The following is a 71,423-nucleotide window of genomic DNA, read 5'->3' as shown; positions in this document are numbered from 1 at the left end:
GGTAATGGTGTTGCGGATTGGTTTCATACACACCCGACTCCATGGGCAGCCCTCATCATTATTTTCAGCTCAGGAGTGCTGGCTTTCTGTCTTAACTTCTCCATTTTTTACGTGATTCACTCAACAACTGCCGTCACGTTTAATGTCGCCGGAAACCTCAAGGTGAGATTTGCAGATAGAAAATGGATCCTTCTCGTGCTCGGATTCTGTTATATTATTCGTTTCCATCTCTCTGTCCTCTTAACAAACTTTGCGGAAGATTGTTATGTTCTGTATTATATGTAGTTGCAGACTTCCGGTGTGTAAATTCCTCAAAGATTTCTGGTGTATAATTTCGAAAACAGCATTCATCATTCATAATCGTTTTCTTATACAGGTAGCAGTTGCGGTGTTAATCTCATGGATGATATTCCGAAACCCAATTTCGGGTCTAAATGCTGTTGGCTGTGGTATCACGCTTCTGGGGTGTACGTTTTACGGATATGTTCGACACATGCTCTCTCAACAGCCTCCCGGAACTCCTCGAACACCACGGACGCCTAGAAACAAGATGGAGCTACTTCCCCTTGTAAATAATGATAAGTTCGATGATAAGGTTTGAGAATGTTTTGGCATGGGATGATGATCGGTCACCATATGCTAATTCTCATCTCTTTAGTTATTTACAGTGCTCCTAATTAAGGCAATTTCAGTTATTTTTCAACTTGAAAAGAATCTTGAAATCCTCGAAAATATTTAAAACTCAATTTCGACTCCTATTTTTACTTTAAATATGTGAAACTCAATTCCAACACTTATTTTCACATTAAACCTTACATATACGAAACTCAATTTCAACCCTTAAACGAGATAGTTGTCGTGGGAGATAATGACATATTTAACTTTTATATTTTATCAAATCTTCTAATGTTATTATTGTATTTTTAAGGAATAGTACTTGTACTTTTAAAATACTTAATTTTGATACATGGTGTTTCGTTTTATCTATCAAGTTGATATATTTTCCTAGTGTTTTTTAGCATCATTTTCCTCAACTTTTAAAAACAATATGAAATTTAAAATATTTAGTTTTGATTAACACGTTTTGGTGGTATCACATGTCAACTGTTTTTTAAAAATGAACAAAAATTAAAATTTTAGTTTCAATCGACAAATTACATCACTAAACTATATATTATTTTTTATGAGTGGCACCATTCACGTTTAATTTTCTAAATAAATATATGTATAAAGTATATTTGTTTAGTCTACGCATGACACCACACATTAATATCATGTGTCATCATTAATTTGTAATATCACATGTAAGTTTTTTTTTGGAAAACATAAAATATCATAAGATATTATCATACATTAATTTTTAATATTATAATATATATAAAATAAATATTTTATAATTTAAAATAAATATTTTAAAAGTATAAATATCGCATTAGAAGATATGATGAACTGTAAAAACCAATTCCGCCATTATCTTTTCTATGTAAACAAAACAACAAATGATTTGAAGCATTAAGACTGTTGTGCCTACTTTGGCATTAGACGGCCTTCTATGATATACGATATCATATTTTTCTTTAAAAAAAATATCACGTCAATATTATTTTAAAAAAAAAATTGTATGACTTATTTATAATAGACATAATGTTCGTTTTTGATCTTATCGGTTCAAATAACATGTTGTGTTCCTAATTTGTATAACTCGATGTTCTGCCCGTAACATGTATTGCTTAATATCTTCTCTCCCATTGCAAAGGCAAAACATCTCTTTCTCGGATGTCCAACATTTCTTTTCATTCTAAACAAAACTAATATGATATCAAACCTCACATGTAATGTTTTCTTTTACTTTGAGCTGCCTTTAGTTTCAACTAAAAGCCTCTTTTCTACTAGATCCATGGTTCATCTCATCCATCCATTATTACTAATAAAATACGACGGAGGAATGAGATAACCGACTTAACCAACACCGTAATTGAATTAATCAGAAAAAGTTTTGTTAATTTAACCGAACTAACTTATTAAATCGGTTAAATTTGGTTAACTTGTTCATATCTCTTGAATCATGCACTCCAAGGTTTGTTTCCAAAGCAACTTTTTAAGATTCCAAAGGCAGTCTCATGAATTTGGGTAATTCAATGTGTGATCTTATCCCGTTCTAACAGTTTGGTAAATGTGATTTGCCATCTTTTCATGCCAATATACTGCAATAAGCAATTTGCCATCTTTATGGAACTCAACAATGTTTTTTCATTTTGTTAAATATCTGTAAAAGAATTCATGAATTGCAATAATTTGGTAGTTCGTGCATGCATGCATGCATGTAGCGTTCCACTAAGAAAACTATGATGCGATTGATTTTGCCTGTAAAGCTTATTGGAATATATTTTCTTTTTACCTTGTTCAACCATTACTCCACCACAACAAGTTTGAAATGACATTCCCCCCCCCCTTTTTAGAGTGCTGCTTTTATCAGTGATCAATATTAGCTAAACATAACTTGTTAGCATGATTAGTCAGCAACAATGCTCATACTGCATTGCATGGTGTATGACTATGATTGTTATTGAAGTTGTTAGCAGCAGTTAATTTTGTTAGGTTTATAACTAACACTAGGTGATGTATATAAACAATTGCATCTATGTAATCGACGTATGGTTTTTGGTTAACAATACACTAGCTTTCTTCTCTATATTCTTAAAATGGTATCATTCGCTATTGATCTTGGGATTGTGTGTTCTTGCTTCCGTTCGTGATCCGAGTATCTTGGAGTGTTGTTTACTTATGGATCTTGCTCCTAGTGCTTCTCGAGGTTTCACCAAAAAGAAAGTCAATGTGGTTCTTGATGAAACCATTTTCTTGCTTTGAAAACAGTAGATCTTGCTCACGGTTCGGAGTCATCGGTGGAGCAGCTGTTGATCGATGGTGTTTCTCCTCCACCGATGACAGTTCTTGATGCCAATGGTGAGGCTCAATCAAATGAGACATATGAAGATTTCATTGCGCAAGATAGCGTACTGGCATCCTGGTTATTATCAACGGTGAGCATGCATCTATTGCCACAATTTGTTGGAGTTGAAATAGTTGCTATGGTTTGGGAGACAATGCTCAAGTTCTTTGCAAACCGCTCTACCATGACTGTTATGAGTCTACACTATAAGTTGCAGTCCATAAGGAAGGGAAAAGTATTCACGTTTATCTTACGCGTATTAAGGAAGTTTGTGATGCTCTTGCCTCGTGTGGGAGTGATGTTCCTCTAGTTGAACAAATTGTGAGCATTTTGAAGGGTCTTCCTTGTGAATATCAGCCGTTCATGGTTTTTGTCTCTACCATGAAAGAAACTCTCTTGATAGATAACATATATACTATGTTAATGGATGCTGAGGTGCAGTTGGCTGGATTTGATGAATAATAGAACACCTTGCCTATGAGTGTTAATTTTTCTCAGAGTGATGTTGATCGTGGTTTCTCTAACCGTCAAGATCACAGATCTGGTCATGCATCTTCTATATCTGGTACAAGAAATGGTGGTCAAGGGCGAGGTCAAAACTATGTTCAGTGTCAGCTCTATAGGAAGCTCAGTCACTTGGTTGGTCGTTGTTGGCATCGGTTTGATGAAGATTTTACTTGTGTTTCAGTTAATAATCATCCTTCTTCCAATGATAGTTCAACTAGTAGTTACTCTTCGACTGGTTCTACCTCTATTAGTAGTAATCAGGGTTGTGAGTACTGCTCTCTTGGGAAAGTGATTCTCAAGTGAATGTTGTTGCTGTAACTTCTGAGCGTTGGGTGGTGGACTCGGGTACCACTCATCATGTAACACCAGATAGGACAAACCTCGCAAATTCTTCTGACTTTCATGGTCTAGGTAAACTTATAGTTGGTAATGGTGTCTCGTTAGATATTTGAACGGTTGGTGATTTGGTTTTATCTACTGCATCTAGGGTGTTGAAATTGCATGATTTATTGTATGTTCATTATATAACAAAGAACTTGATTTTGGTCTCTAAGCTTGCAAGGGACAACAATATATTCTTCGAGTTTCATGCCAGTAGCTGCTGTGTGCGTGATGAGGTTACTGGACAGGTTCTCATAACTGGTGAGGAAGCTGGAGGGCTTTACTCCTTTGTGGCAAATAAAGCCAGAAAAGAAGATTGGTGTACTATTGCTGATGTTAATATTGTCTCCAAAACTTTGCCTAGTGAGATAGATGAATTATGGCATCGAAGACTTGGCCATCCCTTGAGTGAAATTTTAAGTCAGATTGCTAGGGAACTTGATGTAAAAGTTACTACATATATTAATAAAACGTGTACTACTTGTCATATGGGAAAAAGTCACAAATTACCTTTTATGCAATCGAATACAACCTATGATACTCCATTTCAGCTTATCTATACTGATTTATGGGGACCTCCACATGTCTCCTGTAATGGATTTCGATTATATGCTTCCTTTATTGATGCATGCACTCGACATACATGGATTTATCTTCTAAAAAATAAGTCTCAGGCTGCTGAAGCTTTTCAGTTATTTTAAAGAATGGTGGTTACTCAATTTGGTGTTTTGATTAAAGAAGTTCAGAGTGACTGGGGTGGTGAATTCTGTAGCCTCTCGTCACTACTAACTAGAGCTGGTATTATTCATAGGGTATCATGTCCTCACACATCTGATCAGAATGGGGTAATTGAGAGGAAGCATAGACATCTGGTTGAAATGGCTATTGTGTTATTGACACATGCGTCTCTACCAATGGAATATTGGTCCTATGTTGTTATTGATGCTGTTCAATTGATAAACAAATTGCCCACCAAGGTACTGCAGGGGGTCTCTTTTGTTGAGAAGTTTATGGGGAAAAAGTCGGACTATAACGAATTAAAGGTGTTTGGTTGCCAGTGATTTCCTTACCTACGACCTTTTCAAGCTCATAAGCTTGCATTTCGCTCTTAACCATGCATATATCTCAGTGTCAGTCCTCAACATAAGGGATTTCAATGCTTGGAAGCTGATGGGAGAGTGTATATTTCTAGACATGTTATTTTTAATGAGATTGTTTTCCTTTTGCAGGAAGGGTTGCTTCAGTTAAACCACATGTGGTTAAAAACCAACAGTCACAAGCACTTGAGATTGTGACTAACATGCAGCATTTACCTATGCAACAGTTGACTGATCTTGGTACTCAAGGTAGTTCTAAGACAGGTTCATCGATACATTATAATACGGGTGATAATTCTTTAGAAGAAGTTGCAGTTGAATCTTCTAGTTTGGTTGTGTCTACTGGGGTTGTTGTTGAATCTAATATGGGGAATGATTCCTTAAAAGAAGTCGTGGATGAGTCTTTCAGCTTATCTATACCTAACAGAGTTGTTGTTGGACTTAGTATCAATACTGAAGGTCTTTCTGCTGCTGTTGCACCTCGTATGAACAATCACTTAATGCTCGCGGGCAAGTGTGGTATTTTTAAGCATATAGATTACTCGAGTCACTTTGATAAGGATGTTCCTTCAAAAGTTAGTGAAGTGTTACAGTCTCCAAACTGGGCTGTTGCAGTTCAGGAAAAACTTGATGCCCTAAAGAAAAATGGAACATGGACACTTGTTAAGCTGCCTCCAAGATGAGTTACAGTAGTTTGTAAGTGGTTGTTCAAGTTGAAACATAATCCAGATGGCTCAGTTCATAGATATAAGGCACGAATTGTTGCAAAAGGATTTTCTCATGTGCCTAGACATGACTATCTTGATACATTTAGTCATGTTGTAAAGTTTACAACTCTTAATGTTGTTCTCTCCCTTTGCTGTGTCTAATAACTGGGAATTGAGGCATGTTGATATCAACAATGCCTTTCTTAATGGAGAGTTGAAAGAAGCCATTTTATGCAACAACCTCCAGGGTTTGAACAGATGGCAGCTGATGGTACGTCCATCGTATGTATATTTCAGGAAGCGTTATACGGGTTGAAGCAAGCTCCCCGTAATTAGCATGCCAAACTAAAAGATGTGCTGCTTCAAATTGGGTTTCAAGTTTCTCGAGCTGATATTTCCTTGTTTTTTTACCAATGTTGGTACTGAGTGTGCTTATCTTCTGGTATATGTTGATGACATAGTCATTACAGGTTCATCATCCTCTACGATTGCTGATGTTGTATGCATGTTGCGTGAAACATTTTTGCTTAAAGATTTGGGGTCTCTTAGTTATTTTTTAGGAATTGAAGTAAAACGGAGTAATGGCTCGTTGATTCTCAGTCAAAAGAAGTTTATCTTGGAGCTTTTGGAAAAGGCGGGCATGAAGAATGTTTCATCATGTGCTACGCCTATGGTTCTTGCACTTAAATTGGCTGAGGATGGTGAGTTACTTGTTGATCCTAGTATGTATCGATGCATTGTTGGATCGTTATTGTATGTATGTCATAGCAAACCTGATCTAGCACTTCGTGTTGGAAAGGTAGCTCAGATCATGAATTCACCTCGTGAAAGTCATTTGGTAGCAGTAAAACGCATTCTTCGTTATCTTGCGGGAACTGTGGATTATGGTTTGATTTTCTTGCCATTTGATTCGAGGTTAATAGTTTCAGCATTCGTTGATGCTGATTGGGGTGCAAATATCACTAATCGTCGATCAATTTCTGGTTATGGAGTGTTTCTTGATAATCACTTGGTTGCATGGAGTTCCAAAAAACAAAAATCTGTTTCATGATCAACAATGGAGGCTGAATATAAGAGCTTAGCTGATGCTACAACATAAGTCACTTGGGTAAGTACGCTATTAGCTGATCTTGGGTTGAAGCAGCATGGGAAATCAATGATCTGGTGTGATAATACAGGAGTTGTGGCAATGAGTGCTAATCCAGTTTATCATGCTCAATTGAAACATGTAGATCTTGATGTGCATTTTATTCGTGAAAAGGTGGTTGCTCAACAATTATGTGCCTGCAGCTCATCAAGTTACTGATGGTTTTACTAACCCTTTGGCTAAAGTAGCATTTGAAGTCTTTCGAGAGAAGATTGGAGTGCAATCGTGTTCAAGACCAGAAGATCATAAGAAGTAGATGGAATGTTAGCATGATTAGTCAGCAACAATTCTCGTACTGCATTGCATGGTGTATGATTATGGTTGTTATTGAAGTTGTAGCAGCAGTTAAGTTTGTTAGCTCAGTTGATGATGACCTCAAGATTTTTAATAGTGCTTCTACCGGTTTCCAGGAGGTATTAGACCGGGATACAGTTGGACCTCCTTATATCCACCTTTTTTAATTCGCCTAACATTTTTTTAGGCTCATTTCAATTCGGGAAAAAATATTAGCCAAACAAACCATGCTTGGTATGTCAAAGTGTTAAGGGATTTGACGTTGATTAAAATCTTTGTTTATGGTAACTTTTGGTTTTGCTGTGTCTATTACGGTAACGAACATAGCAGATGCTATTAAGATGATTGCAAATATCATGATTATGCAATAATAATTTTCAGATAGGACCACTATTTGTATATAGTGAATAGTATTATGATAACTGACCGTTATTTAAATATCTACTGCTGATATGATAGAATTATTGTTCCACAGATCCGAATTGGTTCGGGAAATGAATTAATTATTTAAATACCGCACAATAACTGATTATTATCTGAAGCGTGTAATTATTTGTAGTAATGATAATTGAGGAATTTTTATGATTGGGAAAAGAACAAATTATATGTCCACTGTTACCTCAGCATTGGAAGATGATAAACTGGTTTGAAATTGACATGAGGAATTCCTATATTATGCCATTGATGTCCAAGTATCTAATCATAAACTTGAATTCATTTCTATTGAATAATACAAATAAAAAGGAAAAAGAATCTTATACTATTTTAAAATAAAATTTCTATGCTAAATATTTTTATCTTATTTACTAATTTATCCTCATTTTATCCTTGTAGATATTAAACTCTAACTTATTTAGTTCATATACTGAAATATATTTGTTTTTTTTTTTTACAATTTTTCTCCTTCTATTTTATCTTCGAAAAAGAACAATTTTAAGCGGGTTCTTCCTCTTTATTTCGAGTGTATAATGTTTGGAAGATTGTGTTAACCTTAAGGAGCAACATCCACTTATTCGCAAATAATCTCTTAATTATTAATTAAGCTTTTAAAGTAGTCTTTAAGCACAATATAGGTTGAGACAAGCCATAATATTTAAAGACTAAGATAACCATTAAAGCATAATTTATATTTTTTAGTAGTTTTGTTATAAAACATATTAAAAATGGGAGGAAATATAGCGTGCAAATCATAAACGGTTAAAAAAGAAAAATGTGAAAGTGCATGTCTATGATTTGTTCTAACAAATATATGATATTTAAGGGTGTCTAGTGCATCACTTTTCTTTCCTAGAAACCTTTATTCTCATTATTCTACATCACAAATACTATGAGAGTTGATACTCTTTTCAACTTAGTAAAATAAGTTAAAAGTAAAATTTAATAATCTTATTAGGATAAAGTTTTTGGTCATAGCAAATGAAAATAATCTCTTCAAAGTCAATGCTTCAAAGTGTATGTCTAGGATTAGTTCTAGCAAAAACTTAATATTCAAGAGTGGTTATTTTGATATTGTGATTTTGGTAAGATTAATAAGTTATATATCTTCATTTTTATTGAAATATTCTATGTTCATTGATATGTATATGATGATGTTGGAGAGGTATCTTAGACAAAATCGAGCCTATAAGGTCCATATGTGCATCTTAGAGTTATGAGCTCAAGAACAATATTGATAAATTATGTTATTATATTATTATGCTTATGGTTACCTTATCGATTTTAGAATATAGTCGGCATTCATAACGTTTGTATGCGTATAATAAGACTAAACAAATTATAAAATTAATATCATTCACGTCATTTACAATTAGATTAAAGAATTCCACGTTAAAGTATTTTAAAATTTAATTAGAGTTCTAACTTTTATATATTATGCTTATTTAAATTTAAAGTGTTTAGTGATATGACGAAAATCATATACAAAGTTACGTTTTTGTTCCATTTTGATCACTTGTCGTTAAATAATTAACGACGATATTAACGTGTCACCGTAAGATAATATAACGTCATCATTGAAAAAATAAAAAATTATCACGTTAGTAATTTTGTTTATTTTCTAACGACGGGTGATCAAAACATAACTAAAACATAACATTATGTATGCTTTTTTAAAAAAATGGTTAGATGACAGAACCAAAGAGATAGTTGAATGACTAAACACATTCAAAGTTACGAAATTGAATTTAGGGTATATATGTACTAACTTGTTTGAGATCATTATCATACTACTTATTATTAGTTCTTTCTTAGCATAAGTTTCATTTCTGCAGCCTCCTTCACACCATCTTGATCTCTAAATATTTCGAATTTGGCTCGATGATTGGACTACCATTTTCGAGATTCGAACTATAGGAGAAGAAAGGATAATGAGCAATGTCACATTTTAAAAACGTGAGTTTTTCTATTTTAATTTCGAAATCCGATTAGATAAAAAGAAAGAGGAAGAGAAGAAGAGTCGTTTGATAATAACGGCAATCAAAGAAAATTGTCGGAACGACAATGATGACAGTGACTATGTATGAGGGACAATTAGGGTTTATGTTTGAGAAGAAAAAGAAAAAAAATTAGAAGATGAAACAAGAAGAGAGAAGAAAAAAACAATAACGCGTGAAAATTATTTGGATTGGATAAGATAAATTTTGATCTTAAATTTATGAATGAGTGAAATATCACACTCACTAAAAACGAATCGAAGTTGAATGAAAAAGATCTTTTATCTCGAATCGAAATCGAAATCATCAAAAATCCGACCCGTCCGGAGGGTATCCATCCCTATGTCCCCTCCAAAGAACCAATAACGATAGGCATCTGTGTCTTTATCTGCATGCCAATAATTACGAGTTCAACTGGCTTGAGCTTAGTGAACAAGGGCAAAACAGCCACAAATTAAGGTCATTGTGTACCAACACTTTTTCTGTTAACTTCAAACCATAATACCTATCCCCTGACACAATTCTCAGCTTCCATTATAGGGAAACGTCCTTCTCCATATAAATAATGCAACAATATTATATATATATATATATATATATCCATATTGAGTATATATGCATTACGATCCAGGTAATATAAGAGCTCAGATAAGATGATAAATGCGAACAATTTACAACCCCACATTTTTTCCTTTAAACATTCGTTTTCAAATTGAAGTAGCTGTAGTCACTGACCACGAAAACTGCCTTGCGACAGAGGGAGAGCAAGCCAAGTTGTGTTTCTCATGAATTCATTGCACAAATGATAATGATAGAGCCTGTTTTAGGACGTGTGTTAAAATTTAAATGATCGTCAGCCACAAGATGAGATCAAACACTCAAAATAAAAGGTCTGAATGTCAACAAATGATTCATATATATATGATGTCAAACAAAAGGGAAGAAATGGGGAAATTATATAAAGATCTTCATTTTGTCAGTAGGAATGAATGAATTTAAGAGTGTGGGGTCTGCAAAGATAAAGAGCACTAGCTGTAGCTAGCATTACTGGGAAATGAGAATGAATAATTCAATTTGGTGGGAGATATACATCGAAACATCTTGTTGACATACGTTTATGCACAACCACGAATTTCGGAACCTCTCAAATCTACTTATATCGCTTTTACTTTGTGTAACTGGTACACTTTTTTTAAAAAAATTGCAGATACTGATATTTGAACTTCAAGTCTATCTCGGGTTTCACTTTATTTCTCTTGTCTCGTCTTTTTTTTCCCTATAAGAAGGGTCATCTCTCGTTCGTGAAGCTGGCAAGCCTGAGAGAAGAGTAAAAGAGTGTGAGATCAAAGAGAGAAATAATGGGAGGCCAATCTCTATGTGCAGCTTTGTCCAACGTGTTGGGGAAATTGAAACTATACCTTGCAATGGTTTCCCTGCAGTTTGGATATGCAGGGATGTACATAGTCTCCATGGTATGTTTGAAGCATGGCATGAGCAATTTCATCCTCGCCACGTATCGACATGTAGTCGCCACCATTGTAATTGCACCCTTTGCCTTTGTTCTCGAAAGGTTTCTCTTCCTCTCCTCTTCCCTTAATTACTGATTTAAATTGCAGTCGCAATCCCCAGTAATATTAGCAGCAACGAGAGTCGAAACTGCAAAATAAGACTGTAAGGTTACCTTGTTGACCGGATATAAACTACCTTTAGCATTCTTTTATGCAGGAAAATAAGGCCAAAGATGACCCTCCCTATCTTCCTCAGGATTGTTGCTCTTGGTTTCCTGGAGTAATGCTCTAAATTCCCTTCCATTTGCACCTTTATGCAAATTATAAATACATATTTGCATACACACTCATATTTATATACATATATTTTTCTTGTACGTTACAGGCCAGTGCTTGACCAAAACATATATTATGTGGGAATGAAGTTAACAACAGCAACATATGCAGCAGCTTTTGTCAACATGGTTCCTGCTGTTACCTTCGTATTTGCAATGATTTTCAGGTGAGCAAAGGCATGCCATTTCCCCCTCATCATGTTTCATCAATGAGATTAAAGGAAATTTTCGGTGTTTGATACACGACGACAATGTCGAATTCAGGTTAGAAAAGGTGAATGTGAAGGAGATAAGAAGTGTGGCAAAGATCATTGGAACAACAATCACCGTCATGGGAGCAATGGTGATGACCTTATACAAAGGTCCCATTATCGACTTCATCAAGTCAGGGGGAACTATTCACCATGGAACCGCCGCCGAATCCGCAGATAAAAACTGGATTACTGGCACAATACTGCTTCTTGGAAGCACCTGTTGCTGGTCAAGCTTCTTTATTTTGCAAGTGAGTCCGAATCCATTTAACCTTTGAATAAAACAACGAAAGTTGATGGAACTGAAAACTACTTTTTGTTTGATCTAACACTTGGTTATGGATTCTGTTCAGTCCTTCACATTGAAGCAGTACCCTGCAGAGCTCTCTCTCACAGCAATGATATGTTTCACGGGGATGGTTGGAGGTACAGGTGTGTCACTCATCATGGTTCGCGATCTAAGTGCGTGGAAAGTCGGTTGGGACTCGAGGCTTCTCGGTGCAGCGTACTCTGTAAGTGGCCCCAACATAGCCTCTTTGCTTGGCAGCCATGATCATGCACATAAAACACTAGTATTTTATGCTTCTGATATCAAATCTGTGACTGATTAGGGGATATTTTGCTCCGGGATTGCATATTATCTGCAAGGATTCTCGATCAAGCAACGAGGGCCGGTTTTCGTAACATCATTCAGCCCTCTATGTATGATCATCACTGCAATACTAGGAGCCATTATTTTAGCAGAAAAAATCCACCTTGGAAGGTATGGACAATGGTGCAAAGTGATAATAACTTCCTCTTTCGTTTTTACGATAAACATCGACACCAAAAGCATATATTCCATTGTTTTTTCTCTCTTTTTTAAATAATTTCAGCATTGTTGGAGCGATTATCATAGTCACAGGCCTTTACACAGTGGTGTGGGGCAAAAGCAAAGATGTGAAAGACTCAAAAACAGATGAGAAAAGCAATGCCCTGCAGGAACTGCCGCTCACAGGCAGTCGGTAGATCAATCACAGTTGAAGGTGGGATTCTCATTAATGGAAGTAACATAATCTCAAAGGCTTTCTTTTTTGAAAATTAACATAATGTCTTAAGACTTCTAGTATTAAGATTGTTGGGCCTACTTTGGCATTAGACCTTGGCCTTATATGATATAGGTATAAACATTAATAATGTATGGATCAAATCTGTATTATCATTGTACTATGGTTGTAGTTTAATGAAAGCTTTGATTATTACCTTAAAGAGAATCTGTTAGTAGTAGTAGTTGTTAAAAGTTAAAACTTGGGACGGTCAAAATATCTAAATTCGACGGGTCTTGACCCGATCCTATACGGATGTTTTTTTATATATATATTAGGGTTTGGGGCGAAGCGGATTATATATTATATACTTTCAGGGTGAGGTGGGATCGAATTTAAGGTAAAAAATCATTGACCCGACCTAGACCGATAAAAATTATTAATTTATCCTTTTCTATATATAATATATTTAAGATTTTAATTTTTTAATTTTTATATTATTAAGATATGTTCTTTAATTATAAACAAATATATAAATTATTATAAAATATATTATTTTAACCGTTTAAATATAATAAATGATTATAAATAATTATTATAACATATATTATTTTAACTATTTTAAAATATTAATATATTTGGATTGGATTGGAGTTATAATCTAAAAATCAGGACAGGTACGAGACGAAAAAATAAGCCAGAATTCAGGGCAAGACGGGATTGGATATAAGCAATATATTTTCAGGTCGGGATGAGACGGCTAAAAAACCAACCCACCTCGCCTCGTGCCCATCCCTTGTTCAAACACCTTGTTAAAATTAAATGTAATTTATCAATGACTTTCTATTAAATTTAAATATTTAATTTTTTTTATTAATATGAGGTAAATGCATGATAATATCTATTCAAAAACTTTCAATCATTTGACAATGAACATTAATACCCTTGACACACACGATGCTTGAACCTGAGACTTCAAGATATAACAACAAATCTTTAACCATTAGGATCACTTAGTTCGTGCATTTAAATATTTGATTTTGAAATACTTTTTTATTAATTATAATATATTTATTATTTTAAAAAATTAAAACAAATTCAACTGTTATGATTAATTTTTTTTATATTATTATTTGATACATATAATGTATAAAATTTATTTTACATGGTCGTGTTTATTTTAATTATGTATCCTATAATCTAAAATCTTAAACCCTAAAATTTTAAACTTTAAAATATAAAATCCTAAACTTTAAGTAACACATATGACATTGAAATAGATAAACTTGTGGACATTTATTTAGATAAAGTTTACATATTGTTTAGACATTTAGATATTCTATACATTGTCATAGCCCTGATTTTCTATGTATTCTCTTATTTTTCTTTTAATGTGTCTCTTTAAACGATAGTTTAGTGTCTTCGTTTTTCTTTTCCTTATTTTCTTTTTTCCTTTTTACTTAATTTTTTTATTATCATCCAAATAAAAATACTTCTCGTTTTAATTTATTTTTTCTGGCATATTCTTGATACATTTGATTTTGTTTACTTTTATTGCACGGTTATTCTGCTGCATTTATGAAATGATTTTGTCAGTCGTTATAAACTTACGATAATCTATCGTTTTATGTTGTATTCATCACGGCGCACCCCCTAATCAAGAAAGGAATGTAACCCCCTAGACCCGGCCTATGCGTTTCGACTAAGTCTAGTGGATCACATACATGATTCTTAAAGACATTTTTTGAAACCGTTATCCAATCAATGTAAAACCACATTATTCATGACATGAAATTATAATAAATTATACTATTAAAACTCAACTCTTAAATATAAAACCAATCAATAATAAATTAATTTAAAACATATCTTAAAAATCAAAACCACGATAAACTGAATAGTTTTAGCAAAAGTATCATAATTATAAAATCCAATACTTTAAAATAGATCCATGTCACCAGAATAAAGTCAACTTGAAAGTTTAAAATATTACAATCAGATATACTTCAAGAGATATGTTGATCCTCCAAGTGCTCGAACCGAGGTATCTAACCAACAATATCTGAAAGGGGAAAAACATTTTCGAAAGGTGAGCTAGGCTCAGTGTGTCCCAACATTACCATAAAATCACAATAGGTACATTAAACAAATCATAGTCCAGTAAATCTCACAAATTCGTAAAAGAGTTTAACTTTTGAAATTCATAGTTTAAACCCTTTTCTGGTACACCATCAGTAGTTCCCAAAATTATTTTCCATATAGCTTACTTTATGCACATAGCAAAAAGAAAGCCGACTTAAGGATAGACTATGAAGCTTGTATCCTTAAGCCCAAGTCAATAAGTCCATATAGCTTACCCTAAGCACACAACAAAGGAAAGCCGACCTAATGAAACATCTTGGGGCCCTCAAGAGTCACATTAGGCCCGTTTATTAGCTTGATCAGAGCTATACAATTGTAGTTCAATCCATCCCAAAATCAATATCCATATACCAGTCATCAAGGTCCATAAATCATCAACAATAAATCGGTGTACCAACAATAATAATCCATAGATTTCAATGTACCATATTTCAAAACATATAAAACCATTATGTAGTAAACAGGAACACACCTCGATAATGGGTTCAGATAGTAGATCTATTGATTGCTGGTTTCACCACGCTCTGCTACAGTTTTTGAACGGGTGAATACTGGTATACGTGGTTTAACTGATCTAGAAGAGCTGGGTCGAGCTGTCGAACGATCCGGAGAGTCTCTTGTACCTTCAAACAATAATAATTAATCAACCCCAAATCTTACTTAATTGTTCAAAGCTAAAATTCTTAAGTATATAAGCATTTTTCGGGTTTGACTATTATTTTGGGGTATTTTGAGTCTGAATTTGGCCAAACGGATTGCGGAATCGGAATCAGGACGTCAAAAAACATAAATTATGAATTTTCAAAAATTCAGATTCTTGGTCAAAGTCAACCACTTTGACCGTCAATTTGGAGGCCTTCGGGTTCGAATTTGATGAAACTGACTTCAGAAACGGATTTGGGACGTCGAAAACTATCAGAATAGGTATACTCGGAAAAGATTTACGGTCGTTTAAGGGTCGGTCAAAGCCATTTTAAGTTTTGGTCAAAGGAAGTCAACGGTCAACGGTCAACAGTCGGGTCGGGTCAGTCGGGTCAGACCGGTCAAACCGGTCGAAACCGGTCAAACCGGTCGAAACCGGTCAAACCGGTCGAAACCGATCAAACTGGTCAGAATCGGTTGAAAACCGGTCAAACCGGTTTCCAGCCCTCCACTCTCTCTGCAGCGGCGCGTGTGGCGCGTGAGGCCTTCTCCGGGGGTTTAAAAATTCCGGAAAAATTTCTAAAAATTATTTTAAGCGATTTCGAGATACTTACAAAGATCGGTTCAAATTTTTGAACGGCGAAGAGCTCGATTTCAACTCGGCCGAATCTTTGACTGCTCCACCTCCTCACGCGCCGCCGTAGACGGCGAACAAGGTTGACACCGGCGGACTCGAAACGATACAAGGAACACGATGGTGCAGGAGGTGTCGTAAACGGAGCAACGATCGGCGGTGAATTTAAGATTTTCCCGGCGATAGAGCTAACAAAAACGTCGAGACTTTGACTGTAAATTCCCGACGTTTGGCAATGTTTCGCTTCAATTAAATTGAAGGATTTGTTCCACGCTCGATGATGAACACAACGGTGGTTTTAAAACGACGATCGGAATTTGGACGACGTCGAAATCGGAGTTGGAAACAGCGTATGAGAAAGGAAAATTGGGAGCATTTTGGTTCTGAAAATCAGAACCAAATGCACGCTTATAATCACCCAAAGCTGCCGACAGTTTTAGGGTAAATTCAAGGCTTGGTCCTTGGATTTCCTTCACTTCTAAAATAGCCTATAAACTCTCATAAATTTTGATTTAGTCACCAACAATTTAATTTTCACAATTAACCTCCAATTTCAATTAAATATTATTTTATAAATATTCGGGTTGTTACAATTCTTCCCCTCTACAAGAAATTTCGTCCTCGAAATTTACCTTATGAGAACAGTTGAGGAAACTGAGCCTCCATTGACTCCAATGTCTCCTAAGTAGCTTCTGAGAGGCCTCGGTTACTCCATTGAACTTTGACCATTGGAATACGCCTATTCCGAAGAACTCGCTCATCTCTTTCTAAGATTTGAATGGGCTCCTCCTCATATGATAAATCAGGTCTCAGCTCTACTTCCTCAACCTGAATGATGTGACTTGGATCTGGACGGTATCACCTTAACATAGACACATGAAAAACATCATGAATACGACTAAGATGGGAAGGAAACTCGAGCTGATAAGCAACAGGTCCAACTTTTTTCAGAATACGATACGACCCAATAAATCGCGGACTCAGTTTACCCTTACGTCCAAATCTCAATACTTTCTTCCAGGGTGAAACTTTTAAAAAGACATGATCTCCAACCTCAAACTGTATATCTTTTCTTCTCTGATCGGTAAAAGATTTCTGCCTATCAAATGCCTCTTTCAGACGGTCACGGATCAATCTGTCCTCTGTCTCCCCCACTAACTCAGGTCCCAAAGTCTTCCTATCACACAACTCAGTCCAACAAATCGGGGTGCAACACCTACGCCCATAGAGTGCTTCATAGGGTGCCATATGAATGCTGGTCTGGTAACTGTTATTATAAGCGAATTCAGCCAAAGGCAAAAAGTTCTCCCAGCTACCATGAAAATCAATTACACAACCCCGTAACATATCCTCCAGAATCTGAATTACTCTCTCAGATTGACCATCAGTTTGTGGGTGGAAGGAGGTACTATAATCCAATCTCGTACCCAAAGCCGTATGTAGCGCCTTCCAAAATCTCGAAGTAAATCTCGGATCTCGATCTGAAATGATAGATAATGGAATACCATGCAATCTAACAATCTCTGAAATACAACCTCGCCAACTTGTCCAACGTATAATTTACCCGTACAGGAATGAAGTGAGCTGACTTTGTAAGTCTGTCAACAATCACCCAAATTGAGTCCTTTTTCGAAGGAGTCATAGGTAAACCAGTAACAAAATCCATAGTAATACGCTCCCATTTCCATTCAAGAATCTTGATAGGTTGTAACAAACCTGATGGATGTTGATGTTCCGCCTTAACTTGCTGACAAGTCAAACACCTCGCCACAAAATTCGAGATGTCATTCTTCATGCCGACCCAATGATACCTCTCTCTTATATTTCGATACATCTTATCTCCACTGGGGTGCATAGCATATGGACTACTATTAGCCTCCGTGAGGATAGTCTGCCTCAACTCAGCATCATCCGGCACACAATACCGAACTTTGAAGCATAAAAGTTCATCCTGATCAAGGGCGTAATCTGAGCTTGTCCCTTGCTCTACTTGCTCAAAGATGGAAAGCAAGGAGCTATCAAGGGGCTGCTTAGCTTTGATCTCATCAACCAAGGTCAGCTTAACTTGTAATTCTGCTAACAGAGTGCCATCGTCATATAAATTCATCCTGGCCATTAAAGATCTCAACTCTGTTACCGTCTTTCGACTCAAAGCATCCGCTACAATATTAGCTTTACCAGGGTGATAATCAATCACACAATCATAATCCTTTAAAAGCTCTAGCCAGCGTCGCTGTCTCAAATTAAGCTCCTTCGGGGTCAGACGATACTTTAAACTCTTATGATCCGTGAAAATGTAACACTTCTGTCCATAAAGATAGTATCTCCAAATCTTCAAGGCAAAAGTCACTGCTGGTAACTCCAAATCATGAGTAGGATAATTATACTCATGCGGTCGCAGCTGACGGGATGCATAAGCCACCACCTTACCTTCCTGCATTAGAACACAACTGATTCCTGAGTGTGACGCATCCCTATACACTGTAAAATCCTTCCCGGACTCTGGTTGAATCAACACTGGTGCTTGAGTCAATACTGCCTTTAATTTCTCAAAGCTCTCCTGTTGTGCCTCACCCCAGTCAAACGACACATTCTTCCTTAACAACTTTGTCAAAGGAGAAGCAATGATCGAGAAGCCCTCAACAAAACGTCGATAATAACCAGCCAAGCCCAAGAAACTGCGGATTTCAGAGATATTCTTGGGTCGTTTCTAATTCACAATAGCCTCGATCTTGCTTAGATCGACCTGAATACCTCGCGCAGAAATAATATGCCCCAGAAACGACACTTCTTGAAGCCAAAATTCACACTTGCTTAGTTTGGCATATAGACGATGCTCTCTCAAAGTCCGCAGAACGATTTTCAAATGCTCGTCATGCTCTACCTCAATACGAGAATAGATCAGAATATCATCAATAAAGACCACCACAAATTGATCCAAATATGGTCGGAACACCCGATTCATCAAATCCATGAAAGCTGCAGGAGGATTCATCAAACCAAAAGGCATCACTAAGAATTCATAATGACCATATATAGTGCGAATGGCCGTCTTAGCAACATCAGATCCTTTAACTTTCAATTGATAATAACCCGAACGAATATCAATCTTAGAGAATACAGTAGCTCCTCGCAACTGATCAAATAAGTCATCAATCCTGGGTAGTGGATATTTATTCTTGACCGTCATCTGATTCAACTTCCGATAGTCAATACATAATCTTAGCGACCCATCCTTCTTTTTCACGAACAGAACTGGAGCTCCCCATGGTAAAGTACTATGCCGAATAAATCCTCGATCGAATAATTCTTGCAATTGGACCTTCAACTCCTTAAGTTCTTTTGGAGTCATGCGATAAGGTGCCATAGAAATAGGTGCAGATCCTGGATAAGTCTCTATCTCGAACTCTACCTCTCTATCAGGAGGTAAACCAGGCAACTCCTCTGGAAAGACATCAGGAAACTCGCTAACTGTACGGATCTCTTCGATCGTGGACAATGAACCTTTAGTGTTCAAAATACAAGCAATGAAAGTCTCATACCCCTTCCGGATCATACGATCAATTTCCATCGCTGAAACTATATTGGAGAGATAGCCACGCCGTTCACCAATTAACACAACGGTCCGACCATCTGAAGTCTTTAGAGTAGCCTGCTTGTATTCACAATCCAGATTTACCTTGTGTTTATTCAACCAATCCATCCCAAGAATTAGATCGAACTCCTCTAAAGGAAGTTCCATAAGATCAGCGAGAAAAATTTCTCCCTGAACCTCGAGAGGACAACGCCGAAATACTTTATTCACTAATACCGCTTGTCCTACTGGACTCGTAGCTGTAACAGTATTTTCAGTGTTCTCGATCGGAATCTGAAGGTTTCGAGATACCGAGCTCGATACATAGGAGTGAATGGAGCCATTGTCCAGTAATGCAAAGTATGAGATAGAATAAATAGTAAATGTACCTGCAATAACCTCAGGCTCATATCTGTCATCCTGACGTCTAGTGGTATAAACCAAAGCTGGTTGTCTAGCCTCAGAAACTGTTGGCCCTCTATTTTGCTGAGGTCAGGCTCTACTGTTAGTCCTGGATGCTGAACCACGAGCCTTTACTTGGGTACGATCTCTAATTGGAGTCTGTACTGTAGTCTGAGAACGCACAGGAGTCTGAGTAGTGGTATGCTCAAACGAAGCTAGCTGAGGACAATCCCTCCGAAAATAACCACTAGATCCACACTGATAGCAAAGACCCATCTTCTTACGACACTCTCCTGTGTGTTGTTTACCACAAAACTCACAGAGGAACCCATGATAATACGACGAGGAACCGCCTCGACTGCCAACTAACGGTGAGGATGCTGCAGGCCTGAAACGTGTATTGCTTCTTTGAGGACTGAAGTATGAGTCCTTTTCCCGGACTGTGCTGATGACTCCATCGGGCCTGAAAATTTCTTAGATCGTTCCTATTCAACACGCTCTCTACCAGAAGCTAAAATCTCCACCTCTTCAGGATCTTTGGCTCTGCCCACCAGCACATCAAATATCTCATCCTGATGGGTTACAACTTGCCTATGCAGCTCGTATCTGAGTCCAAGGGTAAATTTACGACATCGATCTCTCTCAGTAAGTACCATATTGAATCCATACTTCAGCAACTTCAAGAACTCGATCTCATACTCAGAAACAGTCATGTCTCCCTGAACCAGGTCTTGAAACTGCTGACGTCTCTGAGCTAAGTAGCGCTCTCCCAAAAAACGACTCCGAAAACGATCCTTAAAGAAATTCCAGGTCAAACGATCGGTAGGAACACTACTGGTAACTGACTCCCACCAAGTGTAGGCATTGCCATCTAACATCACCACAACACCCTGATATCTCTTAGTTGAGTCTAAACCCAACTGATCCATGCGTCTCTCTGTATCCTGGAGCCAATCCTCAGCTTCAGTAGGAGCTCCACCAATCTGTCCCCCAAAAGTTCTAACTCCATTGGCAATCAAAGTCTGCGAAATAGGAACCTCTGATACAACACCAGTAGCTCTGACTGCTCCCTGTATCAACTGCAGAAATTGTCTACCAAAATTCTCATCCAAAGCAACTCCGGTAGACTCTGACTCAATATCGGTCGCTCCTATGATCGGTGTAGTCATGCCAATACCAGCGGCAGGAGGCAGATTCGTTGGGGTCGTAGGAGCAGGATCACCTATCGGAGGTGGGGGATCTACCCGTATCTCATCAATCGGATCTGCAAATCTAGCCACTCGAGCTCGTCCACGGCTAGTTTGACGACCACGTCTAGCACTCATTTTGATGGATCTCAAGTTTACTACAGAAGATAAAACTTAGGGTTAGATAAGCACTTGGAGTCTTGAAAACAATTTAAAAATCTTAATAATTTTGTGACATGGCCTTTGTAACTTGTTTTGTAAAATATTTCAAAACCGTATTTTCAATATAGACTCATACACGGTTCAAAGGTTAAAAACCAAAGGCTCTGATACCAATAAATATAACCCCCTAGACCCGACCTATGCGTTTCGACTAAGTCTAGTGGATCACATACATGATTCTTAAAGACATTTTCTGAAACCGTTATCTAATCAATGTAAAACCACATTATTCATGACATGAAATTATAATAAATTATACTATTAAAACTCAACTCTTAAATATAAAACCAATCAGTAATAAATTAATTTAAAACATATCTTAAAAATCAAAACCACGATAAACTGAATAGTTTTAGCAAAAGTATCCTAATTATAAAATCTAATACTTTAAAATAGATCCATGTCACCAGAATAAAGTCAACTTGCAAGTTTAAAATATTACAATCATATATACTTCAAGAGATATGTTGATCCTCCAAGTGCTCGAACCGAGGTATCTAACCAACAGTATCTGAAAGGGGAAAAACATTTTCGAAAGGTGAGCTAGGCTCAGTGTGTCCCAACATTACCATAAAATCACAATAGGTACATTAAACAAATCATAGTCCAGTAAATCTCACAAATTCGTAAAAGAATTTAACTTTTGAAAATCATAGTTTAAACCCTTTTCTGGTACACCATCAGTAGTTCCCAAAATTATTTTCCATATAGCTTACTTTATGCACATAGCAAAAAGAAAGCCGACTTAAGGATAGGCTATGAAGCTTGTATACTTATGCCCAAGTCAATAAGTCCATATAGCTTACCCTAAGCACACAGCAAAGGAAAACCGACCTAATGAAACATCTTGGGGCCATCAAGAGTCACATTAGGCCCGTTTATTAGCTTGATCAGAGCTATACAATTGTAGTTCAATCCATCCCAAAATCAATATCCATATACCAGTCATCAAGGTCCATAAATCATCAACAATAAATCGGTGTACCAACAATAATAATCAATAGATTTCAATGTACCATATTTCAAAACATATAAAACCATTATGTAGTAAACAGGAACACACCTCGATAATGGGTTCAGATAGTAGATCTACTGATTGCTGGTTTCACCACGCTCTGCTACAGTTTTCGAACGGGTGAATATTGGTATACGTGGTTTAACTGATCTAGAAGTGATGGGTCGAGCTGTCGAATGATCCGGAGAGTCTCTTGTACCTTCAAACAATAATAATTAATCAACCCCAAATCTTTCTTAATTGTTCAAAGCTAAAATTCTTAAGTATATAAGCATTTTTTGGGTTTGACTATCATTTTGGGGTATTTCGAGTCTGAATTTGGCCAAACGGATTGCGGAATCGGAATCAAGACGTCGAAAAACATAAAGTATGAATTTACGAAAATTCAGATTCTTGGTCAAAGTCAAAGTCAACCACTTTGACCGTCAATTTGGAGGCCTTCAGGTTCGAATTTGACGAAACGAACTTCGGAAACGGATTCGGGATGTCGAAAACTATCAGAATAGGTATACTCGGAAAAGATTTACGGTCGTTTAAGGGTCGGTCAAAGCCATTTTAAGTTTTGGTCAAAGGAAGTCAACGGACACGGTCAACGGTCGGGTCGGGTCAGTCGGGTCGGGTAGACCGGTCAAACCGGGTCAGATCGGTCAAACCGGTTCAAACCGGTCAAACCGGTCAAACCGATCAGAACCGGTCAAACCGGTTTCCAACCCTCCACTCTCCCTGCGGCGGCGCGTGAGGCCTCCTCCGGGGGTCTAAAAATTCCAGAAAAATTTCTAAAAAATATTTTAAGCGATTTCGAGATACTTACAAAGATCGGTTCAAATTTTTGAACGGCGGAGAGCTCGATTTCAACTCGGCCGAATCTTTGACTGCTCCACTTCCTCACGCGCCGCCGTCGAAGGCGAACAAGGTTGACACCAGCGGACTCGAAACGACACAAGGAACACGATGGTGCAGGAGGTGTCGTAAACGGAGCAACGATCGGCGGTGAATTTAAGATTTTCCCGATGATAGAGCTAACAAAAACGTCGAGACTTTGACTGTAAATTCCCGACGTTTGGCAACGTTTCGCTTCAATTAAATTGAAGGATTTGTTCCACGCTCGATGATGAACACAACGGTGGTTTTAAAACGACGATCAGAATTTGGACGGCGTTGGAATCAGAGTTGGAAACGGCGTATGGGAAAGGAAAATTGGGAGCATTTTGGTTCTGAAAATCAGAACCAAATGCACGCTTAAAATCACCCAAAGCTGCCGATAGTTTTAGGGTAAATTCAAGGCTTGGTCCTTGGATTTCCTTCACTTCTAAAATGGCCTATAAACTCTCATAAATTTTGATTAAGTCACCAACAATTTACCAATTTTCACAATTAACCTCCAATTTCAATTAAATATTATTTTGTAAATATTCGGGTTGTTACAGCGGCAATTTTTCATAATTAAATATCTTTTTATGACAATTTGCTGATGCATTCAGAACTGTTCACGGAGTAATATATTATATTTTTCATAGTTAAATATCTCGTGTCTTGTTTTGAATGGAGATAGAAAGATTATTGATAATTGTTAGATTTTTTAAAGATAAATATATATTCAAAGAAAAAATTTGATTTTATTTTCTTCACATTAGTTGGGTTTTCATATTAGATTGTGTTGTCTTTATTATACTTTATCTTTTTATTCAATAAAAGTTTAATTTTTATTTTTTTTCAAAAAATACATAAAATGGATCAAATAATGTCATTTATTTTTTAAATTCTTTTATATTATAAATTTATTGCAAACAAAAGAGGTTACTTTAAGGGGGGAATGATGAAGAATTCCATCAATCATGTTTATTTATTACCCATATTAAATTCATTCCATTTCCGGCAAACTTTTGACCGATCATTGTATGAAAGACCCCAAGCAATCCATGCAATTGGTTTCATATCTCTTTCATCACTGTCCATGTAAACACATAAATCACTTCATATGATCATTTCTCTTATTTCACATACCTGGAAGGATTCTCTGATGATAGCATTCATTCATATAAGATCATGATAAATCATAAATAAATTATACATGAAGTTACTATAACATTAATACACATATATATGTATGCATGTACATGAATATGGAATCATAAATTCAATTATAAGAGATAGACTTATCACAAGTCTTATCTCAATGCAATTCTATCTAGGATAGGAACTCACCTTAACCTTGCTTACTTTGACTCGATTCTAATCCTTCGATTATTCCGAAACAAGATTATGTTCTATATCTACATAGTAATACATTGATACATGTCAATATACTAATTGATATATTCTAAACTACCACTCCTTAGGCTAAAAAGAAAGATATTTTATCTTTTAATGAAGGTATGCATCGATGCACTCTACAGTGTATCGATGCACTCCTTAACGGGTGCATCGATGCACTACACATGCATCGGTACACAAATCCCATTCGATGTTTGTATTTTAAGCGGGTGCATCGATGCACTAATGGCATTCGATGTTCCTTATTTGAGAGTGCATCGATACACACAACCCAAAAATGTTATTTTAGCACGAAAATTCCTTCAAAATCCTCTCAACACTTCATATTTCACCTCTTTTTATATTCTTAACTCTTATACACCTATTTAAACTAATTAGTATCCATTCAATACCTCTTAAACTTAAAAATCCATTCCTCCACATGGAATTCAAGAATCTCACTCAAATTCCAACATGTTTCAAATATAATTCTAACACTTCGTATATCTTAATTAAGTCGATGACAAGTTAAATTCAACCTCTGATTCCAAATATGAACTCTATTTCAAAATTTCATTCAAGAACTCCTAATCTTTAATTCTTCCTACACCCTTCATCTTGTTGTTTTACAGCAAATTAAGCTTTCCTTAAGTTTAATTAGCATCTAAGGAGCAAAACTAAACTTAAATTTCAACAAACAATTAGCTTATGAGAAATCTCACCTTTGTTTTGACATCTTCACGTGTGGAGAAAGAATAGAAGAAGAACTCTGGAACCTTGTGTTTTGCTTCCTTTTCTTCCACGTGGAGCTAATATATAAATCCCTTCTTTAATTATTTTTTTCCTTGCAAAAGACCATTATATCCTTCTATTCTTTCTTCTTGCAATTTAACCCTATACCCAATTACAATACCATTCAATTATTCTATTTTAGTCATCAAATTCTAAATTTTTACAATTTAGTCACTAACCTGATATTGAGGATATTACATGGGTATTTATGGTGGTTGAAGAGAAAGTTATATTTAGTTGAAATAAGATTAAATTTTGATTTTAGGAGTGTTAATTGAAGTATAAACAAGCATGAAAATTGATTGGAAATGATTAGAGGGGCTTAATTAAAAGTTTCTGTTATGATGGGGCATTAGGGAGAGATGTTGAAAATTGGTTATTTTGATATGTGAATGGTTTATAATGTTTGAATTTGATTAAAAATGAATACAATATGATGAATTTAAGTTTGAAACAAATTTAGGGACTATTTAGGAAAGATTCAAAGCATTCGGCCTATAAGGAAAATTGTTGGAAATTTTTTCAAAAAATTTCTTAAGGGCTTACAATGCTTATGGAAGTGATCTTATGTGCTTGAAATCATGTTTTGGATTAAATTGATGCTTGAATAAATTAGAGGACAATTTCATAAATTATGGAAATTAGAAGGATCCATGTGCAAAAATGAGAAAGTTATGGTTCCATACTGAAATTTATTATTAGTGTGATGAGACATTGAATTTAATATTACTTTAGAATGGTTGGACTCGATTATAAATGAATGTTGGATGATGATTCAAGCTTGAAAACAAATTGAAGACCATTTGGGGACTACTTTGTAATTTTTGGTCATAAGGAGGAATAATTAGAAAATTGTAATAAAAATGTCCTAGGGATTAGATTGGATTTAAGGATGATTTTCATGCCTTGGAATTGAGTTTTGGATCATTTTGGAACCATAATAAGTTAGAAGGCCATTTTCGTAAGTTTTGAATAATGGAAGGATTAAGTTGTAAATATTTAAAAATTTAAAACATTATGCAGGAAATTAGTGATGGAATATTGATTTTGGATTGAAATGAAAAGTTGTGTAATTTTATGGGGTATATTCGGGAGTTTCGAAAAGTTAGGGGTGAAAATTGCAAAAGTACAATGCTAATGTATTAACTTGGAAGTGTTAGATATAGTAGGAAAATGATTATTGATATGGATTAAAGTGAATTATTAAAGGATTTGGAAAGATAATTTGATAGAGTTAAGGTCGATTTCGGTTTAGTAAGAAATTAGTATCTAACGTATATGAATAGTATTTTTAGAATTTCGATTTGAATTAGAATTTATAATATTAGTTCGAGCACTAATATATGTTTGAAATTATATATGTAGGGAAACCGATTAACGTATAGATCATGACCTAAAGCAAGCTCAAAGTGAAGTAAGAAGAAAAGAATAAAGCCCGAGAGTGAAGTGATCGCAGTATTAAAACTAGTGAGGCATCAGGTGAGTGCAACTAATTTTTTATAAAATAATACAAGGAAGACTTGCGATGAGTCAATCTCTACAGATTTGAAATGAAAAGATTTTCAAATAATATTTTGAATAGATATTTTTTATCATTTTATTTATTTCATCGTCAATGATTATTTTGGGTATTAACTGCCTAATATTGATTTTATGAGATTTTATTTATATTCAATCATATGGATGTTTTATATGGAAAACACAATATATTATTTTGATATAAGCTCAATGTGTATGGATTGAGAGTTTGAGGTACAAATGGCATGCCATAAGTTGGAGTGATTACATTATACATGTTTATATTGCATCTATGGTGCAAATCTACGAGGCATTTTGAGTGCATGTAGTGCCCACACTCGACGATACTAACGTACCTAATATTCGTCAAAATACATTGGGATATGAATTAAATACAAGAAAGATACAAATTTATATGACTAGAGCCTGAAAAACACAAGTTATAAGAATTGAAAAATAATAATTTGTTTACCAATTGCATAAATTGACTCAATATGTTTTATACGTGAAATAGCTTTGAAATTTTTTATGTTATAAAACTTTGTTATTTTTAATAATTTTATATATTGTGACTTTATAAGATAATTTAGTTACTATTTGGTTTTATTAGAATTTGCCTAATGCATCACTAGGTGAAAACTTAATGTATGACTGGTTCACACGTAGGTATCAAGCAAGCGATTCAGGTAGAATGCGTACCAACGTCATTTTGGGAAAATCAAGTCCGATACCAAAATCAGTAAGAACATCATGTTTTGTTGTATTTGTAATTAATGACATGTATATTAATGAAGTTTTAGCTGCTCTAATATTTATATTAGTTATATAAATGTTTATAACATAATATCTAAAATTGTTTTAAAATATAAAATATTAAGTACTATAAATAATATATATGAATAGTACATATTAAATTATGTTTTTAAATATTACGTTATGGTTTTATGTGATTACTAGTTTTAAAAATAAAGAAATGCATTTAAAGATTTTAAAAAAAAAAAATTATTGGTTTTCAAAAAGAAAGTGTTTTATACGATTGGTGTGACATCTTTAACTCATATGCGGATACATAGATGAGTTAAGGGTGTTATAGTTCTAGCATATCTTCCTCCTTTGTTGTCTTCAAGGCGAACATTGCTTTGTCTTCTTTTATCTTTCATTTGCTTATTATATCGTTTGCATCATTTACTTATTGTTTATCCACTTCATTTCCATTAACAATCTCCCACGAGTCTTGTCCTTGAATATATGACATCATGCAAGTTGACCATGTATCGTAGTTTTCGTTGTTAAGTTTTCTCATTCCTCCGACGGCATGTAAGTCAGTCATATTATTGATAAAAGATTCTCACAAAACTATATGAAATAGTGGAATTAGTTTGTGAACCATACACTAGGTAAGTTCCCAAGAAAAAGAGGTGGATCATACGGATCACTTAAATATCAAGTCTTTCTTAGTATTTTCTTTTGACATGCAGTACACATCACTACTTTTAACAACAACCGAACAACTCGAACAATCTTTACCAAAGCTCTTGAAACAAATTGTTAAAAACCAACAAAGGTTCAAAATATTAGGAGGAAGAAAAAATGAATCAAATGGAAGAGAATACTTAATTTTGTTGTGTGATTTGAAAGCTACCACAAAGCTTTCTTTATATATATGCAAAGAATACCTTCACAACGTAAATAACAATTAAAGTTAAAATAAAACTTACTATAATATTTATGAAACTAAAACATAAACTCAATTAAATATCAATACTTTGGTGTTAATATTTCAACCTTCTATTCTTATATGTACCATATAATGCCAACTTCGATGCTACATTAATCTATAATACCATATAATGTTACGAAGAGCAAATCATAATGAACTTTATGAACAAAAAAACGAGAATCAAATTATTTTAAAATGGGAAATAACGTTTGGATGCATCATACGCACTTAACCTAGAACATCATTTGGTGGTCAATGAATCGAATCCGCACTTCCCATCAAAAAAAATTAAATACAAGACAATGCATTATTTTCATATACATCCACATATAACATATTTGTTTCTTTTGTTTTTCTCTGATTCTATCATCAAAGTAAAAGAATTACGGCAGCACTGTTCATTAATGGATAAGGGAGCCTACTTTAAGTGATGGTCAATGCCTTGTGCTTATACACCTCTTGTACTATTATTAGAATCCGAATTCGAAAAATGATTACAGATTTTAATTCGAACTTTAAACTTACTTCGGGTTACGAGCATTTTCTTGCCTATAAGAAGGGACATTTCTCATTCACGAAGCTGGCAAGCCAAAGAGCAAAGAAGAGGAGAGAGAAAGATAATAGAGGGGAACGATGGGAGGTCAATCTCTATGTTCAGCTCTGTGTAATGTGTTGAACAAAGTGAAACCATACCTTGCATTGGTCTCCCTGCAGTTTGGATATGCAGGGATGTATATAGTCTCCATGGTTTGTTTGAAGCATGGCATGAGCAATTTCATCCTCGCCACGTATCGACATGTCGTCGCCACCATTGTCATTGCACCATTTGCCTTTGTTCTCGAAAGGTTCATCCTTTTCCACCCTCTTCCTCTCCTTTACACATTTAAATTGCAGTTGCAATCGACTTTTTGGCAGCGATTGAACTCCATTCTTCGTACTCTTATTGCAGGAAAACAAGGCCAAAGATGACCCTCCCTATCTTCCTTAGGATTGTTGCTCTTGGTTTCCTTGAGTAATGCTCTAAACACCCTTCCATTTTCATCTTTATGCAAATAAATTCATAATCGCATGCATACACATGTAAATATGTATTTTCTGGATGTTGAAGGCCAGTGCTTGACCAAAACTTATATTATCTGGGAATGAAGTTAACAACAGCAACATATACATCAGCTTTTGTGAACATACTTCCTGCTGTCACCTTCGTATTGGCAATTATTTTCAGGTGAGTTAAGACCATGCCATTGCTCATCAAGATCAAGGGAATTTACCCGTCTTTAATAATACGATAACTATGTCCAATTCAGGTTAGAGAAGGTGAATGTGAAGAAGATAAGAAGTGTAGCAAAGATCATTGGAACACTAATCACAATCATAGGAGCAATGGTGATGACTTTATACAAAGGTCCCATTATTAACTTCATCAAGTCAGGGGGAGCCATCCACCATGGAACTGCCGCCGAATCTGCAGATAAACACTGGGTTTCTGGCACAATATTTCTTATTGGAAGCATCTGCAGCTGGGCAGGCTTCTTTATTTTGCAAGTGAGTCCGAAACTTGCAAAAAGCAGAAGATTGAAACTACATGTATACGTTTGATCTAACATTTTGTTATGGTTTGGGGTTCAGTCCTTCACATTGAAGAAGTACCCAGCAGAGCTGTCTCTTACAGCACTGATATGTTTCGTGGGGATGATTGAAGATGCAGGACTGTCACTCATCATGGTTCACGATCTAAATGCGTGGAAAATCGGTTGGGACTCAAGGCTTCTCGCTGCATCATACTCTGTAAGTGCTACATGACAGCCCATTTTGTTTGCAGGAATGATCATGCACAATAAACACAAGTATTTCAGCAGTTTTAATATCGAATTCGTGATCGATCAGGGGATATTTTGCTCCGGCATTGCGTATTACGTGCAAGGAGTAGTGATCAGGCAACGAGGGCCGGTTTTCGTAACATCATTCAGCCCTCTGTGTATGATCATCACTGCAATACTAGGGGCCATTATTTTAGCAGAAAAAATCCACCTTGGAAGGTATGGTGCAGAGTGCAAACAATTAAGAAACCTTGTTCATTCTCTCCATTATTTGTTTCTCATTCCATCTTCTTTATATTATATATATGATTTCAGCATTTTTGGAGCGATTATCATAGTAACAGGCCTTTACATGGTTGTGTGGGGCAAAAGCAAAGATGGGAAAGAATCTGAAACAAATGAGAAAAGCAATGGCCTGCAAGAATTGCCCATCACAGGAAATGTTAGATCAATCAGCGTTGAAGATGAGATGAATGGAATTGCCAAAATTGTAACTATTCCAGCTTCAAAGAACCCCTTCACCACTCGAGGAACGTAAAAAAGAATTGTTGCCTTCCAAATGTTCGATTAAACCTCTAGCAGAGTGGTTGTTCGCCCCAACCATAGAAGATCATTATGTAACTAGCCATTCCTCTTCTAGGCTGCTCTGAATTTAAAGTAATTATCTTTTGATGATACTCTTCTCTCATCGTTTGTTCGTAATAAAATCTGTTTCTTCGTTAACTCGTCTATCTATTTTATCGTCTATTCATTTGAATCAAATATCAATAACAACTTGACCCTTCTCATAACTTCATTCGATCCCTCAACTACAAAAAAAATCCATTTTAATCCATTCTAATTTCGGTTTGAAAAGGTTAACATTTTGATTTAAAACGTTAAAATTATTGGTAGTTGGCTTTAATATTTTAGTTTAAACACCATTTACGTCCTTATCAAATTTGAAATTGAACAAAGTAATCTCTCTTTAAAAAAAAAGAGTAATTTTAATATTTTAAAATTGGAAAAATAGAATGATCGATGATGTGACTTTTATTATTAGTACATGAAATAAGTCCTATCACAGTTAGACACGTGTCATGTGCTAACAGAAAAGGTTACCATTATCATATATCTTTCTTATTTGTTTACGTGTGGAATAAATATATACTAAATATTATATTGTGACACGTTGATATACACCACTAATTAAATTATTTTTATTAAATAAATATAAAATAATATAATGATCTATCCATAATTATTTATTTATTATTATTTAGTTTAAATTTTAATAGTTATATAATTAAATTATATATTTTATTAAAGATTATATTTAATTTATAAATTTTTATTTATTTAAGATTGAAACACTTAATTTATATAAGTTACATATTCATTCTAACAACCATCAAAACCAATCATCGATGATCTTATTCATCGTCAGAAAATCATTATAAAATATATAAATCATTATAAAATATATAAGTTAGGAGCGTAGTCTAGCTTCATTGGTTTACTCTTGTTACTAAAAGAATGTATAAATTATTATAAAATATATTATTTTAACATTTAAAATATAAAAATTGATTATAAATATATTGTTATAAAATATATTATTTTAAAATATTAATATTTTCGGATTGGATCGGATCGAAGTCGGAGTTTTGATCTAAAAATCGGAACAGATTCATGTGAGAGAAAGACTAGCAATCTTTGGACGGATCGAGGTAGAATGAAAATAATATATTTTCGGGTACGAGTCGTAACTGTCAAAAAATTGATCCATCTCGTCCCATGCCTATCCCTACCAAACATCACCGACCTCGCTGATGCCTTGCAACACTTTGGCATTCCCAACTTCTTTTAATGACAACAATGATCTTAAATATAAATAAATATAAAATATATTAATTTCATACATAAATTCAACCTAAATTAGCACTAAAACATAGGCAAGTTTCAATGAAGTGGTCAAAGCAGATTCTGAAAGGCTTGAACTATTTGCATTCACATGAGCCTTGTATCATTCACAGTGATCTTAATTGCAGCAATATTTTTGTTAATGGATATGGGACACCAAGATTGATGATTAAACCTTCAACATGTTAAGATCGGTGATTTGGGGTTGACTTCGACAGTGAGAAAAAAATCATTCAGCGCATTCGATTATCGGGACACCATGATCATTGCTGCCGTTAAAGAAATTGGGAATGTCAAGGTATTGATGGTCATTGTTGGAATGAATATGCAACTTATATAAATCAAGTGTTCAATATTAAATAAATAAAAAGTTCTTAAAACAATTATATTTTTTTAATAAAAATATAATTTAATTATATTCTTATTAAAATTTAAACTAAATAATATTAAAGGATTAATTGTGAGTAGAGCATTATATTTTTTTCATATTTATTTAATAAGGACAATTTAATTAATAGTGTGCATCGGTGTGTCACATTAGTATTGTGTTTCGGTATACGACGTGCATTCTAGAATTTCCCTTGTCATAGACCTAGGAAGTGTTTAAATTGAAATATAAAAAATAATTAATAATAACTTTAATATTTTAAATCAAAATATTAATTTTTGTAAAAGTAAAAAATTAAAATAATTTTTTTATAGTAAAGGGACCATAATATATTTTGGCAACTTTATTTATTTATTTTTTTTTTACGTTGCAACACCCTTTCAGTTTTTGTGAAATGATATTTTTCAAACTACATAGTGATTTGGATTTTTTTTCATAATTTTTCTTTAAATTCATTTCTTTTCATGGAAAGTAACGGAGCAAGTGAAGGGTTGAATTAAAACCCGAATTAGTTTATCAAACTTTGTGGTTCTCATGAGTTAAAATTATCAACTTTTATAGATATTTGCGCATGAAATATTAGGTAAAAGTGTTGGGGATAATGATATGGGAAAAATAATTCTTATTTAATGTTAAGATGAAATGAATAACGCAGGGAGAGTCGATTGAATTTTTCGATGACTTCATGAAGACGTTGGGACAACAAGGTGTCATTTTAATGTTCAATGCATGCCTCCCGCTGCTCTGCATAATCCGAACGTACAAGCACCATGTAGAAGATACCTTACAGTCTCAAATCTTTATGAAGTCGACCGATTTTCCCCGGTACTGTTCTTATCGTCCTACTTGAAAATCAGGGTTATTATCATTATAGTCGCCGAGAAGCCATGAAGAGGGAAATGTTCTTATCGTTCTATGAAGCAAGATTAGCAGAAAAGCATGGCTTCTTCGATTGAAGAAAGCAATTCTCTTTTCTGGGTTATTATCATTATATTCACACTGTTGTCGTTCAAGCAAAGTAAAGGATACAAAAGTTTTTGTGCAAAGGGATTTTGTTTCCTCAAGATTTTTATCCCTTTGTTATGTAAATTTTAAAATTATTAATTAAGTAACGTAATTAATTGATAATATTTTATTCTTAAACAGGGGCGGACATATGTGGCCCACGAGATAACAGTTGCATACCCATTTTCCTTAAAAAAAATACAAACACTTAATGTACTATATTAAAACTTAAAAAATTTTATCACCCTTTTTATTTATTTTTTGATTTTTATGCACATTTGTTGTTGTTGAAATTTGTGCTCTTTTCTGCACACTTTGTTTTGTAGTTGAAATTTATGCTGTGAAGCTGTCAATCTATTCTATATTTTCAATTAAAAAACTAATTAAAATAATATATATCATTTAAAAACCTTTCATTTCAGCTATTATTAATACTAAAATCTCTGTTTTGCATTCAAACTCACAGACTCCGACCCCACTGCTACTCAATTCTCATTTCTCAATCTTTTGTTTGTGCCTAAACCACCCGCCACGACGCCGTTCACCGGTGATTTTCCGGTGAACTTCCTTAATTAAGTCGTCGGTAAGTTGTTGGTCATTTATTTTGGACTCCCATTTTTTAATTCCTGAATCCGCCACTGTTCTTAAATATAATTATATAAAAACAGTTGTGACAAGAAAATAGTAATAAAAAATTTTAAACATTAAACTCTTATAGTATGGGCTGTATATATCGGAATAGATTAACATTGACCAAAACATATTAAAATTTTAACCTAGTTTTGATCAAGTAAAATCGCGTTTTTTTGTTATCTTGTTGATTTTCCTTATTTTGGATCCTTGTATTGGATTTGGATACGTCGTTTGCATTTGTGGTAGTTTTCTCATATCGCTAGACTTTGATTTGTGGTTTGTCGACGTCTTTCAATAGTTTGATCCATTTTTATGGTTCAATTACTGATGCAATTAGATCTTTTTATATCTATGTTTTGTTCGTGCCTTTTAATTGGGTTTAAATAGTTTCCTTGTATAGTATTTATATGATCTCAAATGACTAATTTTTTGTGTCAATTAGTTATAAAAAAATATCATAATTATTCATTTAATTTACATTTACGATTATAAACATTTATTGTAATTCTAGATATTTCTTCTTTCTTATAAAATTTAGCGTCTTCTATAGGAAAAAAAACTATGGTATAAAGGTGATTCCTCTTATTTCATTATCAACGGTTCAAATATAAAATACAATAGATAAATCACATTGTCACATAGAAAGCGTAGAATGTAATTACTGAAAATCAATTTTCATTACCAGAACTCTGATGCCTGCGATGTCCCCGATCTCCGGGAGAAGCCTCGGGTTCGGAGGAATTACCATTTCTAGATTCCTCATCACTGCTAACTGACAACTCTTGGCGACAAACAGGGCAAGAATTGTGAAGCCTTAACCAAGGAACAATGCAGTCGTTGTGGTATATATGTTTACAAGGCAGCTCCTTTGCTTCACCCCCGACAACGAATTCCTCCTTACAAACCAGACATTCCGAATTGTTCCTCAGATGTATTTCGGTGATCTTCACAGCTGGAATCGCATCGATTGTTGACTCCGGAGCTCGAGGTACTCCACGACGATCATTTTGTGTTATCTGATCAATCAAATTGTCCACTCCTGGTCCGAAAAAGTTTCTCGGATCAAGACTAGGGTGTGCAGGGTTTGCACGTTGCAAACTTGATTCAGCTGTGCCTGGACTTGGAGGACCAACATGCCTAGTGACAATCCAAGTCCTAGGACGATGTACAGCTTCAGGTTCTTGTTCTCGGTTTTCATTTCCATCATAACTACGGCTCCTACGCCTTCGAAGATGCTCAGGGGGGTTGTTTACGGATTCAGCATCCAGTAAATTGTTTCGGCGCCCAAGCAAAGGCCAACCTAAATTTCGGCGCCCAAGCAAAGGCCAGCCTAAAGGCTCTTGATTAACAAAACGACCATGATTGAATATCCGAATTGGAGGATCCATGATAAGAGAGAGTGCTTCGAACAGACGAGCTTCATGGGAAGGACCGAAAGCGGTGAAATCAACAACCATTCTAGGCCTGCTGATTTCCATCTCGCAAACAAACTGCCCGAAACATCGAGGGCATACGATCTCCGAAGGATTTGTTGAGGCAATCCTGACAGGTTGATGACACTGGTAGCACCAGTAAAGCTTGTAATGCCTCCCTGGGGCCAAACCATAGGTGCCATGGACCCTTGCCCTACGTCGGTCTTGAGACATATTCTCCGTCTGGTTTTTTTTTTTATTTTTTCTGTAAATATTAAATTTTCTCAAGAAATCATCATATTAGAAGACAAGATAAAGGTATCTACGAACCAAGATTAGCAGAAAAGCATGACCTTCTTTGGTAGAATAAAGCAATTCTCTTTTGTTGGTAATGTTATATATATGTTCACTGTTACCGTCCATGCAAAGTAAAGGATGAGAAAGTTTTTGTGCAAAGGGATTTTGTTTTCTGAAAAATGACATCATAATTTTGGCATTCGATCGATCAAGAATTCAAGATATAACTGTTGCCGAAGGTATATCACTCGAACTTCAATTCAGTACAAGTAATTAAGCACAAACTACTGCATATTCATCCATGAATAGTCACTCGGTTAACACCTACATTGAATTCTATTACTCAGTTTAAAGTTATAGATTTGGTTTGAGTCATTGCTCAACCTAAATCCAGATTGATTTTGGAGGATAACAACTTATCTCGGAGTGAAAAACGGAAATCTATGTTCTAGTGACATACCTTAGCCGGAAAATCTAATTCCGAGTGTTTTAATCACTTTTTCTTCAGCTTCTCCTTCATCCTCTCAACCGCGGACCTCAAAGTTTTTTCATCCTTGCAGAAGGTAAATCTCACCAAATTCTTACCATCTTCCGGGTTCAAATAAAATACACTAGTTGGAATTGCCACGACTCCGACTTCCTTGATCAGATACTCACAGAACGCAATATCAGTCTCCAAACCGAAAGGGGTGTGATCTACAACAACAAAGTATGTTCCGCTCGATGGGAACACCTTAAACCCAACATCTTTCAAGCCCTGTACCAGAATTGCCTTCTTTGCCATATAATCTCTCTTTAATTCCTCAAAGTAGGAATCAGGGGCACAGAGTGCGACTGTAGCTGCCCACTGCATTGGAGTGGAAGTGGCAAAAGTAAGGAATGAGTGTGCTTGCCGCACTCCCCAAGTCAAGTGTGGAGGAGCTATTGTCCACCCAATTTTCCACCCTGTTAGGGAGAATGTCTTCCCCAAGGAGTTCATTGTCACTGTTCGCTCGTACATTCCAGGAAGTGATGCCATAGAAATGTGATCCATTTCGAAAGCTAATTTATCATAAACTTCGTCCGTAAAAACTAAGACATCATTCTCAATGCACAATGATGCAATGGTATTGAGCTCCTCACGAGTAAACATCTTCCCAGTTGGATTATGTGGAGTGTTTATAAGAATGGCACGAGTGTTCTTTGAGATAGCAGACTTAAGCTCATCTATAGGAACAGCAAAATCCGGAGGGCGCAACGTGATGCATTTTATTTTGGCACCAGCCATAGATAACGTCGCTTCGTAAGAATCATAAAATGGAGCAAAGAGGATCACCTCATCACCTGGATTAATCAAGCCTAACATGGTTGCAGCAATAGCTTCAGTGCACCCAGAGGTAACTGTAACTTCCTTCTCAGGGTTAATCACAAGTCCAGTATCCTTCTTGAAGCGGGCAGCTATGGCATTGTTGAAGTCTGGAACTCCATATCCTCGAGCATATTGGTTTTTCCCATCTTTAATGGCTTGAATTGCCGCTTCTTTTACAAAATCTGGACCATCAAAGTTGGGGAACCCTTGGCCGAGGTTTATTGCTCCATGCTTGATTGCAAGCATACTCATCTGAGTAAAAATTGTAGTTTTGAACTTCTCCAGTCGCTTTGCAACCTGAGAAAACATACTATGTTTAGACACACACGCGCACGCACACACATCCATACATACATCTGGGATACAAAGTGAGGACCACTGCTTTATATTATAAATTGCATAACCAAAGAATATAACATTGCTTGAGCAGATCAATAAGTGGAGAACCATAAGGAGCCATATGCATAAAACTACACTCACTCAACCTCAAAAGAATCTGGAATCCCTAAATCAAATGATGATAGATTGAAGCCAGGAAACAGTTGCATTCCCTATGTTTTACCATATTAGGGTCTGACTTATCACTATTGTTGGTGGGAAAACATGAGCTAAAATAGTTCGGGTCGGAAAAAGTTTTCAAAAAATATGACAAAATATATGTTTAAGAACATTTAAACATTAACCTAAGTTTAAAATTAAAAAAAAAAAAGTTTCAAGACATGACTCATATGAGAGAAAAATAAAGTCATCTTATGCAAAACCAGTTCTGAGAACCCAAAGACTCCATTTTTGGGGTTTTCTATTTGAATTGCTAGACCATGATTTTAATCAGAAAAGCCAAATTTTTCTATCCATTTAGTATCGCACTAGCGGTGAAACGTAGCTTTCAAATCAAATATTTGTGCCATCTGCAGTGCCAAATGGGACTTAATAGGTGTGTGCATCACAAATTAAAACTTCCATAGATTCAAGATGCTAAGTCTAACAAAAACCATTGCAACAACAATCTCATTTTCTACTAAATTTCAGAACTTAAATCTTTACAATCGGCATTTCCATGTGAGATTGCAAGAACAGCATAATATAGTTCTTCAATTTGTTATACCACTAACCATTTCCTGGAAACCATGAGACATAATCTCATATAATTTAATCAATTAGCAAAGTTTAGAAGATCCAAAGCAAGAAATTTAGATACTCTCTACAAGAACTTCATCATAAAAAATATCAACAAACAACATGACAAACCAGTAGAGAAAAAACAAAATCTCACAAAAATAAAAATAAAAAACAAACTAGGGGCCAAATTAAGATCAACTGAACAAATCACATCACACAAAAAATCAAATTAACAAAGAAATGGGTCACCTGAACTGGTGGCTGGGTGATTTGAGGAGTCCCATCGGGAGTAGAAACAGGGTCTTTCTGGTTGGAAACGGAAGACATGGTGGCTATGAACGATGGGTAATTGTTGATTCTCCTGTTAGATCTGAAGAAAGGAGAATCAGAAGAAGCCTTTTGAAAATGTTTTGAGAAATTAGAGAATAGTGTTGTTGATGTTGGGGATTTGAAGCAAAGTGGTCTAGGCATCTCGAACTGTGACCAGGTACATTCAGCAGCCTGCATCAAAGATTAGGTGGCGAAATCATGAGACATGAAAAAAAAATAAGAAAAATGCAGATAACATTATTGTGGACTATATGATTAGGACATATATGAAAAATAATATAGAAAAAATATTTTTACTGAAATATCATTCTTAAAAAATTTATTTATAAAAATAACTTTTATTTTAAATTATTTATAAATCTAAGGCTTAATGTAAAAAAATTGCCCAAATTATATTTTTTTTCTCAAAGTAGTGTCTAATTTTTTCGATCAATCTAGATGTCTAATTTTACAAACGTTACCACCTTAAATGTCTAGTCTGTAACGGATATTAAATTCCACCATTAAATAAGACATATCACATTGATAATTTTGAATTTTTTAAAAAAATCAAAATTATATTTTTTAAAGAAAAAACCAAACTTTGAAAAACCCAAAATTTAATTCCTATACCTACGTTGGCTGCCACTATTACTATCGACCGAACCTTCACCCAATCGTGACTCTACCCAACGACCATTTTTTCAACGAAGAGCCACCACAACCAAAGTCGACAGGAGCTGAATCGAGTTCGTCATTTCGTCGGATTTACCATTGATTTCATCGTTGGAGTGTGTTTTTTCGGATGGTTGTTCAAGGGTAAATGACCATCGAGTGGAGGCACATTCAGGTGTAGGCTCGGCTGACGGTAACGACGACCAAAGTGGTGGACGACGTGGGTATAGGATTGGAATTAGAGCTTTCAAAGTTTGAGTTTTTTTAACATCTCTGAAAATTTTGGGATTTTTTTAATAAAAAAATATTTTCCATTTAAAAAAATCAAATTACCAAAATCAATTAATCTAACATGATGTCATTAAATTTTTTAAACAAAAACTTGGTTTGTTTAAAAATTCCGATGGCGTTTATATGAGGATTGTTCAATCTTGGAATAATCTTCGTTTTCTCTGGACTAGTTTAGCATTTGAACTCGACTGAGTTTTCTCTTTGCACGGCTATTAAATAACCGGAATGGAGATTTTTCCAAGCCTAGTGTGGCCTTCAGGGGCTGGCTGCTGGCAAGGGACATGGCCACCTGGTTTGGTAAAGATATTCTTTTGGTCCCTAAAAATGTAAAACGTTTAGATGATAAAATGGTAAAATTATCCTTTGGCCCCCTAGTTTGGGAAAAATGTTCTTTTGACGCCAAACTTGTCAAGTTTTTAGTTAATAAAATGGAAAAATATATGTTTGCTCTCCTAAAGGGTTACACTTTAATCTCAGCTCCCAGTAAAAGTTTCCTGGTTTCACCCCTGTTGTCCTTGCCGTAGGGTTCTATAATTTTATGTTAGCTAGATTTTTCTATGTTTCTCCATGTTTTTGAAGGATTCTTGGAGGTTCTATCGTTGTATCCTAATGTTGGCTACGAATGGGTACTTCATGGAAAATGAAAAGTCCAAGCAACATACTCAGAATTGTGGTACAATATGGTGAAAAGGCCATTTCCTGTTAAAACAGTTTGAAATAGAATTTTGGAATTGAAATCCATTTGACATTATGGTTGCCGTGCGCACTTAATTTAAGGATAAAAATGATGACTTTAGGACATAATCGAAAATATGATAAAAATTACTATATTTTAGGTAGTGCAACCTAAAATGTTATATTTTTATTAATATTTTATGTTGAACCTAAAATGTTACGAAGAATGTAACATTTTCGGTATTTTCGGTTGACAATCGAAAATGTTATGAAAAATGTAACATCTTTTTTTCAACCGAAAATATTATGAAAAATGTAACATTTTTTGTTCAACCGAAAATATTAGTAAAAATGTAACATTGTAAGTTGCGCTCAACTTGAAATATTATGATTTTTATCACATTTTCAATTGTGTCCCAAAATCACTGTTTTTAGGTCTAAATTAAGTTGTCACTTCTTAGGCTTCCCTAGATATTAACTGAATCACAACGCTAAAACCTTTATAAACCCTTTTATTTTATATTCAGACTACCGCTTTTTTTTTTTGATCAATTTAAGATGAATACAAGTGGTAGTATTTGTTCTAAAGACTTTTAATATTTGACAATAACGTTTAAATATATAATTATATATTTGATTCTTATTATTTATATATTTGTATCAATTAAATAATAAATTAATAATATAAAATAACGAAGATTAAATATATAATTATATGAATTTATTTAATTGTTAATAATAGTGATTTGATTGGTTAAATGATTTATTCGATAAAATATTTAATTTAATTATCAAAATAGAACCATCTTTATAATTTAGTGATTATATATATATATATTATTAATTTAAGGTAAGTATAAAATAATATATATAACTCTCAATTATTTGACATTAAACGCTCACATCCCTTATATTTTTGTTGCTCGAACACGAGATATCCAAAAATAACAACAATTCATTTACCACCAATATTGTTAGGTTTATATAATGATTATATATAGTTTATTCTTATAATTATAATTATCTATTATAAAATATGATGGATTTAGCGTTATAAAGATCTAATTGTCAACAAAAAATATATGGTTTTATATATTATAATCATATTTATTAAATTATATAATCTTTAAATTTTAATAACTTTTTCAATTTTCAAATATTACTAAAACAATTATGTATAACGTGGAAAATTCTACAACGTATGTCGTACAACGCAGCGTACCACTAAAGTGTTGTATCGAAATACACTACAAACAAATTTGTTCTTATTATATAAATATTAAAAGTACAGTGTTTTATTTCAAATTAATCATTTATTAGGATTTAATTTTAATTTTAATAGAATTATAATTAAATTATAATTTTTTATTAAAAATAATAATTAATTTAAGTAATTTAATTTATTTTAGAATTAATTTTTTTAAGTTATACAAGTTTAGTGATTAACCGATCATCACCATCAATTACCATTGACGTTGTCTCACCAGAAAATGATTTGCTACAACATCCAGCGTTGTCGAAGACTTAAATCAAGAGGACACGCGACGATTGGGGACAAATGAGAATCGATTGTCGTGGTCGGTCTGGTTGGGATAGGTGACAATTGGGGATGGTTCTCCGAAGGTCAACGCGCGTTAAAAATAAGGAAAAACGAACGGACGGCGTCCAATAAAAACATCAAAGTTTTTCCTTCGGGATGACATGCTACTGGACGACGATGAATTAGATGAGGTTTGGTGACGAGCAAGACTGGTTTCCTTTTGATTTAAGTCTCTGGCAGTGTTGGATATGATAGTAATTCGTTTTCCGGCGAAGCAAAGTTGTCATCGGCGGTGACTGATGGTGATGGTCGATTAATCACTAAACTTATATAACTTAAAATTTTTAATTATAAAACAAATTAAATTACTTAAATTAATTATTATTTTTAATAAAAAAATATCATAATTTAATTATAATTATATGAAAATTAAAATTAAATTTTAATAAATGATTAACTTAAATAAAACACTACACTTTTTAATATTTACATAATAAGGATAAATTTACTTGTGGTGTGTTTTGATATGTCGCTTTAATTGTGTGTTGAGGTGTCTGTGCGATATAGACTCATCTTATGTAATGTTATTTTACACTTATCTTACATATAGATAATTTTATTTATTTAAAATATAAAGTTAGATTATTATTTTTTTGATAAATAGATTTATTTATTACGTTAAGAAAAAAATGATTACATTAAACAAAAAATCCAAAAATAGAAAGAAAATGAAAACTTAGCAGATTTTGAGGTTAAATGGTGGAATTAAAAAGTGAAAAAAAAACACAAATGAAAAAGGAGAGAAATGGAAATTGGAATCTGAATAAACTTGCAACAATGGATTTAGGAAAAGAATCGAAGCAGCCTTATGTGGCAAAAGCCTTCAAACAATGGTTTATTAAATGCCTTTCAATTTTAACTCTCTTCACGTATTCCTCACTTTAAATCTCTGCATCAAATCACTCAGTTCCATAATTAATTCTCAGAGAAATTAAAAAAAAAAAAGTAGCAGATATGAATCATTTGCTTTCAACTCTTTTGTTTTTACTGCTAATGCTCTCATCAGGTAAAAACCCGTATTCAGTTTGGTTCATGCAATCATCGGTTTGCAATTAATTTCTTTCTTTCTTTGATTTTTTAGGCCCGAAAATGTATGAATGTGCAAGAGTCTTCACCATAATCAACTACTGCAAGGAAACGATCTGGCCGGGAATCACCCCCGGCGACAACTTCAACGGCGGCGGCTTCGAATTAAAATCAGGCCAATCCATTGTTTTCCAAGCCCCGGTCGGGTGGAGCGGTCGAATATGGGGTCGAACCGGTTGCAAGTTCGACAAGAACGGTGACGGTTCCTGCCAAACCGCCGACTGCGGCAACACCCTTAAATGCAAAGCGTCGGGAAAAACACCGGCATCGCTCGCGGAGTTCACGCTTTCCACCGTCGATTATTATGACGTTAGCCTCGTCGACGGGTTCAATCTCCCGATATCGATCAAACCGATCAATGGCCAAGGGAACTGCAGCACTTGCGGTTGCGATTCGGACCTGCGGGAAAGCTGTCCGAACGAGCTAGCGGTGAAGGGCGGCGGAAATGGGAAGGCTATCGGTTGCCGGAGTGCATGCGACGTGTTCAACACGGATCAATATTGCTGCCGAGGGACGTATGGGAACCCTGTGACGTGTCAACCTACGTTCTACTCGAAGAAGTTTAAGGAAGCTTGTCCCACTGCTTATAGTTATGCGTATGACGATCCCACTAGTATTTTCACCTGTGCCGGAACTGATTATGTTGTCTCCTTCTGCTCGGCCAGGTTGGTATGGTTTTTTCTCCTTCTGCTTGGCCAGGTTGGTTTGGTTTTTTTTATTTTTTATATAATATTAAAAAATATAACATTCTATTAAATAGTCATTTTGACATATATTTTTTTAGAATATTTTGATTTATGATATTAGATTTTAAAATAAAAAATTCAACATTCGATTAAATAGTCACTTTAACCCTTATGTTAGGGATGGATGCACATGTAGGTGGAAGGAGCAATTATCCGTCCCATCTTTGATGGTTTAATTATATTTTAGGTTACTAATAGTTTAAAATCATTATAAATAAGTATTTGTCCCTCTCGAAACTTTTTGGTATAACTATTTTTAGGATATTAACAGTTTTAAAAGTAATAAAATTAAGTCTTTACCCCAAATTTATGTGGTTTAGTTCTTTCTTAAGACCTTTAAGTTTTAAATTTAGTGAAACTAAACTCTTCGTCTCTTCATTTTTATAGTTTAATTATTTTTAGGATCCTATTTATTTTAAAGTTAAATAAATTGTCACCCTCATGATTCAATTCTCCTCCGTCCCTACCTTATCATTTATTTTTGGAATATTTTGACTTCTATCAGTTTATTTTAGGTAAAAAAATCCTTATTTTAGAGTGTTGATTAAAGTTTTTCATATGTTTTTTTGTCTCAAAATGAAATATTAGAATTTAAATATTTCAAAATGAAAAAAATAGAGACTAAAATAACTATTTAATCAAACGTCAAGAACATTTTTATTATTATTTCTTCTTTACTTTCATGCAACTAATATATATATATAGCATCTAATAATCCATAATTATGAATAAAATCCCAAATTTGATGTTGATTTGCAGGAATCAAACGGTCTGTTCATACCATGACCGCAAGCTTATTTGCAGCAACAATGCAAATGGTTTACATCCATTGATGGGAAGTTGGTGGTTTGCAATGCCTGCACTGCTATTTATTGCTAATCTATGGAATTAAGCAAAAAATATTTGGTTTGGAACTATACTCTTTCTAATCATTCATTCTTTCCTTCTTTGATTATCTTTTTGGATACTCTTTTCTAAAAAATATTTATCGCACTAATCAAATTTTAAACTTCCGTTTATGTTGTGTAAAAATGTCATTATCACCATAATATTCATAAAAAAAGAAGAAGCCAAAAACCATTTATTCTCAATTAAATATCAAATTGATTAATTTGGTGTAGTAATTCAATTTTTTCGAGTCGAGTTGATTCGGAATGTTCAATTTTTTGTTTAAATTTAATTGTAAATATTTATGATATTATAGTACTATTTTATTTCAATTTAACGATTTTATATAACAATATACATATATGTTTCTTTATATTTTTTATATGTGATATGTACATATCATTCAGAATTGAGAGACTCGACTCAAACTTAAAAATTATTTTATTAATTATTAAAAATTTTAAGTTATTCGAATTATATTTTATAACTTAACTCAAATTTAATTTTTTTTAAGTTAAATCAATTTTATAAAATTAGGAGTCATATCGAATTAAGTCAAAAATATAATTTTTCAAATCAAATCAATTTTTGATTACCTAGCTTTAGCTTTTACGGTAAAATTAAGACACGTTTGCATCCCATGAAGTCACAAATTATTCTCTTATTTTGTGAATTTAAGAATTAATTTAAAATAAAATTATAATTTAAAGATGTTGAATATAATTAATTATAAAATATTCAGGGTGAAATAAAAAATAATAATAAAATTGGTTGAAAATATTTTGATGTTTCGATATAACAAATAAATTGTTAATGAATTTTAAGATTTTATCTTCAATTTTAAAATATATATTCGATTAAATTATTTGAATATAAAAAATATTACTCCAAGTTTTTAAATGTCAATTTTACTCCTTACTTAAGTGTAAAATTGTGTTTCAATCTTAAAATATTTTTGAAACAATTTTTACAAAGTATTTCGAACCTTAATCGAGCCAAAAATGAATTTTAAGTAAGGGTGTACCGATTCACTCTTCAGATGTACCGATACCCCTGAATTTCGAATGTAATAAGGGTACCGATACACAACAGAATGTACTGATACCCCTCATGTCATAATTGGCTCCGAGAAATATCGAATGCAATTAGTGTACCGATACCACTGGGAGGTACCGATACCACTGGGAGGTACCAATACACTTGGTCAAATAACGGTCGAAATATTTGAATTTTACACTGGGTGCACCAATGCCCTTTGAAGGTGTATTGATAACCCTAGGCTCCCAATAGATTTTTTAAATGGAAAACATACAACAACGGCTCTATTGACTTCACCAATGATCTCAAACGTTCAGAATTAGTCCAAGGTGTATTTAAACAAGTTCTGAAGCCATTGATCAACAAGAATTGAGAGAGAATCAAAGAGAAAGCCTTAAACTTATTGTTTGAGCATTTCAAGCCTATTTCCATTCAATATTCATTTTGCTTTTAAGAACACCATTTGTGCTCAATTGTATTTATTCTTGAGTGTTCTTTCTTTATTCTAGAATTGTGCAAACAATCTACCTTGTGAGGTTTTTTTGTAAGTTTGCGAAATTTGTAATCTTCTCTTTGGGAGAGAGTGTTCTCAAGAATTTGGGGTATAATTCTTGAGGAAGTTGTAAGGTTACTCTTTGTCCTCAAAAGAAAGACAAATTAGTGAATTTGTGGAAAATCCTTAGTGTGGATAGCTAAGGTAGTGGACGTAGACTTTGTTGAGAAAGTCAAACCACTCTAAATCCCTGTGCAAATATTTTTAATTTTCTGTCAAAGCTTCCACCAAATTTTTTAATTGTCAATTCACCCCCTCTTGGCTATTTCGTCGATCGATTAACTCAACAATTGGTATCAGAGTTAACTTTGCTTATCGGAAAAACATGATGAGATACTTCATTCAAGCTAGTGACATGGGAGCATGGAAAATCGTGATGAACGAATACTCTTAACCATTCATAGATCTAAATATGTGGAGTGAAGAAGAAACGAGAATGTTCCAGCTCAACTCAAAAGCTATCCATATTCTTTTCTGTGCACTTGGACCAGATGAATACGATAGAGTTTCATCTTGTACAACCGCCAAGGAAATATAGGATAAACTACAAGTCACTCATGAAGGCACCAACGAGGTAAAAAAATCAAAAATTAGTCTTCTTACTCATAGCTATAAAAATTTCAGGATGAATCCAAGAGAAGATATCAAAGCTATGACGGATAGATTTTTCGTGATTGTCAATGGTCTCAAAGCATATGGAGAAATCATTCCAAACGAGAAGCTTGTGAAGAAGATAATTTATTCCTTTTCAAAAGCTTGGCAATCAAAGAAGATGACGATTATCGAAGCTAAAGACCTAAAGTTTTTAACTCTCGATGAGCTTATTGGTTCTCTCCTCACGCATGAAATGATGATTCAAGATGAGGTAGACCTCGAGAAGAAGGACGAGACAAAGAAGGAGACGGAGAAAAAGAAAAATGTTGGAGTTGCTCTCAAATCTACAAAAGATGAGAGTGATTCTGATGATGATGACGATGATGAAGAAATGGCATTATTTTCCAAACGGTTCAGAAAATTAATGAAGCCCAACAGAGGAAGAAAATTCAAACGAAATGAAGGCTTCAAAAATGAACCAAAGGAGAAGGACCATATCATTTGCTATGAATGTAAAAAACCCCGGCATGTCAAATACGATTGCCCGCAATTAAAGAAGAAGAGTCAATCAAAGAAGAAGAACAAGGCACACGTGGCTACTTGGAGATATGATGATGAATCATCAAATGAAGAGGAACAAAATGAACCTGTGCTTGATGGCCACCGGGGAAGATTCTCAGGTATCCTCTAACTCATTTGATTTAGAAGATTATTCTTATGATGAGTTATTAGAGGAATACAATGGGTTGGCTTCGGATTATGAGAAATTATTTTCGAAATACAAGAAAGATATTTCAAAATTAAAAACGAAAATGATCTCATATCCAAGACCAACAATGATCTTGAAAGTAAAATAAAAGAATTGCAAATCAAAATCGAAGATATTGAAAAGAAAAATTCTGATTTGCATAATTTACTTTCAAGAGTCCATGATGATCATCAAAAGAAAATTGATGATCTTAAAGCTTCTTTCAATAAAGTTGGACCAAAACATTTTGAAAAATGAGAAAATTCAAAATCCAACTATATTAGATAAAGCTTTAAATCTTACAATCATAGAGGTCCCCAAAGAACCTCTAATGGTAAAATCGTTAGGAGCATATGGGTTCCTAAAGGACTCAATACTACTAAAGATAAGGATATCATAAATAAATGGATACCCAAGGCGACCAGAATTTTAGGGACTAATGAATATGGACCCAAAAGAATTTGGGTACCAAAAATTAGAAATTAATCTATGTTTGTAGGAAAAATAGCATTACTACAAGGCACGAAATACAAATTTAAATTCATGGTTCCTTGATAGTGGATGCTCAAGACACATGGCCGGAGACAATAGCTGGTTTATAGAGTTTAACGAAAAAAATGGAGGAGTGGTAACCTTTGGTGACAACTCAAAAGGTTACATTAAAGGAATAGGTACTATAGGTAATACCTCTTCCATACAAATAGAAAAAGTATTATATTTGAATGGGTTAAAGAATAATCTATTGAGTATTAGTCAATTATGCTATAAAGGATACAATGTATTGTTTGAGTCAAATGGTTGTAAAGTCATTGACATTGCATCAATCGGATTATGCTTATTGGTCATAGAATATGAAACATATAAATGGTGCATTTAGATTCTATTAATATGACTAACTTGTACCTAGTTGCTAAGGATGAACATGATAGTTGGTTATGGCATAGGAGACTAGGACATACAAGCATGAGTGTTTTACAAAGACTAATTCAAGGAGATTTAGTAAGAGGATTGCCAAAGCTAAAATTTGATAAAGATAAAATATTTGATGCATGCTCAAAAGGAAAACAAAAGAAAGTTTCCTTTAAATCCATTAATAATGTATCCACTGGTAGAGTATTACAATTGATCCATATAGATCTTTTTGGGCCAATTAGGACTACTAGTTTGGGTGGAAAATAATATGGTTTTGTATTAATAGATGACTATTCTAGATATACTTGGGTTCTATTATTAAGTACTAAAGATGAAGCATTAGAAAATTTCATAACGTTTTCAAAAGTAATCCAAAATGAAAAAGGTTACTCCATTTCAAGTGTTAAGAGTGATCATGGTACTGAATTTGAAAATATTGGATTTACCGATTTTTGTAATTCAAATGGGATTAGCCATAATTTTTCAGCACCTAGAACCCCTTAACAAAATGGAGTTGTTGAGAGGAAAAATCGGACTTTAGAGGAAATGGCTAGAACCATGCTTTGTGAACAATTTGCCAAAATATTTTTGGGCAGAAGCCACAAATACCGCTTGTTATGTTATTAACCGAGTAATGATTAGGCCTATTTTGAAGAAAACTCCATATGAAATTTTCAAAAATAAAAAGCCTAACATTAGTTATTTTCATCCATTTGGATGTAAATGTTTTGTTTTAAATAACGGTAAAGACAATCTTGGCAAATTTGATGCTAAAAGGGATGAAGGAATTTTTCTGGATTATTCCTTAAATTCTAAAGCTTATTGGGTATTTAATAAAAGAACTTTAGTGGTAGAAGAGTCTATACATGTTGTTTTCGATGATAATCCCCTTCTGAGGAAGGATTTTTGTGTTGATGATGACGTAGGTACTGTAAATACACATGACGTTGGAGAACTATCATCAAAGGAAAAAGTAAAGGATGAGGAAACTCAAGATGCCTTCAAGAATCTAACCATTGAAGAAAGGGAAATCACATAGCCAAGAGAATTCAACTATGTCAAGGATGGTGAGATTTTATGTGATCCATCCAAAGGGGTAACTACTCGAATTTCTCTTAGGAACGTATTTAATTATGTTGCATTTATCTCATGCATAGAGCCTAAGAATATTCAAGAAGCATTAGATGATGAAAATTGGATTATGGCTATGCAAGAAGAGTTAAATCAATTTGAGAGAAGTAAAGTATGGACATTAGTTGAAAGGCCTAGTAATAAATATACTGTAGGTACTAAATGGGTATTTAGGAACAAACTAAATGACAGTGGTAATATAGTGAGGAACAAGGCTAGACTTGTTGCTCAAGGCTATAGTCAAGAAGAATGTATAGATTATGATGAAACATATTCTCCCATAGCTAGGATGGAAGCAATTAGAATGTTATTAGCATTTGAATGTTTCAATGAATTTAAATTATATCAAATGGATGATAAAAGTACATTTTTAAATGGTTTTATAAAAGAAGTGTACGTGGGACTAGGGCTGAGCAACGAAACCGAGAAAACCGAAAAACCGACACGAACCGAGTAAAACGGTTCGGTTCGGTTCGGTTTGGCTTTAAACGGTTCGGTTTTCGGTTCAGTTTAAAGGCTTCATTTTTTTGATTCGGTTCGGTTCGGGTTTTCCATATGGAACCCATTTGTTCCATATTGAACCGAATAGGCAATTTTTGTAAAAAAAATTATAGTTTCAAGTGATTTTTTTTATTGAAAAACCGATAAACCGAACCGAACCGAAAAACCCGAACCGTTAAAAAAACCGAACCGAACCGAAAAAACCGGTTTCGGTTTTTTCGGTTTTTTAACTATTCGGTTTCGGTTTTGGTTTAAATATTGAAAACCCGTTTATTTCGGTTCGGTTCAATTTTTGGTAAAAAACCGAACCGAACCGAATACACCCCTACGTGGGACAACCTCCTGGTTTTGAATATTCAAAATTTCCAAATCATGTTTTTAAATTGACAAAAGCACTTTATGGTTTAAAACAGGCTCCTAGAGCTTGGTATGAAAGATTGTCAAATTTTTTAATAGAAAAAGATTTTTCAAAAGGGAATGTTGACACTACATTATTTTTAAAGCGAAAAGGTAAAGATTTATTAGTAGTTCAAATTTATGTTGATGATATAATATTTGGTTCTACTAATGATGCTCTTTGCCAAGAATTTTCTAAGGTAAGGCAGAGTGAGCTTGATATGAGCATGATGGGGATCTTTCATTCTTCTTGGGGCTCCAAATCAAGCAAATAAAAGATGTCATCTTCATCAATCAAGAAAAATACGTCAAGGATATGCTCAAAAAGTTTGGATTGGAGAATGTAAAACTCCAAGCCACTCCAATGAGCTCATATACAAAGCTTGACAAAGATGAAGAAGGTAAATGTGTAGATGTTAAACTTTATAGGTCTATGATTGGCTCTTTGCTTTATCTAACCGCAAGTAGACCAGCCATTATGCTTAGCGTTTGCTTATGTGCTAGATTTCAATCATGCCCTAAGGAATCACATCTAAAAGCCATTAATAGAATCTTTAGATACCTTAAGGACACTCCTAGTTTAGGACTTTGGTATCCTAGAGACTCTAGCTTTAGCTTGCATGCATTATCAGACGAGGATTATGGAGGATGCAAAATAGATAGGAAAAGAACCTCCGATACTTGTCAATTCCTAGGAAATATGTTGATTTCTTGGTTTTCAAAGAAACAAAATAGTGTTGCATTATCTACCATTGAAGCGGAATACATTTCAGCGGGTAGTTGTTGCGCACAAGTTTTATGGATGAAACAACAACTTTTAGATTATGAAATTGAAGTTGGTATCATTCCCATCAAGTGTGACAATACTAGTGCTATTTGTCTCACTAAAAATATCATCCAACACTCTAGAACTAAACACATTGAAATTATACATCATTTCATTAGAGATCATGTCACAAAAGGAGATATAGTTCTAGAATTTATTGATACTTTGCATCAATTAGCGGATATTTTTACAAAACTTTTAGATAAAGAAAGTTTTTTGACACTTAGGAGAGAATTAGGTTTAACTGACCTACCTTGACTTAGTGTTTAAAATAATTTTATCACTTTTAATTAGAAAATGAAAATTGCTTATAATAATAACATTTTTTTAATGCATTCTATGCTAATAGTTAGGGGGAGTTTATGATATTTAGTGAAAATTAATAATATGTTCAAATAAAATTTAAAGGTAGATTTTATTGATTGAACATAGTTAATTTTCGAAATATGAGTTGCCAATACCACTAGAGCTTATTAATTTAGCATTTTAAGTTGCCAATACCTAGGTATCGATACCCCCTTGCTATATATCGATACACCTTGAATGTGTACCGATACATTCCTTGAATGTGTATCGATACCCCTCGAGGGGTACCGATACCCCATGTCGGGTTTAGGCTTTAAATCCCTAAAATATCAACATTTTTCCCAAGCTCTCTCTTAAAACACTCTCACCGTATACCCTCATCTCTACTTAATTTTTCTATCTTGTTCAAATCCAACGTTTCAAGTCGGAATCTCTTCATTTTTCAACGTATAATCATGTTAGCAATTATTAAATCAGTGCAAACAACATCGCTTCACACTCAAATCCAATTTTTCAAGGTAATTTTTCTAAAACCACTATTTTATTGATTTTTGAACATATGACTAGTTTTAGTTAGTTATAGTTCGAAATAGATATCGAGCATTGCTTATATTATGATTTTAAACTAGAATCTACAACTGATTTCATCAAAAACACAAGATTGTTCAATTTTTTTAATTTTCGAAATAAAAAAATTGTTTTTAATTTTATTATGTTGTTTTCATGAAAACTATACATATTATGCTTTTTCAAACATTGTTTTCAAAATAGTTTTCAGATTTTGCCCATTAGGATATTATTTAGAGAACCTTGAATATTAAGGACTCATATTGAGTTTTGGGATTGATATTGTTGCATACATGTGTTTTCAAATTGCAGGTATCTTTATTCCCATTCCGTTTTAAAATCATGTCTAGACGCCCTAGGTCATCGTCTAGTCGATCAAACCAACCACCAAACTAACCTCTTATTCCGCCTTCCAATCCAAACCCAAATGAACCCGAAATGACTATCCGAAATTCTTGTTTTAACGAACCTAGTCGTTGGGAAAATCTCTACACTAGGTTTGTTGACCTATTTGAGTCTTATAATATTCGGGAAGAACAATCAAAAATCTTTTTATCAAAGCCAAGCTTAGGGTTCAGCTTGATGTAGCTATCCCTCTTAAAAGCCAAATAAATCTTAAAACTTTGTGCAAATCGGGATGGTGTGGGGATAAAGATCAATAGGTTCGATCAACCTAGAAAACATAGGGTGCTAGTTCTTCACGAGCTGCTCCAGCACTGGCTACTGATGATCCAGAACTTGCAAATCTTCTTCGGGATGTCAATGATCCCGTTAACCTAGCTGAGGACGAGCCGGTCCAGCAAGAGAGTCATATGCCTCCATATTTTCGATCGTTCATGGAGATATTTGACATGAGGTTTGCATCCATAGAGTCCCACTTAACTGCTATGGGGGCTCAACAATTGTAGAATCAACGGGAAATGTGAGCTAACAACGAAGCAATGAATCATCGACTCATTGCTATGGACGACAGACTCAATGCACTTACACTTGATATGGTTGCTCTACGAGCACATTTTCCTCCTCCCGACCCGCCGATGGATGATTAAACTTTTCTTGCTTGTTTTAATAGGTTGAATTTGAACTTAAAAATATTGTTAAAACATTTTGAATGATTTGGATGGATGTTTCAATATTTAAACTTGGATGTGTTTGGATTTGTTTGTTTGTTGTTTGGATTTATTTTTGGTTAATTATGAATGAATATTAGTTTTTTGAACTTAAATTGAATTTTCAATAGTTTTTGCATCATTTACATATTAGATATCATATGACCAATTACCATTACACATTTTTTATGAATATTGTTTATGAAATAATGGCTAACAAATTCTCTCGATTGTGATCTTAGCAGCTATATCTATATAAATCAATTGGTTATTTTCCTTAAAAACTTGTTTAAACGGTTTTCATAGAGTCTTTTTGATTTAACAAAAAGGGAGAGAATAAAAGTAAGGGGGAGTAATTTTCAAAATTGATTTCAAAAATGATTTTAAAAAAGAAAATTTTAAAATTACTAAAATGTTTTGTTATATCAAAAAAGGGGAGATTGTTGAAAACATTTTGATGTTTCGATATAACAAATAAAGTGTTAATGAATTTTAAGATTTTATATTCAATTTTAAAATATATATTCGATTAAATTATTCGAATATCAAAAATATTACTCCAAATTTTTAAATGTCAATTTTACTCCTTACTTAAGTGTAAAATTGTGTTTCAATCTTAAAATAATTTTTAAACAATTTTTACAAAGTATTTCGAACCTTAATCGAGCCAAAAATGAATTTTAAGTAGAGGTGTACCAATACACTCTTCGGATGTACCGATACCCCTGAATTTCGAATGTAATAAGGGTACCGATACACAACCGAATGTACCGATACCCCTCATGTCATAATTGGCTCTGAGAAACATCGAATGCAATTTGTGGACCGATACCCCTGGGAGGTACCGATACACTTGGTCAAATAACGGTCGAAATATTTGAATTTTACACTAGGTGTACCGATACTCTTTGAAGGTGTACCGATACCCCTACGCTCCCAACATATTTTTTAAATGGAAAGCATACAAAAACGGCTCTATTGACTTCACCAATGATCCCCAACGTTCAGAATTGATCAATGGTGTATTTAAACAAGTTCTGAAGCCATTGATCAACAAGAATTGAGAGAGAATCAAAGAGAAAGCCTTACACTTATTGTTTGAGCATTTCAAGCCTATTTCCATTCAATATTCATTTTTCTTTCAAGAACACTATTTGTGCTCAATTGTATTTATTATTGAGTGTTCTTTCTTTGTTCTAGAATTGTGCAAACAATCTACCATGTGAGGTTTTTTTGTAAGTTTGCAAAATTTGTAATATTCTCTTTGGGAGAGAGTGTTCTCAAGAATTTGGGGTATAATTCTTGAGGGAGTTGTAAGGTTACTCTTTGTCCTCAAAAGAAGTACAAATTAGTGAATTTGTGGAAAATCCTTAATATGGATAGCTAAGGTAGTGGATGTAGACTTTGTTGAGAAAGTCGAACCACTCTAAATCGGTGTGTAAATATTTTCAATTTTCTATCAAAGCTTCCATCGAATTTTTTAATTGTCAATTCACTCCCTCTTGGCTATTTCGTCGATCGATTAACTCAATAATACTTATTTCAAATTTTAACAGTTGACTAGTGTAAAAAAGGAATGAATGATGAAACCTTCTAAAAATTTATGATGATAAATGCATTTTTCTAAAGATGATGGGTGAATATAAAATCTTTATAAAAGTTGTGGATGATAGATGTATTTTTTTATTAATCTGGATAAGTATAAGATAATATTTATTTAAAGATAATTCTCAACAATTTAATATTAAACGCTTGTACATATATTTTTTATACTTAAACCAATAACCTCAAAGAATAACAACAATTCCTTGTGTTATTTTGTTTGTTTGTTTTTTTCTAATTTAAGGGCCAAATGCAACCTACGTTATAATAAAGTGGCATTTACAGTACTTTTACCTACAATAAAATATAGAAAGACAGCCTAAAATACCAAAAATACCAGTTGGCTTAGACATCACGCGAGCTATAAAAACAATATTTGAAATATATAAATCGGAAATCTCTCTAAATCTCAAATCGTAGAAAAAAGAAATTCAGAAATCTCAAGGAAGAAGAGGGAGAAATGGCGAGTGGTGGAAAAGTGTCTTTCAAAGTCACTCTTACCTCCGATCCAAAGCTCCCTTTCAAAGTGTGAGTTTCTCTTCTTCTTATTTTTTTCATTTTATTTTTTTTTAATTATTAATCTCGATTTAATCTTTTAAAATAATTTATGAAATTTCAGCTTTAGCGTTCCCGAAGCAGCCCCGTTCACGGCTGTTCTGAAATTCGCAGCTGAGGAATTCAAAGTCCCTCCCCAAACCAGCGCTATCATCACCAACGGTAATTCAATTCCTTCTTTTTTCTAGAAAATAAAAATTATTTAACAATTAATTTAATTGATTTTTTATCGTTTTATCTTGTGATTTCCAGTTAATTAATTATATGCGGTATTGAAATTAGAATTCGGGAATTTAGAGGTGGAAACTGTCATAGATTAACAATTTTGGCTCTTTTATGAGGGGAAAAGAACCTAGTTTTCAAAATAAATAAGGCAAGATTCGTTGAAGAAAAGCTATTCTAAGTTCATCACATGATGAAAGTTTTCTGATCAAGATAATTGATTATTCAATTTGATAGATATGGATAAATAGCGTATGTTTTTCATCCTAGGCACTCCTAGATACGCGTATGTATCCAACAAAGGTATGCTCAATTTTTTTTTTTAAGTTTTCGACCTATTTAGATGCCATTGGAGGGTATGTTTCTATATTCATCTCATTTATGGATACTTTAAAAAAAACACAGTCAAAGCAACCCATCAATTTATAGGGCTCAAGTTCTTATCAACTTGTATGATATGTGGGGATTGTATAGAAGGGCACCCTTCTGTCCTCTAGAACTACTTCTAGATTAAATTGAATTAAATTGTTATGGAATCTGATCCATGCCATGCCATGGACCTCTGTAAGCTGCTTTGGTTCCCACATTTCTATCATTTTTTTAATAAGCCTAGTTCAATCGACATTGTTTTAAATATGAATTTTGTACATGATTATGATGAAATAGAAATGTTAAATCTGTGATATTCGGTATCTAAACTCTACATCATAAATTATATATTTGATCATTGAAATATGTGTTCTTTCTTAAAACAGATGGCGTGGGAATCAATCCTCAGCAAAGTGCAGGTGTGCAGACACTTACTCTGTTAACTAGTTTTATTGTCTTAGAGCTTCATTTTGGTTCGCTTGTGTTTTTTGAGTCTCATTTTGTTCCTTTAAATTTTCCATTTCAAATCAGAATTCAAAACCATGTTGGCTTCTGACCCAAGCATCTGCTTTTTATTATTTTTGGACAATCCTGTTGTTTGCTGATATTCCGGACTCTGACAAAAGCTCATAGTTTCTGTCGCATCCTTGCTTTTCCAATATGTCTTTATCATGTCTTACCTTAACAATGGATGAATAGCTTAAGGATAGGGAGTATCTTGCTCCGCAATAGCAAATTCTAAAATATACTTCATTTAACCTTTTACTATACTATGTCCGATCCTTTGTTATTTCAGCGAGTCCTATCTTATTCTTTAACTACATACAGCCTGCATTCATATTTCATAGCAATAACTAGTCATTTTGTAGCTAGGCCAGTGAATTTGTTGAAAAAGAAAGAGTATATCACTTTATTAGTGATCTGATCTTGTTCGAGTAAATCATTTTGCAGGATTTATGTTTATGTAAACTATGATTTGGTTTTGGCAGGAAATGTGTTCCTCAAACACGGTTCAGAACTTAGGCTGATTCCGCGTGATAGGGTGGGAGCCTTTTGAATGCTGAAAGGCCTCGTTGTGTTGTTATCGGGGTGAAAACGTTAGTTTTTCACCGCCTTCAATTATCGATCTATCTTATCGGTACGAGTGGACTTTACTGTATAAACCATTAATGTTACGGATGGACTAGTTAGTTTCTGCCTTTTGTTTTTTCTTGTTTATCATCAACTAAATAGAAGAGCTGGGTGGTGAAATCGAGGGATGTTACTATTTTCATTTTACCATTTTTCATTACCAGTATCATTTGCCTCTGCTTTCTTTAAAGTAATAACGAACAAGTTAATAGTGAAATAATTGTTACAAGAGATAACTAGTTATTTCATAGCAGGCTTCCTGAAGATCCGAGCTTTCTGTTATGAATCAACTTTCATTCGTTTCTTTCTATAAAATTAAATTGAATCATTACCAGTTGACATTAATTTACCAAAGAGAGTTGCATTCTCAAAATTGTGGTAGTGAGAATAAGATTACAAAATAGTAAAAAGACCTTCGAGGACTTCCTATTTTTTCGAATTATTTTTGTATTCAGTACAGTGACCTTCGAACTTGAAAAAAGAAATTAATGAGATTTTTTGATCAATGATATGCGTTGTTGACCGTTATGATGTTGATGTGGTATTTTATGATATTGACTTGACAGTTTTTAGTGCTAATGTGATAGTCTATTATAATTGATGACATGACAAATGAATTAAATTGATTTTTTTTATTGAATTTATGGGTCAAAATTATATTTTTTAAGTTCGAAGGGTAAATATTGGAAGGATAAAAAAAGTGTCAGAGCATATACCAGCTCCATTGAAGCTTGATCCAATGACTTCTGCAACTAATCCATTTGTAGACTATCTATCTAAGGACACTGATCATGTTTCCGAAAGGGCCAAGGCCATGGGTAAATCTTTCTATCAATGTGCAGGCGGTAACATTCCCAGGTTATGGTCAGTCATAGTTTCCATGCATCCGATGATCTGCCGAAGGTTATCGCAAGAACTCCGAATTAGGGTTCATCTCCAATGAGCATGGATTTCAGGGATGGTTTCAAAGAAGTTGGGATCTTAGTGCTTGTTCAATGCCTTTTTAGGGTGCTTTAGTTAAAGATCATGTTGTCTCTATAAATCTTGTAATTAAATATTGATCAAAATTCAAAATACAGTCGTATATGTTATACCAAGCATAACAATGTCGGCATTATCTGTATAGATAATATCATTTTCTTTTAGAGAAAATAACCTCAGTGACCAAAAATCCCATATAATATACGATTTTAACCAACTTTTTCCGGATTTGCCAAAATGACCAACAAAATCGCAATGCGATCGCTAATTCGTAACGCGATCTCCATTATCGCAAATTCGCGTTGCATTTCGCGTTGCGATAGTTAGAAATCGTGTTGCGATGGTATACAGTGTCGTTGCGATTTTCCCAATTCGCAATGCGAATAAGTAAATCGCAACGCGGATTGGGAAAATCGCAATGCGAATAAGTAAATCGCAACGCGAATTGGGAAAATCGCAATGCGATACTGACTATCGCAATGCGATAATACAAAATCGCAACGAGATACTTACTTTCGCAACGCGATATTGACTTTCGCAACGCGATAATACATAATCGCAATGCGATTTTCAAAGCGCCATTAGTATCCTGGCCAAGTATTTTATTTTTAAATTCCAAACATGAATATTAATATATTGGAACACTGAACTGTCCACAGTATATCCCGTAATCGCAACTCATAACCTAAAACCTAAAATCACAACTCAGTCCCATCTCCATCTCTCACTCTCTCACCCATCTCCGACGAAATCCGTCCCCATCTCCGGCGAAATCCGTCTATCTCCATCTCTCAGAGCCACCCTCACAATCAGAAATGGAAAATCAACCAAATCAACCAACGAGGGTTAGTTTTTTTAATTATTTTCTTTTTGAAATTTTTGCATTATTATTAGGTTTTTCATATTGAAATTGATGATAAGTTTACTGGTAATTTCAATAATAGATTAACCATTTCACTTAGATTGCTTATTAAATCAACCAAGAATCGCAACGCGAAATGCAAATCGCAACGCGATTTTAGTTTCGCGTTGCGATTCTCTCGTTGCGATAGTCATTTTCGTGTTGCGATTTTCATTTTCAGAAACTATTCTTCTTCTGCAAATTGAAACTTGAATGAATTGCATTACTTCAACCAAAAAACAAAGACAAATACGAAATTCACAGTGTTGCATATTTAAGTTTGAAGAATAAACTACTACTATTTATGTTTATTATTGTTTTTGGTATATCTTCACAGTGTAGTTTTTGGTATATCTAATTTAGTATGTTTATTGTTTTTGTAGAACTTTTATTCGGCTCAATTGACCTTGAGAAATAAAGTCAGCCTGGCCAAAACAATTGCGTCGAAGCTTTCACCTGCACAAAGAAAAATGTTTGAGGATACATGCTTCGGGCCATGGCTGAAAGTACAACATCCCGTGGAGATGCGATGTTGACACACCTGTTTCTTCAAACCATGACTAGCGATCTACCAGAGACTATACAACGTCGTGATGAAGAGATATGGTTTGATTTTCCACCGGCGTATACGTGTTTTGGGCGGGAGGAGTTTTGCTTAATCACCGGTCTACGCTTCGGACACGATGATGTAGGTCGGTACACTAGACACATTACCCGCCCATCATGGCTATCCCGGGTTTTTCCTGAGCTGGAGAGGCCGAGTCTACACGTAGAAGACCTGACAAGATTTTTGAATAATAAAGATGGTTTTACTCGGATGGATGACGTCGACGTTGTCCGAGTATGCCTTCTAATTCTTTTGCATGCCGGCTTTTTAGGCAGAGAGGCCAGACAACCTATTCCAAATGATCTAATCAAATTGGTAGAAGACCTAAATGCGTGGAACCTGTTTCCATGGGGCTCGTATTTATGGAAAGCTACATGGAATAAGTTATCGTCTGCCTTGGATGATCGAAAAAGTTTGCATGGCGATGGTTCCAAATACACTTTGACAGGCTTTATTTGGGCCTTTAAGGTAAGAATTTTTATATGATGTTTCCAAAATTATAAGTAATTATTTAACAATTACTAATGTTTGTTATTATATTGTTTGTAGATTTGGATATTTGAGGCCTTTCCCGCCATGAAGACATATGCAATAAAAACTTCAAATGATATTCCCAGGGCTATTTCCTGGAAGAGGAAATGGACCTTGCAATGAGAAGATTTACTACGGTATACGACAATAAATAATGTAAGTTAACATAAATACTACCATATGTTTATAAACAAGTTATTACTAGTACACGTTTAACTTTGTTTGAGCTTTTATATTGTTAGGAGGCCAACACTCCTCTACAGAGGCTGACACCCACGGAAGCTGAGCTTGCCACTGATTGGTGGCAAGCTAGTAAGCGTTTTTTTGATGGAACGGTTGATGAGCAGCCTCCACTTCGGGAGCCATCACCTCGCCCAGAGCTATCACCTCACCCAGAGCCATCATCTGATCGACCCGGCTATACACCTCCACAACGACAGCCATCACCTATTCTGTCACATCATCGAGCCTCTTCTCCACCATCACCGCAAGATAGGCGACCGGAAAAGATGCCACGACGTTTATCTCCCTGTTCTCCACCTCCACCTCAACGGGATGAGTTAGGGGAGTTACGTGATGAGGTCAATGCCTTGCGTGAGGAGGTCGGTACTTTACGCAAAGACGATGGTGCATGGCGTGTTGAGGTGTCTACATTACGCGGTGAGGTAGCCGCTCTACGTGAGATGGTAGCATCGTTGCAGAATGAGGTTCATACTCTACGCAACGAGGTAAGTTTAAGATTTTTCATACTCGTAATTCATTCGGTTGCTGCCAATACTGCTAAACTGTTTTTATTAGTATTTGTTTTTGGTTTTGTTTTTGTCTTTTGGTTGAAGTAATGCAATCCATTCAAGTTTCAATTTGCAGAAGAAGAATAGTTTACTTTCGCAACACGAAAATGACTATCGCAACGCGGAAATGGCTAACGCAATGCGAAATGAAAATCGCAATGACAAAATCGCAATGCGAAATGAAATCGCAACGACAAAATTGCAATGCGAAATGAAATCGCAACGACAAAATCGCAACGCGAAATGAAAATCGCAATGCGATTTGTGTTTCGCGTTGCGATTTTGTCGTTGCGATTTCATTTCGCGTTGCGATTTTGTCGTTACGATTTTCATTTCGCATTGCGATAGCCATTTCCGCGTTGCGATAGTCATTTCGCGTTGCGATTTTAAGTTTCGTGTTGCGAAAGTAAACTATTATTCTTCTGGAATGTTTATATATGTTGTCCTTTTAAATGTTTATATAAGTGCTTACTTCTGGAATGTTATCTGAGCATTTTGTGAACTATGATAGAATAATGATTTGGGTGAATACAATGCTAGTTTGAAACATATTTGTCTTTGTTTAATATCATGTCTGTTTATTTACTGATTTATGTATTAATTTTTTTTAGCGGCCCGATAAGGTGGATGCTTTACGTCGGGTTTTCCTTGCACGACGGAGTTCACGCATCAGACGGCGTGGACGTGCTATTACGTCTTCGTTCACCCCAATGGTGCGAAGACTCCGTAAGAAGAAGCCCGACTCACCGGTCATCCCTCAAGAGTCCCCTCCAATCGTTCAAGAGGCCCCTATTCTCCCTCAAGATTCCCCCCCACCGTTCAAGAGGCCACTGTCATCGTTGAAGAGGTCCCTCCCACCATTCCAGAGCCCGATTCACATGGGGTAATATATCGAAGTATTGAGAAACCCCCACCGGTTCCGGACATGATGGATGAGAGTTGGCACTCGTATGAGTTACCGGCTAGTACCCTTCCGGTATCTGAAGTGGAGAGGAGACAACTACCGGAAACAATTGTGGATAATACCCTTTGGGCTAAGACCGCAGTTGATTTTTATCTACATGAGCGGAGCCAAGGGTGTTACACTGACATCAGCAAACTCAACGATGAAATGTTTTTGTTGCTTGATCGGTCTTGGTGGGGTGTGCTATTAGGGGTTGAAGACAGTGGCTATTTGGATGAGGAGGTAAGTCTTATATTTGTCTTATATATGATTTTGATTAATTTGTTTAAAAATTAATGTAATTCACTAATATATGTATATTTTTGTAAAACAGCATATCGATGCGTGGGTGTCACGTCTACTAATAATAAGGAAGCTTAGGAAAAATAAAAAAAATTCGCTATATACAATAATGCCGACGGCTTTTCACGCAGTTCACTTGAAGAATCAACGAGATGAATCATTTTTGTTGGGCAATGGACAAGCTAAACTTTATCCTGCATGGTGGGAGGTCGATAAAGTTAGTGTTTATTTTTTAAATTTTTTAAAGGTGTTCATAAATAAGTGCGCAAATAAATGAATTATTACTTATGATCGCAGGTGTTTATCCCTGTTTTGGAACGTCGTCACTGGCTTCTCGTCCAACTTCAGCTCCCATCCCTGAAGATAATAGTGTATGACAGCATGATCAATTACATATCACTGTCTGATTTGAGAGATATTTTCAAGGGATGGAGCTCTCATTTGGCTATATTCTTGGATGGGATTAAGTATTGGAGTCATTATGGACACAAGAAGCCAAAGAAGTTCAATGTCACAGTTGTCAGAGACGAGACCGCGCCACAGCAATCGCCGGGAGCCAGAGGGGATTGTGGTCCTCTCGTATACCTTTGCTTGGCGCGTTTGACGACGGGAAGCACAGAGTTTTTACCTCCCACCGATAGAGATAGAGCTGCAGTAGGCTTGTGGTTTCAGCATTATATGGCTAGAGCAATATATTCGAGACGCTGCCTACCTGCATCCGCGTTATGAAAGTGTCCATTGTTAATTGGTAAGTCAAATGCAAGTTTTGTTAACATATATACTCCTTTTGGTTTCAAAATGTTTGGTTAAGTACCTAGAATTCAATAATTTGCTGTTTGTAGGTTTTAGATGTGTAGGAAGTCTTGTTTGAGCAAATGTTTGGTTTCTGCAGGTTAATCCTTAAGTGAGCTACGTGAAATGGATGTACGGGGTCACAAAGTTGTTGATTCATTGATTCAATAATTGATGAAGAAATAAGAATTATTATTATTTTTTGATTGTTTAATTGATTTGTAAAAGATGATTTGTAAATGTTGATTTGTTTAATTGATGTGTACATAATTTGTGTTGAAATATAATAGTTGATTTGTTGATTTTCAATCTGCTTTATGTTGAAGGCAAAACAGACTATCGCAATGCGCAATAAAAATCGCAATGCGAAATGAAAATCGCAACGAGAAAATCGCAATGCGATTTTCATTTCGCATTGCGATTTTCTCGTTGCGATAACCATTTTCGCGTTGCGATAGCCATTTTCGCGTTGCGATAGTCAAATGAATGTCTAATAATTGATGACAACTGAACAGATCATAGCAATGTTCAAACTCAAGTTACTAATACATGCCTAACTGAAAATGTTAAAAGTGCACACATAAAATACACATAATGCAAGTTTTGTTAACATATATACTCCTTTTGGTTTGAAAATGTTTGGTTAAGTACCTAGAATTCAATAATAATTGTTAAAAGTTTATGCATGTTAATCCTCGTTGCCTTTTTCATTTCGCATTGCGATTCTATCGTTGCGATTTGCATTTCGCATTGCGATGGTCAAATGATTGCCTTTCGCAACGCGATTCTGACTTTCGCAACGAGATAATACAGAATCGCAATGCGAGTTTCAAAGTTCGCAACAGGTTTTAGTTTCGCAAGCCAACTTTTTTGTGTATATATATACGTAGCAGCAACAACTCATAACCTAAATCCCTAAATCGCAACTCATTTCATCTCCATCTATCACTCTCTCCGGCGACATCCGTTCCAATATCCAACGACATCCTTCCCCATCCGGCAACAGGTCTTAGTTTCGCATCTCGTTTGTTTAGTTACAACCATGAAATCATCTAATGTTGATCATGTTTGGATAGATTTGTGTTTTGGAGGGTCATGGGAGAATGTTCATGGTGTTTTACAATATATGCCTTTACCCATGAATCTTCAACTAAAACTGTCATTAAAAAAGTTAACTTATGAAACTCTAATGTTACGTGTTTCAAAGAAATTGAATTTAGAGCCCCTAAGTGGATTTAGGCTATCTTATCCGAGAAATGGTAAAGTTTATTTGTTAACCGACAATGAAGATGTTGAACGATTCATTGCTTACATTAGTGTTTCAAGTGATGATGTTACATTGTATGTTGTTGAACCTAGAAGTAGTATTGTCGGGTCAGTAGCGGGTAGTAATCAATTAAGTTTTTCTCAAAACCCACAACCTTTCTCTAATCCAAATCCCAATCAACTTTCAGCACCAAATTCTGGTTTTCGTATTGACCAATTAGACGATGATGAGCCAAGAGAAAAAATTGTGAGTACTAGTCAGTATTCGAAATTTGATCTTGGTCAATACCCGGACTTTGATATTGGTCAATACACGGATTTTGATGATGTTTCAGAAGAAGAAACAGACCTTGCGTGTAATGATTTTGATATTGGTCAATACCCGAATTTTGATGATGAAACACCCGTTGCCGAGGAAGATGTTGTTGATGATAATGAGGAGGAAGTTACGACTGTGAATGAACATGTTGAACATCCATTCTGTAATTCATATAATACTGAAGAAGAAAAAGAAGAAGAAAAAGTCCCCGAAGAAAAGAAATGCCACAGGAGTATAACTGGAATATGCCAGAATTACTTCAGTTACCGGAAGAAGAGTTGGCAAAGAAAGCAGTTGATTGTTACACAAAAGTTATTTGTATCAAGAAAGATGATTGTTTTGATACAAAGGAAGACTTGAAGATAGCTTTGTATACGAAATGTGTGGAAGATGGCTATCAACTAAAAGTTAACAAATCAAGCAAAGATCGTTTCGAAACAAGGTGTACGATTGACAAAAACTGTACGTGGCGTATGATTGCAAAGAGGATAAAAGATTGCGCAATGTTTCAAGTTAGGACTTTTATTGATAAACATACATGTTCAAGAACCCAAGTTTTCCTCACCATAGACAGGCAAACAAAAAGGTGTTGGGTGGTTTTCTGGCTGAGTTAATATTTTTGAATGGCAGGGTATATCGGGGACATGAAATTATGACTGACATGAATGCTCGGTTCAAGATTAGTATATCATATTCTCAAGCTTGGAGAGCCAAATGTTATGCCTTGGAATTGTTGAGGGGGTCGCCAGAAGCATCGTTTGCCCAACTGCCGGCTTATTGTCACAGTTTAAAGCTGAAAAATCCTGGGTCGGTAACTCATATCAAAACAGATAGAGATGGACGCTTTGAGTTGATGTTTATCGCCATTGGTGCTGCGGTTAGTAAATCAATATAATTCTGTTGACTCATTTATGTTAGTTACATGCATTTCACATTTAAATGATTATATTTCTTGTGTATATTATTTGTAGATTCGTTCGTTTATTACTTGCATGCGCCCAGTTATTATAGTTGACGGAGCACATTTGAAAGGTCGATACCTTGGAGTAAACTTATTAGCAGTAGCCATGGATGCTAACAATGGGATATTGCCAATAGCTTACGGGGTTGGCAAATCTGAAACCTCTGATTCATGGACATGGTTTATGGGGCATCTTAGGGATTGCATAGGTCCTATTAGCAATCTGACAATCATATCCGATAGGGCAAACTCAATTGACAACGCTGTTAGAAGGTGTTTCCCAGATGCTTTTCATGGACTTTGTGGTGTTCATTTGTATAGAAATCTAAAATCAAGGTCTGCTGGTATAAAAAGCACAAATGGACATACTGGAAGGCTGTAAAGGCTTATCGGGAAGTGGATTTCAATAAGCATATAAACTGTTTAAGACGTGTTTTGCCTCAGTGTGCTCAAACACTAGAAGATGTCGGGTTGAAAGATGGTCAAGAGTACATCAACTTGGAGCAAGATATGGTTTCATGACGTCTAATAGTGCAGAATCAATTAACGCTCTAAGTCGTCATTCTCGGAAATTACCCATTACTATGTTAATGGAGTTTTTTCGAGCCTCTATTCAACAGTGGTACTACAAGAAAAGAAACCATGCAGGTATTATTTCTTTGAATTCGTAACTTATCATATATTTTACTAAGTATTATGTATTTAAATTTACAGGAACATTGGAACATCGTGTTACACCATGGACTGAAAAAAAGATAACGAAACGTGTTGTGAAGTCAACGTCATGGAGAGTTGAACCATGTTCAAACACTTTGTTTGAAGTACTGGATAATAACTTAAATGGGCTTGTCGATCTAAATGCAAGGACGTGTAGTTGTATGAAATGGCAAACATCTGGTTATCCATGTGGCCATATTATAAAAGTTGCTCTTCATCTAAACCAAGATGATTCAAGCACATACGCTATGGATTGCTACACTACAGAAGTATATCGACAGACTTATGCCGAGATTGTCTACCCTATTTCACATCCTTCTGAGTGGGACATACCAGATGACTTACAAACAGTTTTGCCACCAGCCATGGACAGAAGGCTACCTGGCCGACCAAAAAGTCACGATCGTATACCGTCTAAGGGTGAAGAGAAGAAGAGATCGACATGTAGTCGGTGCAAGGAAAGTGGTCATACAAGGTTGACATGTGGATCACCAGTGCCATCACAATCATCTTTTCCTCTACCAAAATATGGATCATCATCAAAATCCAAAGCTCATATGGTGTCAAGAAAAAGGCAATCAAAATCGTAATCATCTTTAAAATCCCAATCACAACTGGCTTCACCTTTTGGGACTGTTAACTTAGGTGATTTTTAAATGCAAACGTTGTATTATGTAGATTTTATGTGTGAACTTTTAACATTTTCAGTTAGGCATGTATTAGTAACTTGAGTTTGAAAATTGCTATGATCTGTTCCAGTTGTTATCACTTAATAGGCAATCATCTTAATGTCCATCGCAACGCGGAAATTACTATCGCAATGCGAAATGAAAATCGCAATGAGAGAATCACAATGCGAAATGAAAATCGCAACGCTAATTTCGCAATGCGAAATGAAAATCGCAACGAGGGAATCGCAATGCGAAATGAAAATCGCAACGCGAATTTAATTTCGCGTTGCGATTTTCATTTTCGCGTTCCGATTCTCTCGTTGCGATTTTCATTTCGCATTGAGATAGTACTTTTTGCCTTCAACATAATGCAGATTGAAATCAACAAAATCAACCATTACATTTCAATCAATTAAACAAGCACAAATAAGAATTATGTTAACATCAATTAAACAAATCAACTTTTACAAATTACCTTTTACAATCAATTAAACAATCAAAAATAAGCATAATTATTAGAGAAAATAACACTTCTACTATTGAATCAACTTTTGCAGCCATACATCATTTTCACGCAGCTCACTTCTGAGATTAACCTGCATAAACCAAACATTTGCTCAAACAACACTTTCTACACATCTAAAACCTACAAACAGCAAATTATTGAATTCTAGGTACTTAACCAAACATTTTCAAACCACAAGCCTGTAAACATACCAATTGTTTATGGACATTTTTATAACGCGGATGCAGGAGCGTCTCGTATATATCGATCTAGCCATATAATGTCGAAACCACAAGCCTACTACAGCTCTATCTATATCGGTGGGAGGTAGATACTTTATACTTCCTGTGATCAAATGGTCCAACGCCAAGCATACGAGAGGACCACAATCCCCTCTGGGTCCTTTCGTTTGTTGTGGTGCGGTCTCGTCTCTGCTAACTGTAATATTGAGCTTCTTTGGCTTCTTGTTTCCAGAACGAGTCCAATAATTTATCGGATCCAAGTATTTAGCCAAATAAGAGCTCCATCCCTTAATAATATATCTTAAATCAGCCAATGATATGTAATTTATCATGCTGTCATATACTATTGCCTTAAGGGATGGGATCTGAAGCTCGACGAGAAGCCAATGGTTACGTTCCAAAACAGGGATAAACACCTGCAATCATAAGTAATAATCATTCATTTGCGCACTTATTTATGAATACCTTTAAACTCAATCTAAAATAAACACTAACCTTATCGACCTCCCACCATGCAGGATAAAGTTTAGCTTGTCCATTGCCCAACGCAATGATTCATCTCGTTGATTCTTCAAGTGAACGTCGTTAAAGACGTCGTGACGCGTTAACGTCGTCGACATATATTAGTACTACATAAATTTGCAAAAAAAATAATCAAATGAAAATATAAGAAAAATATAAGACTTACCCCTCCATCGAAATAGACATTGTCTTCGACCCCTAATAATACGCCCCACCAAGACCGATCAAGCAACAAATAGATATCATCATTGAGCTTGCATATGTCAGTGAAACACCCCTGGCTTCGCTCATGTAGATAAAAATCAACTGCGGTCTTAGCCCAAAGGGTGTTATCCAGAATTGTGTCCGGTAGTTGTTTCCTCTCCTCTTCAGATACCGGTATGGTACTGGCCGGTAACTCATACGAGAGCCAACTTGAATCCATCATGTCCGGAACGTCAGAGGGTTTCTCAAGAATCCTACATATGACGCCATGTGAATCGGGCTCTTGAATGGTGGGAGGGACCTCTTCAACGATGACAGTGGCCTTTTGAACGATGGGAGGGGACTCTCGAGGAATGATAGGGGCCTCTTCAACGATAGGAGTGGACTCTTGAGGGATGATAGGCGAGTCGGGCTTCTTCTTGCGGTGTCTTTTCACTATTGGGGTATACGGAGACTTAATAGCACGTGCACGCCGTCTGATGCGTGAACTCTGTCGTGCAAGAAAAACCCGACGTAAAGCATCCACCTTATCGGTCCGCTAAATAAAAATACAAATATCAGTAAATAAAACAGACATGATATTAAACAGTGAAAACAAAGATAAATATATTTCAAACTTTCAACCAAAAGACAAAACAAAGACAAATACTAACTTCACAGTGTTAAAGTAAAAAGTTTAGCAGTTTTGGAAGCAACCGAATAAATTTACTAAGCAATCTAAGTGAAATGGTTAATTTAAGTGAAATTACGAGTAAATTTATCATCAAGTTAAATATGGAAAATCTTAAACTTACCTCGTTACGTAGAGTATGAACCATTCTGCAACGATACTACTCTCACGTAGAGCGGCAACCTCACCACGTAAAGTAGACACCTCCACACGCCATGCACCATCGTTATCGTGTAGAGTACCGATCTCCTCACGCAAGGCATTGACCTCATCACGTAACTCCCTTGACTCATCCCGTGGAGGTGGAGAACAGGGAGATAGAAGTCGTGGCATCTTTGTCGGTCACCTATCATGAGGTGATAGTGGAGAAGAGACTCGATGATGTGACGGGATAGGTGATGGCTCTCGTTGTAGAGGTGTATAGTCGGGTCGATCAGTATGGCTCTGGGTGAGGTGATGGCTCTCGAAGTGGAGGAAGTGGAGGCTGCTCATCATTCGTGCCATCAAAAAAAACACTGACTAGCTTGCCACCAATCAGTGGCAAGCTCAGCCTCCGTGGGTGTCAGTCTCATTAATGGAGTGTTGGCCTCCTAAAAATATAAAAACTAAACAAAGTTAAACGTCTACTATTAATAACTTGTTTATATGATAGTATTTGTGTTAACTACATATTTATTGTCGCATATGGTATAAGTCTTCCCAATCCAACATACGTTTCCTCTTCCAGGAAATAGCCCTAGGATATCATCTGAGGATTTTAATGCATATGTCCGCATGCTGGGGAAAGCCTCGAATATCCAAATCTACAAACAATATAATAACAAATTAGTAATTGTTAAATAATTAATTATAATTTTGAAAACATTATATAGAAATTCTTACCTTAAAGGCCCAAACAAGCCTGACAAAGTGTATTTCGACCCATCGCCCCGCAAACTTTTGCGGTCATCAAAGGCAGACGACAACTTAGTCCAGGTAGCTTTCCATATATACGAACCCCACGGAAACAGATTCCATGCATTTAGGTCCTCTACCAATAATATTAGCTCCTGAGAATAGGTTGTCTGGCCTCTCTACCTAAAAAGCCGGCATACAAAAGTAGTAGAAGGCATACTCGGACAACATCGACGTCATTCATCCGAGTAAAACCATCTTTCTTATTAAACATTTCTTCATATCATCGACGTGTAAGTGACGAGTGTACTGGCCTACATCATCGTGTCCGAATCGTAGACCAGTGATTAAGCAGAACTCCTTCCGCCCAAAACAAGTATACGCCGGTGGAAAATGAAACTATATCTCTTCCTTACCACGTTGTATACTGTCGGGTAGATCGCTAGTCATGGTCTGAAGCCACAAATGGGTCAACTAGCATCTCCACCCGGATGCTGTACTCTCAGCCATGGCCCGAAGCAGGTTTCTTCAAACAATTTCTTTGTGCAGGTGAAAGCTTCGAAGCAATTGTAGTGGCTAGGCTAACTTTATTCCTTAATGTCAATGAAGCCGAAAAAAATTTCTACAAAAAACAATAAACATACCAAGTTAGCTGTACTCTCAGCCATGGCCCGAAGCAGGTTTCTTCAAACAATTTTCTTTGTGCAGGTGAAAGCTTCGAAGCAATTGTAGTGGCTAGGCTAACTTTATTCCTTAATGTCAATGAAGCCGAAAAAAATTTCTACAAAAAAACAATAAACATACCAAGTTAGATATACCAAAAATTACACTGTCAAGATATACCAAAAACAAAACAATAAACATAATAGTAGTTTATTCTTGAAACTAAATTTGCAACACTGTTTTTGTCTTTTGGTGAAATGAAAATCGCAACGAGATAATGAGAATCGCAACGCGGAAAATGACTATCGCAACGAGAGAATCGCAACGCGAAATGACTATTGCGACCAGACAATCGCAACGCGAAATGAAAATCGCAACCGCGAAATAAAATCGCAACGCGAAATGAAAATCGCAACGCGAAATGAAAATCGCAATGCGATTTTGGTTTCGC

General features: G+C 35.0%; 7 protein-coding genes and 1 long non-coding RNA gene across 10 annotated transcripts in view; 5 read left to right on the top strand and 3 right to left on the bottom strand.

Annotated features, from left to right (window-relative positions):
- LOC120203115 (UDP-galactose transporter 1) overlaps positions 1-601 on the top strand; it is a 2,660-nt gene extending 2,059 nt beyond the window's left edge. For both annotated transcript variants that reach the window (XM_039203467.1, XM_039203468.1), the window contains exons 5-6: positions 1-162; positions 377-601. The exon at positions 1-162 is cut by the window's left edge and continues 70 nt beyond it. In XM_039203467.1, coding sequence (XP_039059398.1) covers positions 1-162; positions 377-601 — 387 coding nt within the window. The remainder of the gene's footprint in view (positions 163-376) is intronic.
- A 10,211-nt stretch (positions 602-10,812) lies between these two features.
- LOC120203111 (WAT1-related protein At4g08300-like) lies at positions 10,813-31,069 on the top strand. Its single transcript, XM_039203464.1, has 8 exons — positions 10,813-11,085; positions 11,241-11,303; positions 11,409-11,525; positions 11,623-11,860; positions 11,963-12,121; positions 12,221-12,372; positions 12,485-12,634; positions 31,020-31,069. The coding sequence occupies exons 1-7, from the start codon at positions 10,874-10,876 to the stop codon at positions 12,615-12,617; spliced, it is 1,074 nt and encodes a 357-aa protein (XP_039059395.1). The 5' UTR covers positions 10,813-10,873; the 3' UTR covers positions 12,618-12,634; positions 31,020-31,069.
- Positions 12,021-30,682, bottom strand: LOC120203114. Its single transcript, XR_005523784.1, has 2 exons — positions 30,581-30,682; positions 12,021-12,178 (listed from the first exon to the last, which is right to left on the bottom strand). It is a non-coding gene; the product is annotated as an uncharacterized LOC120203114 (long non-coding RNA).
- Positions 29,313-31,278, top strand: LOC120203110 (WAT1-related protein At4g08300-like). The gene is made up of 7 exons (XM_039203463.1): positions 29,313-29,580; positions 29,685-29,747; positions 29,844-29,960; positions 30,043-30,280; positions 30,365-30,523; positions 30,623-30,774; positions 30,871-31,278. Exons 1-7 carry the CDS (start codon positions 29,369-29,371, stop codon positions 31,091-31,093), a joined length of 1,164 nt encoding a protein of 387 aa, XP_039059394.1. The 5' UTR covers positions 29,313-29,368; the 3' UTR covers positions 31,094-31,278.
- A 3,789-nt stretch (positions 31,279-35,067) lies between these two features.
- LOC120203112 (probable E3 ubiquitin-protein ligase RHC1A) lies at positions 35,068-36,342 on the bottom strand. 2 transcript variants are annotated; one of them, XM_039203466.1, is made up of 2 exons: positions 35,814-36,342; positions 35,068-35,783 (listed from the first exon to the last, which is right to left on the bottom strand). In XM_039203466.1, the coding sequence occupies exons 1-2, from the start codon at positions 36,127-36,129 to the stop codon at positions 35,152-35,154; spliced, it is 948 nt and encodes a 315-aa protein (XP_039059397.1). In that variant the 5' UTR covers positions 36,130-36,342; the 3' UTR covers positions 35,068-35,151. The 2 variants fall into 2 exon arrangements, with proteins under 2 accessions (XP_039059397.1, XP_039059396.1); XM_039203465.1 differs by having other exon boundaries at positions 35,068-36,342.
- An 80-nt stretch (positions 36,343-36,422) lies between these two features.
- On the bottom strand, positions 36,423-39,198 carry LOC120203109 (probable N-succinyldiaminopimelate aminotransferase DapC). The gene is made up of 2 exons (XM_039203462.1): positions 38,909-39,198; positions 36,423-37,837 (listed from the first exon to the last, which is right to left on the bottom strand). Exons 1-2 carry the CDS (start codon positions 39,164-39,166, stop codon positions 36,686-36,688), a joined length of 1,410 nt encoding a protein of 469 aa, XP_039059393.1. The 5' UTR covers positions 39,167-39,198; the 3' UTR covers positions 36,423-36,685.
- A 3,919-nt stretch (positions 39,199-43,117) lies between these two features.
- Positions 43,118-44,933, top strand: LOC120203062 (pathogenesis-related thaumatin-like protein 3.5). Its single transcript, XM_039203425.1, has 3 exons — positions 43,118-43,215; positions 43,291-43,960; positions 44,801-44,933. The coding sequence occupies exons 1-3, from the start codon at positions 43,164-43,166 to the stop codon at positions 44,931-44,933; spliced, it is 855 nt and encodes a 284-aa protein (XP_039059356.1). The 5' UTR covers positions 43,118-43,163.
- Positions 44,934-55,585: 10,652 nt separating this feature from the next.
- LOC120203108 (ubiquitin-fold modifier 1) lies at positions 55,586-57,609 on the top strand. The gene is made up of 4 exons (XM_039203461.1): positions 55,586-55,740; positions 55,832-55,929; positions 56,745-56,777; positions 57,348-57,609. Exons 1-4 carry the CDS (start codon positions 55,673-55,675, stop codon positions 57,413-57,415), a joined length of 267 nt encoding a protein of 88 aa, XP_039059392.1. The 5' UTR covers positions 55,586-55,672; the 3' UTR covers positions 57,416-57,609.
- The last annotated feature ends 13,814 nt before the right edge of the window (positions 57,610-71,423 follow it).

This window comes from Hibiscus syriacus, unplaced genomic scaffold (assembly GCF_006381635.1).
Source record: "Hibiscus syriacus cultivar Baekdansim isolate YM2019G1 unplaced genomic scaffold, ASM638163v2 tig00009023_pilon, whole genome shotgun sequence".
Classification (NCBI taxonomy): Eukaryota; Viridiplantae; Streptophyta; class Magnoliopsida; order Malvales; family Malvaceae; genus Hibiscus; species Hibiscus syriacus.
This window is presented reverse-complemented; position numbering and strand designations above follow the sequence as displayed.

What these genes read in the sequence shown, in the direction of transcription:
- LOC120203111 (XM_039203464.1), top strand. Translation starts at nt 10,874, where the DNA reads ATGGGAGGCCAATCTCTATGTGCAGCTTTGTCCAACGTGTTGGGGAAA. An exon ending in CAAGCTTCTTTATTTTGCAA is followed by an intron (nt 11,861 to 11,962) that starts GTGAGTCCGAAT and finishes GATTCTGTTCAG; the next exon opens with TCCTTCACATTGAAGCAGTA. An exon ending in GAAAAAATCCACCTTGGAAG is followed by an intron (nt 12,373 to 12,484) that starts GTATGGACAATG and finishes AAATAATTTCAG; the next exon opens with CATTGTTGGAGCGATTATCA.
- LOC120203110 (XM_039203463.1), top strand. Translation starts at nt 29,369, where the DNA reads ATGGGAGGTCAATCTCTATGTTCAGCTCTGTGTAATGTGTTGAACAAA. An exon ending in TTCTCGCTGCATCATACTCT is followed by an intron (nt 30,524 to 30,622) that starts GTAAGTGCTACA and finishes GTGATCGATCAG; the next exon opens with GGGATATTTTGCTCCGGCAT. An exon ending in GAAAAAATCCACCTTGGAAG is followed by an intron (nt 30,775 to 30,870) that starts GTATGGTGCAGA and finishes ATATGATTTCAG; the next exon opens with CATTTTTGGAGCGATTATCA.
- LOC120203112 (XM_039203465.1), bottom strand. Translation starts at nt 36,129, where the DNA reads ATGTCTCAAGACCGACGTAGGGCAAGGGTCCATGGCACCTATGGTTTG.
- LOC120203109 (XM_039203462.1), bottom strand. Translation starts at nt 39,166, where the DNA reads ATGCAGGCTGCTGAATGTACCTGGTCACAGTTCGAGATGCCTAGACCA. An exon ending in TCACCCAGCCACCAGTTCAG is followed by an intron (nt 37,838 to 38,908) that starts GTGACCCATTTC and finishes ATGTTTTCTCAG; the next exon opens with GTTGCAAAGCGACTGGAGAA.
- LOC120203062 (XM_039203425.1), top strand. Translation starts at nt 43,164, where the DNA reads ATGAATCATTTGCTTTCAACTCTTTTGTTTTTACTGCTAATGCTCTCA. An exon ending in ACTGCTAATGCTCTCATCAG is followed by an intron (nt 43,216 to 43,290) that starts GTAAAAACCCGT and finishes TTGATTTTTTAG; the next exon opens with GCCCGAAAATGTATGAATGT. An exon ending in GTCTCCTTCTGCTCGGCCAG is followed by an intron (nt 43,961 to 44,800) that starts GTTGGTATGGTT and finishes GTTGATTTGCAG; the next exon opens with GAATCAAACGGTCTGTTCAT.
- LOC120203108 (XM_039203461.1), top strand. Translation starts at nt 55,673, where the DNA reads ATGGCGAGTGGTGGAAAAGTGTCTTTCAAAGTCACTCTTACCTCCGAT. An exon ending in CAGCGCTATCATCACCAACG is followed by an intron (nt 55,930 to 56,744) that starts GTAATTCAATTC and finishes TTCTTAAAACAG; the next exon opens with ATGGCGTGGGAATCAATCCT. An exon ending in CAATCCTCAGCAAAGTGCAG is followed by an intron (nt 56,778 to 57,347) that starts GTGTGCAGACAC and finishes TGGTTTTGGCAG; the next exon opens with GAAATGTGTTCCTCAAACAC.